We start from the raw sequence: 60,948 nt of genomic DNA, 5'->3' as shown, positions 1-60,948 counted from the left end.
AAAGCTACTCCTTCAACGGATAGCCAAGATGGTTTTATCCGTTGAGGCTACAAACACTAGATTTCTACTTAAATATTTTATTTAACTTATCATCAAACTAATACACATATTCCTAACAATCTCCCCCTATTTATGTCTACTAGAACTGTAGGCATAAATTTGGGTTTAGCTTGATGATAACAAAACACTTGACAAACATATTAACTGTAATAAAGCAGAAATTCAAAAGTGCTGCAAAAATGTGTATGCTGAGATGGAATTGAAGAATTACATTGTTTCCAAGGGTGCTCATTTAGCCTGAGCAGATTAATTTCTTTTCCTTTGATCCCTTGTTTTCTTTCCTAGCCTCCTGTCATTCTCCTCTATTTGAAGTTGAAGTTGTCTGTAGAACTCAGCTTCATCTTCTTCATTGATGTCCAACTTAGATTGCATATCCTTGAGAGTTTCATTACTGGCAATCTTGAGCTGATCTTCAAGTCTGAAAAATCTTCTGACTCCTTTATTGTCTCTGAACTCCATCAACCAATGAGGTGATTTGTGAACTGTAATTCCTCTTTCTTGAATGAGTAATGTTCTAGGCAAGGCATTGGGCTCCCACCAAGTCTTCCTTATGTTGGCAATCTTGTTGAGAATCTCAGTCTTGGCAGTCTTGGTAAAGCCAGAATCCCTTTTTATGGCTGAGTAGACTCTAACCAAGGTAGAGTAGCCTTCATTCGGAATCCTGTAGAGAGGCCAAGTTCTTTCCCCACTTCCTTTGTATTTGAACACTAGTCTTTCTGGTAGCTGTCTGTAGGCATCTATTCCCCTTACTTCCTCCAGCTCATCCAGATAGAGTTCAATGTCTGAAAATTCCTTTATGTCACAAATGTGAACATAATCATCCTAGGCTTGTGGCTTAGGCTTAGGCTTCTGAGTGAATTTGATTGAGGTTGGAGGAGGTGTTGATTTGATTTTTCTTTTCTGCTTCTTTGATGGTGGAGAAGAGGTTAAGAAGGTGGGCAATTTGATGGTGTCCCAATCAATTGGTTCCTCCTTAGGAGTGATTGTTTCACCATGGATGTTTATGAAGGGGTCAGGCATAATGGGTTCAGGAATATAAGGTAGTGGTTTGAATTTTGATTGGGTTTCTTCAGTCTCATCTACCATCTTTCTTTTTGTATTGGCCTTCTTTCTGTTCCCTTTCTGCCATTCCTCTCTTTCCTTACTTCTTTCTCCCACATCATCACTAAACATGTCCCCCATACCTACATCTTCACTCTTGTCTTCAATTTCTTTCTTTTCTTCAGCTTGACTTGACTTTAGCTGTCTTTCAAGCTTTGCTTGTGCTCTTTTGTCAGCCTTTAGCTTTTTGGCTTCTTCCTTCAACCTTCTGGCTTCTTCCCTCTTGGTTATTGAGAATTTGGGATGTCCTTGCATCACACAAATGCTCTTTCCCTCTCTAAAGATAATAGCCATGTTCATCCTTTCAACCACATCCATGGTCTCTTTGTGCTTTATGATACTTCCACACAAAACCTTGTCTTCATCAGGCTTTGGAAGAGGAAAATCCACTTCTTTCATCTGAGCAAGGCTTAGAGGATTCTTTGTAGAGTCCTTATTGGATCTGTTGTTGGGCTTGAGAACCATAGGTTTCATATTCTTGGCAGAAGTCTCTCCAACCTTATTCCTCCTTACTGGCTTGAGCTCAATAATAATTGATTCCACCTTTGTGCTATGCTTCACAGATTGTGATTTAGAAGCTGTAGAACCAAAAATGTATTGCACCTTTTCATCAACTTTCCTCCTTTGCTCTTTGACTTACAATTCAGCTGCTGTTATCTGGATTAGATCAATTCCATCAAGCTTTCCTTTGATTTGAATAGGTGAAGAAGTGGTGATGGAAGGAATTAGCACTTTAGATATTTGAACTGTTGTAGATGGCTCTCCTTCCCCTTCCCTTTTATTCTCCCCCTTTTTGTTATCATCAAGGGTAGGGGTCAAGCCTTGTGCTTTTGCCAGCTGCATTAGTAGATTAGTCTGAGTTTGTTGATTCTGAAGAATGGTGACCATAGAGTCTTCAATGATCTGAACTCTGTTTTCCAACCTGGCCAGCCTCTTGTCAGCATCAGATTCTCTCCTCAATCTCACTAACAAATCTTGCATAGTACCATAAGGCATGACTGAATCCAACTTCTCAGCATTGTAGAATTTCAGATCAGCAATATCCTGCTTGAGTTCATCCACACTTAGATTCTGTCTGATATGCTGCAACTGCAAGAGATGCAGAGAGTCTAGATGAGCTTGAAGAATTGTCTTTGTACCAGCATCTGTAGTCTCCTGAAGGGCCTTCTGTATAGTCATTACTTGCTTGACCAAAGCTACACCAAACTGTCCTGGTATAGATTCCTTTACCCATGCCCAGTCAGGTAGATTTGGAACAGAACTTGGGCCTGTTGCTCCCCCTAAGTTCATGCTCTCATCCAAAAAATTAGAGTCATCATCATAAGAATTTACTCTAAATTCTTCAGATGGCTCACCAGCTTGAGAAGGCAGCCTATTAACAACAGCTTTGTCTCTTAGGAGAGATTCTGAAGTGTGTACAATGTTCAAAGTCTGCTCTGCCTCCACATTGCCCTAAGCAGCCAACAATTGATAGGCTGGAACAGGGTGAGTAAAAGTGTCAGCATCCAAGGAAATGTTATCAATTACAGCTTTGTAATGTTGCTGAAATTGTCTTTCCTTTTCTGCATCATCCACAATCATTGACTCACTAGCAATGGCTGGATCCACCCTTATAGCTTCTGTACCTGCCTTTCTCTCATTTTCTCTATTTTCTTGCATCAGGGGCTCCCCCTGGCTCACACACACCCTCACACCCTCACCCTCACCTTCTAAGGTGGCACTCCCCTCACTTACTTTTGTCATGCTGGAAGAAATAGCATGCATATGTTGACTCTCAACCTCTCCTTTTGCCTGGGAGCAACCCAGCCTCTCACTCAAGTTATCACTCCCTTCCCTCAAACCTAAAAGTGATTGAATAGTAACCATGTCTTCTACAGTTGGAATTGTTTCTGTTATATGTGTAGAGACCATCAACGGATAGGGAGTATCCGTTGAAGTGGAAACTGATGGTATCAACGGATAACTGCTGTTAAGCTTATCCGTCGAAGAACAACCACTTATCAACGGATGAGAGATATCCTTTGAAGAAGGAAAAGATGTAGATATTGAAAGTGATATAATTGTTGAATATGTGTGAATTGATTTTAAGTGAGGTGACACAGATTCTTCAACTATATCTGAAAGAATTGGCTGATGATCCAACAAATCATCTAAAAGATGATGATCATCAGGTTTTGAGTGGGGCTCCTCCCTGAGTTTTAAGGAGGGAGAATCGAGAATTGATGTGAATATCATATCCACTTCCAGAGAGGGTGATGGAGAGTTTGATGATTGATGTGTTTCTATTATGAGAGAATGGGGCTGTGACTCCTCATTTGCTGGAGTCACATCAAGCTGAATTTGAGAAGGCAAAGATACAGGTGGATGTATCTGTGTTGTGTATGCCCCCTGTGTGGAAACTAGGGTTTTAGCCTTCTTCTTCCTTGAAAAGGCTTTGATTGGTGAATGTGTGGCTTCAGTGTCCCTCCCTCTTTTGTTCTGTGTCCCTGGTTGGGGACTATTTTCAATAGCTGCATCCTTTTGGGAGGATGCAACTAGGGATGTGTTTGACTCCTTTTGAACCACCACAGTCTTTTAAGAGACTGTGGCTTCGCTGGCTGGGGTACCACTCACCTCTCCCACCTTATCCTGGGGGGTTTCTTGATCTTCACCCCTCCCCTCACCACTCACACCCTGTTCACTCCTTTCAGGGTTTATGGTAGTTGTTACAACTGTTATCTTTTGAGAAACAACAGAGGTGGTTTTCTTTGACTTGTGCTTTGAAATTTTAGTTTTGATGGCTTTGGTAGGAACCTGTTGGGACAAAGACACAGATTCCATTGCCACACTAGAAGGCAAAGAAACAGTGGGGTTGGAAACAGTATGAGTAATAGAAGTGTTTACCTCACTTACCTGTTGTGCATTCATTATTGGCAAATATACCAATGGCACCTGGCTGTTGAGGTTGATTCTCACAAGGTCTGCAAGGACCCTTTTCTCTTGAGCCCAGCATTTGAGTTTATTGCTCTCATTAGATATAACCAACCCTTCAGCAACATGGTTAGCCAATAACATAAAGAATCTAGTGTGGCGCCCTCCAAACCCGGGTCAGAAGTTTGGGGTCCACACACACCTTATTTATAACCTGCTTATAACAATACTAAAGATAATAATAATATGCAATGACCCTACTTACCAACTACCACGGATCGTAACAGGTTAAAGTATGTACACAAGCCAAACACACTAATATATTACATACCGATTAAATCCCAACCATTCAAACTCAAACTGAGTATTAAACATATTACAAACTTTTACAATTTACATTATTCCAAAAGAAGCCTACTAGCTCAGCTTCAACAGCCTTAATCCCTAGCTCTCGCACTGGACTGGGGATCCTTGCTACCAACTGGTTCCTTTTTAACTGGAAAGAGTATAAACAACATCGCACAAATGAGCTAACTAGCTCAGCAAGTCACAATGACAAAACTGAGAATAATGATCATCAAGTGAATATGATTATGATATCAAGTGAACAATGGATTATAATTTAGAATTGGATACTATATTTTTATTTTAAAACCAAGGTTAGGCTGCTGATCAGTCACACACTAACCCCGAGCAAAGCACACAGCATTGCTCTAACTATTGGATCCAAGGCACACATTGGCCTAACTTGACCATTATATGGTCTGACCACGAATCTGGTCCATAATTTTATAAAAACAATCCAATTCTAACATAATAACAAAATTAAACAATAATAAACAATAATAAGAATCATTAACAACAGTGAGTGTTTAACAATAAAAGGGTTTCAACCCTTGTGTGGATCAACAAGGTACTTTCAAGGCTTGAATGTTGGGTAATGAAAGAATTGGATAACAAAGGAATCAATGTTTCAGGGTTTTAAGAATTTGGTCTTTCAAAGCATAAGATACCATGGGTTGAGTATATAATAACTCAGTTCAGTGTCTGGTATTTAGTTTGTATGTATTTGTGGAGTAGTATCGTAGATTTGTGGTTCGTGTTTGGGTATACAATAATCAATGGCTTAGAAAGAATATGGTTCATGGCTCAAGAACAATAACTGCAATCAGGGTTTAGGTTTCTGTGCTTCAAAGCACTTGCAATGTCAACAAGACTATCAAGTACTACAATATCTCGAGAAAGTTCAGAACACTTGCCTGGTATTAGCTTACTATCCTGCACTCGCTTCCAATCACAATCGTCTTACTCCTCAACTACCTGTTTCCCTTTCCTACGTCTTGCCTCTTCTGCTCACATATGATAAGCATATATCAATCATCAACTCACAGGATTCTATTCAACACATACTTCTATCTACCCTTCGTTTCACCCAAATTCGATTAACGGATTGAAAGTTATGCAATAACCAAGTAAACACCGAATATATAAACCGATAGTCAATCAACAAATCACGTATAACACATAATACATCACGTAATCAATGACATATCATTTATAAAGAAGTCTCGGGTCATAAATATGCTTTCGGGTATTTAAAATGATTTTTAAAGTATTTTTCAGAATTAATACGGGTCGTTGGATCAATTTCGGGTTAATAAACAGGGTTCAGTTGGCCAATTCTGGCTCCGAAACAATTTAGTAATAATTATCGAGCCTTGGAAATAATTTAGAATAATATTTTAAAGCTCGAAACTATTTTTCGGAATTTTTAAATTATGTTTAAATAAATAAATCTAATTAAATAATTAATTAAAATCAATTAATAATTAATTAAATCAATTAATCAATTAATTTTTGAATTAATTGACCAATTAATCAATTAAAAATCAACTGAAATTAATTAACTAATTAATTCAGATTTATTTTTGAATTAAAAATAATTTTCGGAATTAAAATACTAATTTTTAAAATTTCAGAAATTAAAAATGAATTTTTATAATAAAAATAAATAGGAAAAATGATTTTTAAAAATTTTATAAACAGGAATCATATTTTTGAAAACTTTACAAACTACAGGGACTAAACTTCATCATCTACAAAACTACAGGGGCATGTTTGCAATTTTGCCAGCCCAGCCGTCGACTCGCCGGAGTGTGGCCGGAGAACACGATTCCGGCCACCTCAGGCCACCAAACTGTCCAGATTAAATCTACAGGTTACCAGCAACTTATTCGTGCAATCAAAACTCAATAATCATCTCTGTTCTGGCCGGAAATTGGCCAAGAACATCGCCGGTTTCCGGCAACATCGAAAACTTTCAAAACACAACTCCCTTCGATCCATTAATCCTCTGTTAACGAGCTATATACCAATCGATTGCAAATTTCATAAGGAACACAACCCACTATAAATCAACAGCTAATAACCCCTGGATCAAAAACCCCCAAATTTCAATTGAAAACATTCATACGGGCTATAAACCTTAATTTTCAAATTCCAAAATTAAACCTACTTTTGAGCATGTTATTGAACTCCAAATCAGACGTATAATATATCAAAATCATCAGGAAAACAAGCTCTACCACATGCAATCATCAAATCATACAAACAATCATCCGAACAAAAATTCATATTTTTCATAAAAATAATTTGAAAATAATTATATAAAATCAACCTTTGATTCTGCAGTAAAATAGGTCCTGGAATCTGATAGTACTCCTTGAGACCTTCAAATTGGTTACTCCAACTTTCCAAATGGATTTCACTAACACCTTGAATTTGTGGTTTGATTCTCAGAAAGGTTTATGAATATATGATTTTTCTCTGTAAAATTATATAATTATCTGTCTGCAAATGATTTTAATACGAAATAAAATACGGAAAAAGGCTATTTATATTTATGGGAAATTAGTATCCCGTTGGATCATTCCGGATATAAAACGGTACGTTTATTTGTAAAAACTGATCCAAACGGTATCGGTTTTTGGGATAATTATTCAAATCAGTACAATTTGTACCGCGGTCTTGGTCTCAGCGCCTGGTTACATGTATTACGAAGTGATAATTGTGATAGTTTAATAAAAAGCTCCCGTTTATCGAAAATACGGGTTTTATTGATTTACCGAAACGAATATTGTATCGAAAATGTTGCGCCGGGACTCGCGCAGGACAAACTGTACGCCGGATCGAAAAAGTCGAAACATGGAAAATGCTCGGAATATTACAATTAGGTTAGGAAGGAGTTCTCGGAAGAGTTTCGGGTTCCAAAAACGTAACAACGGTTGACGTCGGTTGGTTCCCGCTTTTATAAAATAGATTTTAAATACTCGGAATAAGATTTTATAAATTTCATATGATTCATATAAATTCATAAATCAACATAATAATAATTAGGAAGATATGACAATTATCTATATTTTATTTTGGACATATAAAAATTGAAATACTCAATTAATACTATTTTTGAATATTCAAATACAAATAACACTTAACAGTTAATTCAGAGAATAGATACTGAACACACATAATAATTATTTAATAGCAAAAATAATTACACGATATATCCCGGATATTACATCTAGCATAGTAGCTGTTATGGGGTCTATTAGCTTTGTTACCTAACCTGGAACCTAATTCTAGCATGACATAGTTGCTAAAATTAAAGTACTTATCAGAAACTAGCATATAGAGTATATTAACAAGAGATGAAGTTATGGCATCAAAATTGTTAATCTTCCCAGAGAAAACCTTGATAAAGGCATCACCAAGAAAACTCCATTCTTTCCTAAGGCCCTTCCTTCTAATACTACCTAAACTAGCAGAATTAAAAGCATAGCCTATGGAATCTAACATAGCAGATACATCTTTATCAGTATGTGGTGTCATGGCATTATTCTCAGGCAACTTAAAGCAAGACTGTATATCATCACAGTTAATGCAATAATCCTTACCTTTGAGAGAGAAGGCAATAGCCATATCTGTGGAGTTGAACTCTGCAGTTGTCCAAATCTCCTCAATTACCTCACAGTAAATGGTTGGGGCTTCCAGCATTGCATAGCTTAGTTTATAGTTTTTGATGAAGTCTATCATCTTGTGATAATCAGAATGGGCTTCATTCTTTTCAACCAAGGCTACGAAATTGTTCTTTTCATAAACAAATCCAGTCTGAGACATAATTTTGACTACTGGTGCCATTGTTGTGAGTAGAGGTTGCAGAGAAAAACTTGAGAGTTTTGGGAGAGAAAGAGAATAAAAATTGCAAGAAAGCGTAAAGTGAAAATAAGAATTCAATGGGCTTTTATACTTTCTTGAATTAAAACGTAAATAAAATGATTAAGTGATACTTTTAAATAAATTACAGTCGTTTAAGAGTAAAGAAAACTATAGAAATTCTGAAAACTGCCTTTAATACAAATACATACAACAGTGTATATCTGTATCAACGGTTAAGTAAAAGAATCAACGGCTATGACTCACTTAAAGTAACTGATGTGACACTTCAACGGATAAGGTAAATAGTTATACGTTGATGATCAACACTATTTTATCCGTTGAGTGATAAAATTACCAGAAATGTATTTGTCTTTCAACGGATAATGAACATCCGTTGATAGAACAATTTTGGCTTTCAACGGATAGGGAATATCCATTGATAGAATTATTTTTACTTAAAGCCAACTTTATTCTTGCAGCAAATTCATTTCAGGCTTCAAGGCAGATTATAAAGAGGACATAAATTTATGAATAATTAAGCATACCTAGCTCACTTACTAATCTTGTGAATGTTGATTCATCAAGTGGCTTGGTGAATATGTCTGCAATCTGCTTTTCACTTGGAATAAAATGAAGTTCCACTGTACCTTTCATCACATGTTCCCTAATGAAGTGGTACTTGATGTCAATGTGCTTGGTTCTTGAGTGCTGCACTGGATTTTCAGTAATGGCACTTGTGTTGTCACATAATATAGGAATTTTATCAACAGTTAGTCCATAGTCAAATAGTTGATTCCTCATCCATAGTATCTGTGCACAACAACTACCAGCAGCAATGTACTCAGCTTCAGCTGTTGATGTAGAAAAAGAATTTTGCTTCTTGCTGAACCATGACACAAGCTTGTTCCCTAGAAATTGACAGGTGCCTGTTGTGCTTTTCCTGTCTATTTTGCAGCCTGCATAATCTGCATCTGAGTAGCCGATTAGATCAAAACCAGACTCTCTAGGGTACCAAATTCCTAGATTTGGAGTCCCTTTGAGATATCTGAAGATTCTTTTAATAGCCACTAAGTGAGATTCTTTAGGGTCAGCTTGAAATCTAGCATAGAGACATGTAGAAAATATTATATCAGGTCTACTAGCAGTTAAATATAAAAGTGAGCCAACCATGCCTCTATAACTTGAAATGTCCACAGACTTTTCAACCTTGTTTAATTCAAGCTTGGTGGCAGTGGCCATGGGAGTTTTTGCAGATGAACAGTCCATTAAGTCAAACTTCTTTAAAAGATCATAAATATATTTAGTTTGACTAATGAAAATTCCACTACTAACTTGTTTAACTTGTAAACCAAGAAAATAAGTTAGCTCTCCCATCATGCTCATTTCATATTTACTTTGCATTAACTTAGCAAACTTTTTACAAAGCTTATCATCTGTAGATCCAAATATAATATCATCTACATAAATTTGAACACGTATTGTAGAGCCATTAACATTTCTAAAGAAAAGAGTTTTGTCAACAGTACCTCTTGTAAAGTGATTATCTAGAAGAAATTTTCACAAAGTCTCATACCAGGCTCTAGGTGCTTGCTTTAGTCCATAGAGTGCTTTCAACAGATAATACACATAGTCTGGAAAGTTTGGATCTTCAAATCCTGGAGGTTGGCTTACATAAACTTCTTCCTTCAATTACCCATTTAGAAATGCACTCTTGACATCCATTTGATAGACTTTGAAATTGGCATGGGCTGCATAGGCTAGAAAGATTCTGATGGCTTCAAGTCTGGCAACTGGAGCAAATGTCTCATCAAAATCTATTCCCTCTTGTTGAGAATAGCCTTTAGCAACCGATCTGGCTTTATTCCTTATGACAATGCCATTTTCATCCATCTTGTTTCTGAATACCCATTTTGTGTCAATAGAACTCTTGTTCTTTGGCTTGGGTACCAGCTTCCATACTTTGTTCCTCTCAAATTGGTTTAGCTCCTCTTGCATTGCTAAATTCCAATCTGGATCCAATAGAGCTTCTTCTACTCTCTTAGGTTCCTCCTGTGATAGAAAGCTACTATACAGACATTCATCTTGAGTAGCCCTTCTAGTTTGCACTTTAGATGTAGCATCACCAATGATCAGTTCAAAAGGGTGATTCTTGGTCCATTTCCTTTGAGGTGGTAGATTAGCTCTAGATGAGGTTGCCTCAGTATTGTCATGATGTGAGATAGAATGTTGATTGGTTGAAACTCCCCCTGAGTTGTTAATCCTTTGAAAGGAATTGGGAGCTCTATCAACTGATGAAGTGAATTGATTATCCGTTGACAGACTGTTATCAACGGATGCTTCATTGTGAACTTCAACGGATGATGCACTTTGTCTTTCAACGGATGCTGCATTGCTTCTTTCAACGGAAGCTGAATTATGACTTTCAACGGATGCAACATTCTGTGCATTATCCAAAGGCAAATTTTGAATTCTTCTTGAGATGCCTTCTTCATCATTCTCATCTTCACTATCATCACAATATATCTCAATATTGTCAAATTTGAGTCCTTCATGATGTCCCTCATCTGTTAGTCCATCAATCTTTTTATCATCAAACACAACATGCACAGATTCCATGACAATGTTGGTTCTTAGATCGTAGACCCTATATGATTTTCCAGCAGAATAACCAACAAATATTCCTTCATCAGCCTTTGCATCAAACTTCCTTTTGTGATCAGATTGATTCCTTAAGATGTAGCATTTGCAACCAAAGACATGCAGAAAGTTTAAAGTTGGTTTTCTTCTCTTGAATAATTGATAGGGAGTCATGCCTTTTGCCTGATTGATTAGAGAAATATTCTGAGTATAACATGCACAGTTAACAGCCTCAGCCCAAAAGTAAGTTGGGAGTTTTGACTCTTCAAGCATTGTCCTTGCAGCTTCAATTAGTGATTTGTTCTTCCTTTCCACCACACCATTTTGTTGTGGGGTCCTTGGAGCTAAGAACTCATGCATGATCCCATTTTCTTCACAAAACAACTTCATGGTTGAATTCTTGAACTCAGTTCCATTGTCACTCCTAATATTCCTTACTTTGAAATCAGGATGATTGTTGACTTGCTTGATATGATTGATAATGATTTCACTAGCTTCATCCTTTGATCCAAGAAAATAAACCCATGAAAACTTTGAGAAATCATCTACAATCACTAGGTAATATCTTTTCCTTGAAATTGACAATACATTGACTGGTCCAAAAAGATCCATGTGTAGCAGTTGTAATGGTTCATCAATTGCAGATTCAAGCTTCTTACTGAATGATACTTTCTTTTGCTTTCCTTTCTGACAAGCATCAAACAGTCCATCCCTTGTGAATTCTACTAGAGGCATTCCTCTAACTAAGTCCTTTTTAACTAGATCATTCATTGTCTTGAAATTCAAGTGGGACAGCTTCTTGTGCCATAGCCAACTTTCAACTGGACTTGCTTTGCTGAAAAGACAAGTAATAGATTCTGCATCTGTAGAGTTGAAGTCAGCTAAATACACATTCCCTTTTCTAACTCCAGTTAGAACCACTTTATTGTCCTTCTTACTTGTGACAATACAGGCTTCAGAATTGAAGAAAACCGTATTCCCTCTGTCACATAGTTGACTGATGCTCAATAAGTTGTGTTTGAGACCATCAACCAATGCAACTTCATCAATGATGACATTTTCTTTTGAAATCAAGCCATATCCCATAGTGAATCCTTTGCTGTTCAAGACACATGACAGGAGATTTCACCCTGCTCACAGAGCTTAAGGAGAGAGCTGGCCTTGTGAATTCTACTAGAGGCATTCCTCTAACTAAGTCCTTTTTGACTAGATCATTCATTGTCTTGAAATTCAAGTGGGACAGCTTCTTGTGCCATAGCCAACTTTCAACTGGACTTGCTTTGCTGAAAAGACAAGTAATAGATTCTGCATCTGTAGAGTTGAAGTCAGCTAAATACACATTCCCTTTTCTAACTCCAGTTAGAACCACTTTATTGTCCTTCTTACTTGTGACAATACAGGCTTCAGAATTGAAGAAAACCGTATTCCCTCTGTCACATAGTTGACTGATGCTCAATAAGTTGTGTTTGAGACCATCAACCAATGCAACTTCATCAATGATGACATTTTCTTTTGAAATCAAGCCATATCCCATAGTGAATCCTTTGCTGTCATCTCCAAAGGTTATGCTAGGGCCAGCTCTCTCCTTAAGCTCTGTGAGCAGGGTGAAATCTCCTGTCATATGTCTTGAACAGCCACTGTCCAAGTACCATAGATTCCTTCTTTTTCCCTGCACACAACAAAATCAATCAAGTTGATTTTGGTACCCAAGTTTCCTTGGGTCCAGCCTTGTTAGTCTTTTTCCTAGACTTCATTCCTCCTGCATCTTTTGACTTAGGTAACTTTGGGTCAACCTTGGTCTCAGATGTAGTTGGTTGAAGTGTAGGGTTAGTCACAGAATCATTTAGCACATTTGATTGAATTTGATAAGGCATAGATTGTGCAAACATGTTATTCCACATAGGCATATTGTATGGTATTTGAGGCATACTAAATACAGTAAAATAAGGATTATTAATATATGGCATGTTTGCAAAATGTGCATGGGGATTCTGATGAGATATAACAGGCATAGCATGCAGAGGTGACATAGACATGTTATGCATTGAGGGATTTGAAGGCATGGGAGCATTCTTAACATATTTGCAGTTATCAGATAGATGATTAACACTTTTACAATGCACACAGCTTTTTCTAGGAGCATACCTATCAGGTGTGTAATTGTTATGTTTATTAATCCCTACCTTCCCATTTCTTTTAGATTTTCTTTTAGTTTCCTTTTTATCCTCAACCAACTTAAGCCTATTTTTCAGCTGATCTAAAGTCATGTGTCCTATATTCACCTTACTGGCATCTTTGGATGTGCTACCTCCTTCTTTGATAAAGTTCTTGAAAGTTGAACCATCCTTCTTATTGAGATTTTTATTTTTGAAATTACTTGCCTGTTCTAATTGATGAGCCTTCAACGAATGCTCTTTTTCTTCCTTCAACGGATAACTTTCATCATCCATTGATTCCACATCCGTTGATAATCCATCAATTAATTCTAGCTCCTTTTTATTTTTCTTCCAGGCATCCTCACAGAATGATTCAATTCCCTGAACCTTGGCAATCTGAACACTAACATCCCTAGATGTTTTCCAGGCCTTGATTACCTCTTGCTCACTCTCTAACTGTTTAGAAAGAATTTCTACTTTCTTAACAGCTTCTTCTAGTTCACTGTCAACAGTCAAGCATTTAAGTTTAATCTTTTCAAGCTCAATTACCTGATCCTCTAACACAACATTCCTATCACTTAAAAACACATTATTCTCTTTGATCCTAGTGTTTTCTTTGGCTAGTGATTTAAGGGAAACACGCAAATGATATAATTCATTGGACATATCATTTATGGCTTCATTGTATTCATTTTTAGAAAGCTGAGAGAGATCAGTAGTAATTACCTGGTTGCTTGATGAACTAGTTTTATTTTCATCAGAATTAGCCATCAGGGCTAGGTTGACATATTTCATATCATCTTCATTGACTCCATTAGTTGCCCAATCATCTTGAGTGAGAAAAGCTCTTTCCTTTTGTTTGAGCAAATCAAAATACTTCTTTTTGTAATCAACTTGCTCAAATTTCTTCTTATCAGAGGTTGGCTTCCTACACTCGCTTGCAAAGTGTCCACCAATGCCACAATTATAACATTTGAACTTGGATTTGTCCACCATGTTTTTGTTTGGCTTAGTGAATTTTGTATTTTTCCTAAACTTCATCTTTGCAAACCTCCTGGACAGAAAAGCCAGATGTTCATCAACATCATCAAAGTCATCCTGACTGGAATTGTCTTCATCCTCAGCTACTTGCTCTTTACCCTTGCTTGATTCTGATTTTCTTGTGCCAATTTTGAGACTTGGCATTGTCTTCTCCTCATTCCTGGCTTCAATCTTCTCACTATCAGCTACAAGTGCAACTGTTCCTCCTTTTCTCTTTCCCTTTTTCAGCAGCTCATCCTGCTCCATTTCAAGTTCATAAGTCTTCAAAATTCCATATAATCTTTCAAGTGTGAAGTTCTTATAATCTTGAGAATTTCTTAGAGAGACAGTCATAGGCTTCCATTCCTTTGGTAGAGACCTCAGAAATTTTAAGTTGGAATCCTTGACTTGGTACACTCTACCATACAGCTTCAATCCATTTAATAGTTTCTGAAATCTGTTGAAGGTATCATTTAATGATTCTCCTTCTTCAAAGTGAAAATATTCATACTGTTGAATAAGAAGCTGCATCTTGTTCTCTCTAACCTGCTCAGTACCTTCACAGATGATTTGTACAGTATCCCAAACTTCCTTTGCAATTTGACTATTAATGACATTGTCAAACATATCTTGATCTAAGCCATTAAACAAAATGTTCAGGGCTTTCTTGTCCTTGCGGATTTCTTCTATGTCTTCAATAGTCCATTCTGCTTTTGGCTTGGGAATGGACTGTCCAACAGCAACTGTTGCAGTAGCAGCTATGGCCACTTTGTGAGGGATGTGAGGACCATTTTCAATACAGTTAATGTAGCTTTCATTTTGAGAAAGAAGATGTAAATGCATCTTCACTTTCCAGTGATGATAGTTATCTTTTTCCAGGACTGGAATCTTTATACCAATATCCTTCCTAGCAGGAGGGTTCTTCTGTGCACTCATGATGTTAGTAGAATAGATCTTTAAACTCTTTGTATGTTAAGAGCTTGCTCTAATACCAATTGTTATTCCCAGTGGACTAACAATGAGATTTACAGAAGGGGGGTTGAATGTAAATCTCAAAACTTTTCAAGTTTTGAGCAGTTTCTAAGGCTAAGTGTTTTAGTGAGCAAATGTGTGTGAATTTCTTGAGGCTAATACAAACAGATATATATTCAAACGCAAATGTAAAGAACACAAAGAACTTAAAAACTTTTCTGGTAGATTTGTTGTTCCACCAGAGATGTGTTATTTCAGAAAATCTGTGATTCAAAGAATTAAATCACAGCTGCTTCCTAGTACAAACTAAATGATTTTCTCTCTGGATTTTTTCTAAACAGCTCTGAAAAATTCACATCTAATTACTAGCTGCTACTTGGTTTATATATTACCAAGTTTACAAGTGAAGACAAAACTGTAAAATACAATTAAAAGGCTCTTCACATGTTTCTTCTTCATTTCTCTATCCAATGCAATTTAGGTTTAGCTGTTAATCTTTGAATACTCCCTTGTTTGCACCAGAATGGAAATGCTGCATTTTCTTGATTCCTCCTAGAGGCTGCCACATTCCAGTTTGTCTCTGTCAACCCATGTGCCTCTGTCAGCTTATGAATTGTTACTATCAACTGCTATTGAACTAAGCATCCGTTGAAGCTTTCATCGGTTGATGCCTTATCCGTTGAGGCTTTATCCGTTGAAGCTTTATCCGTTGATGCATTAGCAGTTGAAGTCTTTATCCGTTGAAGCACTTATCCGTTGATGGATATTATTCGTTGAAGCTTTAGAGACATCCGTTCAAGCTTTGTTTCTTATCCGTTGAAGGTCTTCAATATCAGTTGATACTTCTTCACTTATACAAAATTACAAGGCATGAAATATTTACAATTAGCCCTCCTATTTGCATATCCACTAGTAGTCAACATGACTGATAATTTCCCACAACATCTAAGAATTACAACTTGAATCCAAAGAATGAAATGTGCTACAATACTAAACTTATTTCTAAGTAAAGCTACTCCTTCAACGGATAGCCAAGATGGTCTTATCCGTTGAGGCTAATAACACTAGATTTCTACTTAAGTGTTTTCTTTAACTTATCATCAAACTAATACACATATTCCTAACAGCAGCACTCAACTGAAATTTATTTTCGCTAAACAAATCCAATTTATGTTTCCATATACTTAGTATTTGTTTTAGAGGTGCATGTCCCTACCAATCATGTGTTAGACATCATTTAAATAACAATTACCTTCTTAACCGTTAGATTAAGGATTTGACGATCTGGATTTTAAAAAAAAGTTAACATCTTTCCGCGGTTTTTCATTGCGGATCCATAACTTTTGGCACTTTTTCACGCGGATCCAAGAAATTACATTTTTTAATTCTTAAAGTCTTCCGCGCAAAAAAACTGCAGATAAACTTTTATTTACACTGGGGTGCTTAGCTCCTCTCAATTACTATTAATAGGTTGTAGCTGTGACGCCCTCAAAGTCGTGATTAGTAATGAGCACCCACAACACCAATAAACTAATATAATAACAGCAGAAATATAATAAACCCCGAAACTAATAGGATCTAAACAAGATAAAGTATAGACAAAATTACAACTACCAACCATAATATATTTATTATAACCCAAATTATTAATAATTTCAAATTATTCGATTCCGACTTGGAATCGACAGATAACCCAAAAGTATCTGGAACAACTATTACAATTTCCACCATCTGACGCCGTTTCCTCACATAGTATCTACCTGATCTAGCATCTGGAAACCAAACCGTCGGGAACCCTCTTGCCAGTAATGCGCCTAAGTCTGGTCATCTTCTTGCTTAACTGTCATTGTTAGATCAAAACAAATAAATAAGCAGAAAGGCACAACAAGTAACTATTTAACAATTCTAAGTATCAACATAACAGATGCATTCTATTTCGAATAAACTAGGTGGCAGTATTCTATTAATGGCTAAGAAAGGATGCTAGAGGAGGTTTTCAGGGCTTTTAAGATTCAAAGATGAAAAGCCAACATTCATCAAGATCAATAAAAGGGTTCTCATAGAGTCTCTCATATTTAAAGGAAACATTCATTTCAAACTTCGAGTACCAATATCAAAGTAAAGTGGTAGGGTTCTCGAACAGATTTCATAACTCTAAAGAAGATTCAATTCCAACTGTTCTATTTCAAACTAAAAGAAAGCATACTTCTTGTAGCAAACTTATACATTTTTCTGTTTTATAAACTAACAGAGAACCCTTGATTATAATATTCATCTTTTAAATATAATACGGGTGATCAGCCCGTACTGACCTCCATATGGTCATTAAGGTACCTATGACATTATTTCAGCCTTTATATTGGACTAGCCCCGCTAGCCTCTTACGTGACTAGACTAGTACCACTAGCCTCTTACGTCTCTATCCAATCCATCAGAAATTCATTTGGAAAACATTTATGTTGTTTAGAAGATTTGACTAAATTCATTTTAACATTACCAGATATGTGAAATCTTTTGGACTCATTCAAGTCAAAAATCATTATTAGGTTTAATTCAAGAATTCAAAAAGGGAATAAACAAATTGGAAATACGAGGAATTGCAAGTTAAGAAAACGATCAACATTAATCAGGGTATAACAAGGATGTTATCAAATAGCTTCAAAGGACTGCACAGGAACATGGCACAAACTTACTATCATAGGGGTTTAAGCTAACAAGGTATTGTATAGAAAGGATTCATGATGACAATTGGGTCAAGGATCACAAAGGTAACAATAATAAAAGGAAAATAGTGTATAAGAACTTGAAACAAAGGGTTACTAATAGGGTTCAGCACAAGGTTCAATATCAATATAACAAAGATTCTTTACTCTATTAGTGCATAACATCAATATCCTCTCTTTAATCAATTCAAGATATACGGCAGAGTTACTTGCCTCGGAAAAATTTACTGTTTCACGTAACTTTAGCTACTGCCACCTAAGATCCTTTTTCCGTTCCTAGCCTGAATGCCTTCGCTTTCCAAATTTATTATACAAAATGAACCATAATTAGGTACCATAACAACTTCCTGACGTTTCTCATAAGGTATAATTTCTACCCCATTCGCATCACTTTAATATAACCAAACTTTATAGGACACATAACAAATAATCATTCGAATGTCCTTAACATCAATGATAAATCATTTACACATAACACGTATTCAAAGATTCATAGATCCCGAAACATTTATACATAATTAAATCTTTACGTTTATACTCGCAATAATATTTATATATATTTCTTTCGAAAACCAGCATGACGTATTCGCAAATACGCTAACCCCTAATTCAAATCAGTCAACAAATCACAATAATCAAGGATCCAACTAATTCTTATTACTCAACCCTAATTTAAATTCATTTTCATTGTTATAAACCGATAATTGATTAATCAATTACTCATTAATACTTGAAACCGTAACTCAACATAACATGCAACTCGACTTCTTCAAATATCAATATAACGAATCAGTAAATCGAATCATAAATATAACACAAGAATCAAATTTATAAACTCAATTCCTTATTCTCTTTTAAATCGAATTATAAGTTAAATTCTATAACCAAAACTCACATTTCATACATGCAGATCAACCTAGTATATAACTTAACTCATGCATCACAAAATCATATAATTCGAACCGAATTATTCATAAAATCGAATTCGAAGCCGAACAAAAACAATAATTCAATTCTCAAATTCTGAAATCCTTAACTTAAACACAATTGTTTAACCATTGTCACAAATCAAACTAACATTCACAGTCTCAAATCGTAAAACCAAATTATTCACTTAATTTTTGAATCAAAAATAAGTTTCGAAAACCAAAATTTTTAAATTTACTTAACTAGCATGCAACCATTCGGAAAAATAGATTTTAATCATTAGAACTCGGGCATAGCATCATCGTTCAACGCCGACTCACCGGAGTTTATCGCCAGCGGTGGCGGTTCTCGGTAGTTCCCTCAAATTTGAGGATTTCCTACACGAAAACCACCAATTCATGCTAACAATCAACATCAACTCATTTTCTTTCATCAAAATTGAACCCAACCATCAAACCGAACTCAAAACTTGAGACGTGGCTTGCGGATTCCGAACTTAACCAACACAACAACAACATGCAAGCCAAGAACAAGAGCCTAGAAGCAAAACGAGACTTAACCATGGTCTCCAATTAGAAAATGAGCAAGAATCGAGAAAGAACAAGGGGGGAGAGAGAAAGGTTACCGAGAGTAAAGAGAGAGGAGAGTTCGAGAGAAAAGGAAGAGAGAAACGGGAGAGAAGAGGGGATGAGGGAGTATATATATAATTTAAGGGCAAAATGGTAATTGGCAAATTCCCACCTCTTTCTTTTTCTTTTCTTTTCAGAACAAAACATAATTTAGTAAGTCAAAGAAATTTTGAAAAGTATAAAAATGCCAAGAATAATATTTTTATTTAAGGAATATGAAAATTAGCTTGTGCCTCGTATTTTTAGAATAATTTTTGAATAAGCAAATCATTTTATATTGATTTTGCAAGTAATTTACCAAAAATAGAAATAAACTTTTAAAATAATTTGCTTCATGGTATAGCAAGTCGTCAACTTATCTCTTTCCTTAAAATAATCCTTTATTCCCTCATCATCCACTCTGTTCACCAAGACATTCAAAACTTCCTTCTGTTTCGTGACCTTATCTCTAAATTTATGAAAAAAGTTCCTCCCCCAATTAGCCATAAAAGATGAAATAGGAATTAGCTTAGGTAATAAATGAATATTAGAAAGTTTCTCCCATTACTCTCTCACTTGGTTATGAAAGCTCGGTTAATTAACATTACACAAGTCAAGACGTATGGGATCATGATCTGAACATATTGCATGATGAACAGAAAGCTTACACACAGAAAATAGTTGCCACCAAGAATTGGAAGCAAATGCTCTATCAAGATGTTCTCAAACCCAATTCGCCTTTCCCTTACTTTTCTCCCAAGTGAACTTTCCCCCTGTGAGGTCAATTTCCAGCAACTCACCATCTTCTAAAGCTGATTTAAAACCATTCATAAAATATTACGGATGATTAACCAACCCACTCTTATCACTAGGATACAGCGAGTCATTAAAATCCCCAATTATGCACCAAGGCAGCAGAGAAACAGATGATAATTATCTAATGAAATCCCATGACTCACGTCTACGACCTCTTTCCAGGTAGCCATAAAAATATGTCAATCTCTAGTATGGAACCATATTCTTTAACCTAGTAACATCAATGTGATTTTGGGAATAGTTATCAACCTTACTAGACACTGTTCTCTTCCACATGACTGCCAAGCCACCACTTCTGCCCACACAATCAACAACAAAATAATCAACAAACCAAACTTAACACAAATCTCCTTTATCTTATCAACACGAGCAATAGTTTCAGACAGAAATAAAAGGTCGGGGTTGTAGGCCTTAACAAGGTCTCCTAAAACACGAAATGTACAAGGTTTTCCCAAACTCCGACAGTTCCAACATAGGTGATTCATAATGGCTGTCTAGCTTGCCCTGTAAGCGTAGCCAAATCAATAAAGGAAGACACCACACAATCCATTGCAGAAGGAGTAGCATCTATACGAATGAACTCAGAATTATTAAACACTTTGACATGAGACCTATCTCCTGTATACATAACCACATGGGCCTTAGACTCATCTTTCTCCTCCTGTTATTTAAAACTGCAAGCCCATCTAACTCACCCTCACCCGGCCCAATTAAAAACAATTGATTATTTTTTGGCGCCTTATCATTTGTCTTTTGAATTTGAATGTCCTACATAATAGAATTATTTTTGGAAATATATAAATCAACTCTTCTAATCCGCTCCTGAAAACTCTCCCCACTGGTAACAGATTCCTCAGATCTCGGGGTTCTGTTACTCTTTCCAATTTTTTCCTCCCATCCACCATCACAGTCTTCACGAAGCCATTTACTCCTCCCTTGACCAGCTAGTCTTCGCGGCCGCACACGAAGCCATAATCCCCACTCCTTCTTACTTTCATCACCTCGACTATCCAAGAATCGCATACGATAACTCTCAGTATGGGATACCATATCACAAACAAAACAAAAATTTCCTAATCTTTCATACTTACACTACATCATAAATTCTTTTCCATTTCTGTACGTAATCTTTTTCTTTCATTTCAATGACTTACGGACATCAATCTTTATCTTTATACGCATATACTCCCTCCACAGACTTGCATCATTCTTTTGATCATACATGATGAACTCCCCAAAAAAATTCCCAAGCTGTTTTCCCACAACTTCTGTCATAGAACCTGATGGTAGATCATAAATTTGTATCCAAATATTAAGTAAAAATAATGGAATACTAACAAGACTCTCTCTCGGAGGAATCACATTTAACACCAACATAATATTGTCGAATGACCAAGGACCACCATTAAGAACCCACTATAAATCTTCTTTATGATAGAATTGGAACAAGAACAAACTAGAATCAGTCTCCTTAATATTTATTCCCATTGTCGGCTTCCACAGATCAGCCAATTTACACTTCATAGCCATGATGTTGACTGTTTTCTCTAACAGGAACCTTCCCACCAAAAAGAGATCGTATTTGTTAAACTCCGCAACAACTCCCTCAAAAACCAATTCTTTATTTTCTTTCACATCAATATTTAGATATGTCATTTGCTCGTCTAGGCTGTGAATATTTGCGATAGATAGACACTCCCACACAAACCAGTTTGAAAACAGGATATGGAGAAAAAAATTCAAAAACTCTTACATAGATATGGAGAGAAATAACTTATAAGTTATATAATCGTTTTGTATTTTTATAATATCAATTCAAAATTTTATTACTTTACTTAATTAATTTTATTATATAATCAAAAGTAATTGCTAAAATTATTTATTGTAGAATTACAAAATATTAGCATTAATACTATGAAATGAAAATCAAAATTGAAATTACTATTATCATTTAAAAATTAAAAACTTACAATTTATGTATTAAAATTTAATTTTTAACATTATTTAAAAGATGTAAATTTAATTTACTTAATATTTTTGCTGAATTTCCGATTCTACTCCTACCCAATTCAACAAATTTTGGAAAGGGGTGCATAATGAATCTGAAAGTTGAAGTTTAGGGGTGCAAACTGAATTTATAAAGTTCTTATACAATTTTGTTTTTGAAACAAAGTAGTAGGGTGCAAAGTGTAATTAACCCTAAAAAATGTATTATTAGTTAACAAGGATACATGAGATGTGAGAGTTGAGTTGACAATATTGTATTTGACTAGATGATAACCCAAATTAATTTTTATCTAAATTTTAATATTAATTTATATCAAATCTAAATGCAGGCGTGAAGCGCGGCTTTATTTACTAGTTACATATAGAAGAGATGAGTGCATTCAAATAATGTTTAATATTAATTGAAATTAACCAGTGGCTACTTGAGAAGTATGGTTGTCAATCGGATAATTCGGATATGGATGTCTATATCTGTATCCGCATCTACAATTGTCGGATTCGAATACGGATAATATTCGCTTTATTTCGGATATAGATAATATCCGATTTTTCTCGGATACGAATTCAGATATTTTAGACGAATATCGGATTTTTTGAATTTTTTGATGGCCGTGTAGTATCTACCATGATTTTATAATATTTTTTATGATTAAACACACATTATAAACTAAAAAAATTAATTTTTAAATTATATACAATTATATGTTTATATGATTTAAATATCATATATATATATATATATATATATATGTACTTATTCGGATTCGAATATTTCGGATTCAAATATGAATAATATCTGTTTTATTTCAGATACATATAATATCATCTTTTTCTTGGATACGAATGCGGAATTCTATGACGGATATCGAATTTTTCAAAAAATTTTGACAGGAATAAAAAAGATTACAAACTTTTATTCTGCGTTAGAAAGGTAAAACTAGTACATAGTGCGAGATAATGACTTGCACAATATTTAAACAAAGCGTGCATACCATTCTGTAGCCGGAGTACGTACATATATAGCATTAAGTTCCATGGAAATTAATTGCACAGCGAGGTTGTTTATTGAGACCAAAGATGCCAAAGTTCCTCTGATCCTCTGGTTTCTTATCCTCGTCGAACATTGCAAATAAGTAGGTTTCAATAGGACCAGGCCTCTTTGGAGTACCAATAGAAGTGACATGTTTTACCAGATTCTCATAATAGGTGCAAGCATCTTCAGAAGCCAAAAGTGTTCTTCTACCGTGTCCCCGTGGCGGCCCTGGCGTATGCCTATAGCCGGTCTCGGTTATAACAGCTTTCACCTGATACCCTCTCCTTAAGGAGGAGGAGACAGTTCCATTCAACATGGCTGCAGGCATGGCTGCAGGACCGCTATTTTTTTCTAGAGCAGAATAGACGCCGTCCAACATTGCATCAAAGAGGTTATAGTACTTGAGACCGTTATCTGTGAATTCTGGGGATTGTTGTGTGAACAATACGTATGGCAACTTTATTCTATTATTGCTAATGTAAGCATAGTATGGGTAGACAGTGAACAGAATTGGTTGGTTGGTATCAGTTAAAAAGCCGATGATTGGATTCATAAACCACATCACATCTCTCCTGAAGTTACCTGCTGATGGTGGATACGATGTTTTCTCATCGATGACACTCGTGTCAAGAGTCGTAGACACTCTCACTTTCTGAAATAGGCCTGCATCTTTAACTGCATTGAAAATGTTGGTCATTGCAGGGACAACAAAGGTTGCATACCTTGATTGGGGATTCACAGGAGTGACTTCATTCCCTACTGATATGTACTTGACTTTCACGTCGGGGTAGTTTAGAACATTTGTTCGAACCCATCTCTGGGCGGAGGGGATGTCTGAAGCCAGTTGCTGAAGATCTGTGTTTGGCACACCTAGTACCAGTTCAATGCCTGATCCCTTCAGCGCTTGCAGAACTTCTGGGTCTGGCCAGTAAATTCTCATAGCCCCTATGCCTTGTGACCTGTACAGATCTACCACTTCTCTAGGTGATGGCAAATTGTTTCCGTCCCTTCCATAAGCCACTCCAACAGTTGCTGCACCTGTTGATGAAATTGTTAGCAAACTAAATGAGTGCTTGCGCACGTGTGCTAGAGGATAAAAGAAATACCTGTTAAAGTTGGTTTTGCAATTAGCAACATGGTAAGAAATGCTAGAGTAACCAGTGAGAAAAAAGGAGATGAAATCATTGTTGTTCTTCTCAGTCTCACATCCAAAATTGCATAAACAAGTAAGAGCTTAAATAAAGGAATGAGCTCTTTGAATCTTTCAAACAAACACTGCAATGCAAACAATACAGAGATAATCCAAGTAAACCCTCAGTCAACCATCACTCTATATTTTAATGGGTTAAATATAGACTAAACCCCCCAACTACACGAAAATTGAGTATTTTTATTTTCATCTTGGTTAGGGCGGTACAGAATTCTGGTAACCCGGACCGGATCGGTTTACCAGTCCAAGACCCGGACCGGATCGAATATACCTGGTCCGGTCCCGGTCCTTATAATTGAAAATATCCGGTCTTCGGTCTCATCATTCCAAGACCTAAATGGAACTGAATTCATATATATAATTATTTTATCTTTACTTTATTTCCTATAAGATCATATATAAATATTAAACATTCACCCATATCATATTTTATTGATCCAAATTAATGGATAATAAATTAATATAATAAAATATATCGAAACTACACTTTAAATTATTAAATTTCTCACTTCATGTGATAAAATATTGATATTCATATACTTAAAAATTAATATTTCTTTTAAAATAATAAGATATATAATTACTTTTAAATTTTTATTCACGTACCAAGTAACAAACTTTTTAATGTCTATAAATTTAAAAGAAAAAATAAAATAAAATTATATAAATAATTTTTTTATATAAATATTAATTAAACCGGTCCAAACCGGGTTTTTCTGGTCCGGTCTCAAGACCGGATAGAACCGATCCAGTTCTCGGTCCTTAATTTTGAAAAATTCCGGTCTTCGATCCGGTCCGTTCCGGTTCAGCCCGGTCATGGTTTTGACCTTTTTGCAGCCCTAATCTTAGGTACATTAAAAAATATATTTGTACTCAGTATTAGTTTCGGGTTTACCCTTGCATGTACTATACCACATGAAATAAATAAATATACACATAAATATTAAAATTAAAGTAAGATAAATTTATATTTATATTTAATAAATTAGTATTGATTTGTAGTATTATACATATTTTATAATGTTGTTTGTAAATATGATGTGAATATATATACTTAGTACATGTTTGTAATTATTTCACTGAAAATATTAGTATTTAAAAAAAAATTATTATTTTTTTTAATTTTTTGAAAAAATATCAATTTTTTTTTAAAAAAATATAAATTTTCCGTTAATCAAAACATTAATCAATCCTTAAATTTAGAATGATAATTTATAAACACCCTGAATTTATTTATTGACACCTAAATCTATTTTAGACTAAAATAACTATAATCTTCACATGTCAACCTTGTATCTTTTTTTATGGCCACGTTTAACCAAATAAACTTCATAAAATCATGCCATGTAGAACAATGGTTAGGGTGTTCTTTCTAAGCTAATCAGTTATATTTTTTTGTTCGTAAATAACCTGCTGCCATTACCCTTAGGTGCGTATTGGATAAACCTTACGGTTCACGCAATAGCCTGCAAACCACATGAACCAAGGTCGCATTTAAGAGACAGGTTCTCATGAGACATAATGATGAATTCTACTTCCGTGAGATTTGAAGGTGTTATTAGTAACCAAACTGAATCTCACGTGTTGTTTTACAAAAATCCAATATTATTTTGTGATTTAGTAACGTTCTTAATTTTTCATTTTTTTCAAATCATTAAATATTCTTGTGAATCAAAACTGTTTCAAAGTTTGTTAGTGATCTCCAAATAGTAAGTGTTATTAGAGATATATAAAATTATCAATATTATAATAAATAAAAGAACAGACTTAAAAGTATTTTAATATTAATAAAAGAGTTAAGGAGCAAAAAAGCTTTTGTGTTTCAGTGCGTGGAGCAAATATCCCCCTATAGTATTAAAAGGATCAAGTAAGCCCTTTATCATTAAATAATGAGTTCAAATAAGCCCTTGTTATCATATTTTGTTAACCGTGGTTATATATTTTAAAATCAAATTTAGATTCTTTCAAGGAACACGATACAATATATTATGTATTGTAGATTACATTATTTTACTATTATTCAAACATGCTACGCTACAATGTCCTAATACAGTCCTATATATAACTAGCATATACCCCGTGCGATGCACAGATTGTTTTTAACACTCGAATAATTTTTTAATAATATATTTTATATTAAAATTATTAATATATTAATATAAATTTTCAATAGTTGAAAAATAAATTGAGGAACATAATAATTTATAATAATATATGTTTTATGATAATTTGAGACTTGACTGAAAAATAAATAATATAATATATAATATGTCCATGGGACTCCAATCTTGAACCTGTATAATTTGTTAAAAATAAAGAATATAAAAATTTAAATATAACACGCTGTTGACGGGATTCGAACCCTGAACCTATGAAAACAGTTTATATATTAATATAATGAAATTTAAATCATGGATCCGCCCATGCCTACCAGTCAAATTTTTAATAACTTTTTGGGTTAAGGGGTAAAAAACACCTTGTATTAAAAGGGTGAGAGCAAATAAGCCCCTCTACTTTATTTTGGTTCAAATAACCCTCCTTATCAAAATGATGGTTCAAAAAAACCACTCGTATCATATTTGATTAACCATGGTTACTATTAATATGAAATATAGTAACATATCTAGTTACTTTTCAAATTAATTACATTAGAAATTTATAAATTATTTATACTTTCTTATAACTAATTTATACCCAACGCACGGTATGTTTTATTAATGTAATTTATAAAATTGATATATAATTTTTTAAAATTATTTTTAAGAAAATTGAAAAATAATATTTTTAAATCCAATTGATTATATTTATTTTATTAACACTAACGTGTAGACCGTGCGATACACGGTTTTTAAAATTTACTTGTTCTATTTTTTAAAATTTATTTTGATAATTTTTTTATGTATATGTATATTATTACTTTACTTCTTATATTTTTCCAATTTTTTATTATTTTTGATAAATATGTAAATATTAAGAAATATATGGATGCTGAATTAAATTAACTTTTTTTTGCGATGTATATTATATAACTATATACATCAGAATATATAATCATATTCTAGCTACGGTGGTATCATCATATTATATTTTAATGTTTAAATAGATTATTTTTCATGATTGATCAAACATATAATCATATCTATACTATATTATAATAGACGAAATATTAAAAGTTTGGTAGTCGGTCGGTCGGTCGGTACTTGCTGAAATTACTTAATTATCCTTACTTAACTATTTTTTATTAAACCACTAAATATTGAAATATTATTAAAAACTAAGTTTAATAAAAAAGTTAGAGTTAATGAGCAAAAAAGCCCTTGTGTTTTAGTGCGTGGAGCAAATTCCCCCCTATAGTATTAAAAAGATCAAGTAAGCCCTTTATCATTAAATAATGAGTTCAAATAAGCCCTTTGTTGTGCCTAAAATCAGCCATGGGCCGGATTTATGGCCCATAGGGAGAACTGGGCCTTGCGGATGGCAGAACATGGGGTATTAGACACGTATGGATTATTATTGTAGGGGTATAGGGAATATGGTGGTTGCCTATTTGAAGGAGTGTTAGCGAAGGAAGGCTAGAAGCACGCTTTGAGGATGCCAAATACCCTACGGTTTCTGAGGTGTGTCAAGACACCGGGGTCTTCAGGGCATGCTGCTTAGTTGGGGCTATTCTGACAGTAGCAAGAGGCCTGCAGAAGTAGTGTCCTAGTCGAAGACGAACTCTACAATGGGACAGCAAGAAGGAAACGACTCCTAATGACTTACAACTACTTGCAAACAGATTTATTTGATGCATGTATGGAATATACATATATATGGTTGATAAATACAATAATTATATGGATAAGTAAATGTTAGTGGTGTATTGGTAGTAGGACTCTCTTATCCTAGCTTAAACCTAGCTAGATAAGGATCAAGAACAGCCCTAAGCCTGGGCAAAAACGTGGTTGGCAAATCTGATGAAGAGTCCAACAGCAACTAGAACTACATGCGGACTTGATTCCTATAAATATAGGATATGTAGGTCATTTGCGGGGTTACACACATACACGTTTCTCTATTAATAATTGAGAACAAACATTCTGTGAGATCTCTCGAGTACATCTATGACTGAGTAGGAATTATTCAGTCATCACATATCGGGAACCTTGCAAATTCAGTCCAAACAAAGCCTTGCTCGCCACCGGATTCCGGCGAGTCGGGCGTATACAGCTGTCACGAATAGGCCGTCGATTAGGCCTAAATCCAGGCGTGCTTCCCGTTATTTCAGCGATTTCCTCCAAAAAGTGTTGTACCATTTTCCTCTCACAACATTTCTGGTGCTAGAAGGAGGGGCATTATCGTGCTTGAATTAATCTCTAGAGAGGAGAGATGTCGGGAAGTTCCGGTAATGAACGAACAGCAAGCGAGAGTCATAATGACCGTGAAGAAGGAGATGGAGGAGTTACGAATTCGGAGCTCCTCAGGAAGATTGAACAGATGAGTTGTAACAGCCCGCACTTCCGGACTATTAAATCTAAATACAAAACTAAATTTCAATACAATTATTAATCCAAAATTCTATTACAATGGTGACTATTACAAAATCGCAGCTAACTGAAGCCCAAAATTTAATATACTCCAATCTTAAGTCCTCGAAACTTCAATGCTATCCAACTCGAACTCTTAGACGAAACCTGAATTTGTAAGTAATGAGCTATACAGCCCAGCAAAAAAATAATCGATCTAACTAGTAGGCCAAGTAACACATACATATATAACAAAATACGACATTCTATACGATACGATATACGAAACAAACACTTTCGATACATATTCTTATTCTTATTCTTATTCGATACACACAATACACATAACACATAAACAACAATAATTTGAAATCCCTAATTCATGCCACGACCACTACAACCCGGCGATAACAGTCCTAAATTTTCTGAAAACTGTCACCACAATCCGGTGACTGCGGTCCTAAGTTCTTATTCGATATTTTCACAAACCATGGCACAAATCAAAGATCCAAAATTATCGTCTAAACACCACAGAGATACAATAATACGTATACTTGTAACATATAATACTTTCAAATATATAATCACTTAGCCCAAATTTTGATAATCAAATATACATGTATAACACACAAGTTTGAAAACACTAGCAAAACCGATCGAAAACTTACCTCAAAACCTGATCAGATCTGAATATAGCCTTTTTGACCCTCTAAACGACGTTATTTTGAAAAACACGAAACATAAAAGTTGTAGATAACGAAAAGATCTTTCCGAAAAGTCCAGGATCATTGAATTCCGACTTACGATGAATTTTCTATGAATTTTACAAGATTTCTGATTTTTGTCGAGTAGAGCCCTACGAATTTTTATATTAAAAATGAGGAAGACGAATATGGTATATTTATAACGATACCAAACCCTATATTTTAACCTACAAGTTATCCATATTAGTATCTGATTCAAATTTTAGGCCCATTAGTCTAATTCAATTTTAAATCCTAGTCCTTATCTAATTTTAATACTTTTATTCTATTATTCAATTATTAATCTAATTCTAAAAATTACGGGATATTACATGAGTCAAAAGATTGTTTCCTTGGAGAAGAAGTCTCTAAGAATGAAAACGTGGAGGCGAAAATATGATGGTAGTGGCCAAAAAGCTAAAAAGGCTCAAGTCTCGCCGGTTCGCCTTAACTTTGATGATGAAGAAGAGGACCTGGAAGATGATCAGAAGAAACCAACGTTTTCTGACGTTGAAATTGATCAGGAAAATCCCGATTGGGATACCGATGAGGAGGATTATCGCGAGTCCGAGGGGTCCCCCACGCGTAGCATCAGCGTGTTTGATAGGATGGGGGAAAAGTTGAATAACAAGGACCTGCGTTATAAGCTGATGGAGACACGAGATAGAGCTGAATGGCGAAAGCAAACAGAGAAGTCAGCCTCAAAGGGGTCTCAAAGAGAAAAAACAGTCTCTCGGACTTCTCAGAGGGAGAAATCAGGTTCTCGGTCTCATACCCAGGATCGAAGATCCCGTTCAGTGAAGACCCCGGTTGTGGAAGAGGAGGAGCGCAGTGCTAGCTCTCATCATAATTCTATGATACCCTCCAGTGGGGATTCCACTGATAACTCAGATGTTGAGGGTAGTCTCTTCTCGGATGGGGAAGACAAGCAATATAAGGTGAAAGACTTGAGGGAAGCCCTGAGAAGGTTAAAGGCCGAAAAGCATGCACGCTCTAGTTTGACTGTTACATCCCCCTTTACGAGAAGAGTGAGGGACTCTCCTCTTCCGCGTTCTTACAGGGGGGTAGGGGACTTAAAGTTCAGTGGAATCACAAATCCCGTGGAATATTTGAGCCGCTTTAGAACGGAAATGGAGGTGTACCAAATTAATAAATTGACTAAGTGCCGTCTACTGGCTGCTACACTAACGCCCACCAGTGGTTTAAGAGGCTTCCAGGTAACTCAATCAGGTCCTGGAGGCAAATGAGCGAAATGTTCCTGTCCCAATTCCGGGCATCGGTAGCATACGCCCCACCTGCCAATACGCTGGCAAATATCAAGCAAAAGGATAATGAGACTTTGAACGAGTACCTGAAGCATTTTAACGATGAAGTATCCAAAGTGAGGAAAGCCGCAGAAGAGACTTATAAGAATTTTTTGATAATCGGGGTTAAGCCATGAACGGATTTCTGGAAAGAACTTCAGCGACGAGAGCCAAGGACTCTAGCAGCCTTTTATGCCAAGGCAGAGCCCCACAAGGTGGTGGAGAAATCTCTGGCTAAACTCAAAAGGGACAATAACCCAGGAGGCTCGGGAAATTGGGGCAAAAATAAAAGGAATAGGTCCTATAGCCCCAAAGGAAGGGGGTATGCTCGTAGAACCTCATATGGGACGACCCCGTATAGTGGAAACCAGACGGAGAAGTCAGAAAAGGATGATAAGAAAGCCCTAATTACGGTGAATACTGCTGGCTCTCAAAGGAGCGCAGGTTATAAATATCCCGCCAAAAGAGAGGCTGCTAGGTATACGGAGTATACCCCCTTAACTGCCCCAATAGGGCATATCCTTGAAGTTGGGGGGAAAAGTGGCATTTTCCGTAAACCAGCCCGAAATGGGCCGCGTGGAAGGAAGGATATGGCTCGATATTGTGCTTTCCATGATGCTGATGGACATGAGACGGCGGAATGTCGTCACTTGAAGGACCACATAGAGGATCTGATCAGAAAAGGGTTTCTGATGGAATTTGTAGCTGAAGAAGCTAAAAGGTATAAAGATGATAAGGTGGGAAAGGAAGGGGAAAAAGGAAATCCCGAGAGACCCGTAAGGGCCAAAAGCATCCATACTATCATCGAAGGTCCTTACATTGGGGGCTCAAGCCGAAATGCCATGAAGAATTATGCTCACGAGGCAAGGGGGCAATCCTCACTAATGTCTGTAATCTGTCAGAGAGGCCTCCCAAGTACTTTAAAGGGGAATCAGCCGACGTAACCTTCAAAGAGGCAGACGCCCGACACGTGCATCACCCCCATAATGATGCCTTAGTCGTAAACGCTTTAATTGGAGGAGCTAATGTATACAGAATGTTGGTGGATAATGGGAGTTCCGTCAACATCCTAGCCTATAGCACTTACCAGAAAATGGGGCTAGTAGACAGTGAATTATTACCCTGCTATAATGATGTGTACGGATTTACTGGTCCCCCCGTCTTGGTGGTGGGGCGAATTAAATTGCCTGTTACCTTGGGGGAAGAGCCTCGGACAGCCACGCGAGCCACTGAGTTTTTAGTGGTAAATGAAGATATCTCCTATAATGGGATTATTGGCAGACCCATGCTAAGGGAAATGAGAATTATTACGTCTATTCATCACTTCTCTATAAAATTCCCTACCCCTAATGGAATTGGATGGGTAAAGGGCTGCCATGCAGACTCTAGGGAATGTTACAGCAGAGCTCTGTATTTGGCTATGCGAGCAAGTAGGCATCTGTTTGATGGGGGTTCAAGTGAAGAGTGCTACCGATACTTGGAGCCGGCTAATGAGAAAAACGGAAATACCCCTCAAGAGTGGAAAGTGAAGTCAAAAAGGGAATCTTGTAATGCAATTATGATTTTCCAACATCCCGGTGAGGAGCCATACACGGATGTTGCCTCTTTTCAGGGGGTAGGTACCCATAAAGAAGTACTCTTGTCGGAGGCCCCGAAAATTGGGAAAATCACAGAAGTTGTAGAACCCCTGGTGGAGGGGGTAGTTGAAGAGGTCAATGACACTGATTTTGAAAACCTTGATGTCAGTGATGTTTTACCCGAGAAAGAGGAAATTAAAGAGGCTCAACTTGGGGTGGAAATAGACCTTGATCCTCGAATGCCGGAATCGAGTGAAAAGGCAGGTACAGCTGGAGACACCGTCTCAGTTATGGTAGATGATTTTGATCCGACAAAGGAACTCAATATTGGAAAACAGCTAAGTGCCGAATTGCAAATAGCCCTGACATCGTTCTTGAAGAAGAACCTAGATGTCTTTGCATGGAGTCATTCTGACATGTTAGGGGTGGATCCTAAAGTCATGTGTCACCATCTGAATATTGACCCCGACAAGAGGGCTATAAGGCAGAAAAGAAGGGCTATGAGTGGAGAAAGGGCTTGGGCTCTGAAAGAAGAAGTCGACCGACTATTGAAAGCCGGCCTAATAAGGGAATCATTCTACCCCATGTGGCTGGCGAATCCTGTCTTGGTTAAGATGCCTAATGGAAAATGGCGTACATGTGTGGACTTCACTGATTTGAATAAGGCATGCCCAAAAGATAGCTTCCCATTGCCTCGTATTGATCAGCTAGTGGATTCAACGGCAGCTCACGCCCTTCTGAGCTTCATGGATGCGTACTCGGGGTATAACCAAATCCCTATGTATGAGCCCGACCAAGAACATACATCCTTCATTACTGACAGGGGGCTATATTATTATATTGCAATGCCCTTCGGTCTGGATAATGTTGGGGCTACATATCAAAGGCTAGTCAATATGATGTTTAAGAATCAAATTGGGAAAACCATGGAGGTATACGTGGACGATATGTTAGTAAATTCGAAGGTGGCAAGGGATCATATAATACACCTTTCAGAGATGTTTAACATATTAAGACAATTCAGGATGAAGCTGAACCCCCAGAAGTGCATATTCGGGGTAGAGTCGGGGAAATTCTTGAGATTCATAGTGAACCACAGGGGTATTGAGGAAAACCCCGCTAAAATCAAGGCGCTATTAGAAATGAGATCCCCTCAGAACGTTCGAGAGGTGCAGAGCCTTACGGGGAGGATAGCGGCCTTAAACCGATTTGTCTCTAAGTCATCGGACAAATGCAAGGAGTTCTTCTCAGCTATAAAAAATGGAAAGAACTTCGAGTGGACAACCGAATGTGAAGAGGCCTTCACCAAAATCAAGGAACAGCTAGGGAATCCCCCGTTGTTGTCTAAGCCCTTGGAGGGAGAAACCCTGCTGCTGTACTTAGCTGTCTCAGACTATTCAATCAGTGCAGTATTGGTCCGGGAAGATGAGCAGGTGCAATACCCTGTCTATTACAATGAGTAAGAGACTATTGGACGCTGAGACCCGGTACACGAATATGGAAAAATTGGCCTATGCCCTAATTTTAGCCTCAAGGAAGTTGAGGCCGTATTTTCAAGCACATCGGGTGGAAGTCAGAACTTCATTTCCCCTAAGGCAGGTTATGCACAAACCTGAAGCTTCGGGAAGGATGATGAAATGGGTTGTCGAGTTGGGGCAATTTGATGTGGAGTATAAGCCCAGGACTGCTATTAAGGGGCAAGCTTTGGCCAATTTCTTCCTGGAATTCCCCTCTTCGTGTGAAATAAGTGGGAAGGAATGCGCCACTAAATCAACACCTATGGAAATCCCCATGGAAAACTGCTCACCTTGGTGGACTTTATATGTTGATGGGGCGGTGAATGGGAATGCAGCAGGCTCGGGTATAGTGTTGGTTAGCCCTGAAGGGCATAAACTCCAAAGTTCTATTCACTTTGGCTTCAAGGCAACCAATAACGATGTTGAATACGAGGCACTAATAGCAGGATTAAAGCTGGCCCTCGAGATGAAGGTTGAGAATCTCAATGTGTTTAGTGATTCGATGCTAGTGGTTGGACATATCAAAGGAAGCTTTCAGGCTAGAGGCCCCCGTACCGACCTATATATGAGGCATGCACAAGAGCTAATGGGTAAATTCAACGAAGTCAACCTGGAACAAATTCCCCGCGCACAAAATGCGGATGCAAATGCCTTGGCCAAACTAGGATCTCAAAGGGAAGCTACACTGTTGGGAGTAATACCCCTGGAGATCCAAAAGCAGCCTAGTATCTTTCAGGCTGAGGTCATGGGGGTAGAAGTCCAAAGGGAAAAGTCGTGGGTCACTCCCATTTTGGACTATATCACAAAAGGAACACTCCCTGTGGACAAAGATGAGGCTAGGAGGGTTAAGTACAGGGCAGCAAGGTATATTATCTACAATGAAAATCTGTACAAAAGGGTTTTTAACAGGCCTCTTTTGAGGTGTGTAGCTGGAGACGAATATGACTACATTATGTGGGAGGTATATGGGGGTATATGCGGGAACCATGCCAGAGGAACTTCTGTTGCCCATAAGATATTGAGACAGGGATATTACTGGCCAACTCTACAAAAAGACGCCCATGAGTTCGCCCACGCATGTGATCGATGCCAAAGGTTTGCTAACCTAAATAGTCACCCTGCTGTACCTTTGAAGCAAATAACTAGCCCTTGGCCCTTTGCTGTCTGGGGGATAGACCTGATTGGGGAATTACCTAAAGGAAAAGGCGGGGTAAAGTACGTTGTAGTAGCCGTTGATTATTTTACCAAGTGGGCAGAGGCTGAGCCATTGGCTACCATTACGGCAGCCAAACTGAAGGAATTCGTTTTTTGGGCCATTGTGTGCAGATTCGGGGTCCCTTATAAGTTGATCTCGGATAATGGGAAGCAATTCAACAGTAAAGAAATGCAAAAGCTTTGTGATGACTTAAAGATCCATAAGGGTTTCTCTGCAGTCTGTCACCCTCAAAGCAATGGGCAAACTGAAGCGGTGAATAAGATAATCAAGCATACCCTCAAGGCTAAGTTGGAGGAGAAGAAGGGGTATTGGCCTGAAGAACTGCCCATGGTGTTATGGTCTTATAATACTACACCCAGGACAACCACTGGAGAATCCCCATTCACTTTGGCTTACGGATGTGAGGCTATGGTTCCTGTGGAGATAGGCTCTGGGTCATTCGGGCGTGATAATTATAACCCCATAGATAATGAGGTTAATCATCGGCTGTATTTGGATCTTGTGGAAGAAGTACGGGCCACCTCCCACCTGAAGCTAGCTGCCTACCAGCAAAGGACCCGTAAGTACTTTGACAAGAAGGTTAGAGCCTGGCCATTGCAGGTTGGGGACCTCGTCCTAAGGAAGGTAAGATATGGTAGTTTGAAGTTGCTGCTCTGGTTTTGGCCGAAAGCTTCTCTTGAATAATGAAATTCAACTTGTGTGTTTTTGTTTTATGAATTGTTTTGGCTTGGTTGATCCACTTTTGTTTTGATTTATTACCTTTTAACCATGGTGAATTTTGTGTGGTTTATAATCAACCAACCTTCCTTCCTTTTTTGGTCATGCTTATGTCACTTTCCTATGTCATCTTCCCACACTTGTCCTCTTCTTGTTGGTTTGATGACATCATCATCACTAACCTCTTTGATTAGCTCCTAATTACTTGGCTAATGACCGTTGATCTGTTATACGGTTCGCTTAACTTTCGTTCTCGTTTATTGTTTGAGGGATCATACCCGGGATCTTATTACTTGGGTTCCCCTAAACCTTTCTCAATATTTTATATTCCTTTTATGATCCTCTCTTATAATCCTTGAATTAAATCCTTTTAATCATGTTACCTTATACTCAATTCTTTCGGTATCTGGTGGATTTTCGGGAAAAATTAAAGTGTTCGAATTTGGATTCTGATGATCTTTACATACACTTATTTACTTTATGGAATACTAATACGATCTTAGAATTTTCATAACAGTATTCATATATAGCGTGGTCTGATAATTTTCCTTAATCAGCATCATCAGCAAAAGTTACTATTCATCCGTGTTTCAAAAATTCCAAAAATTGGGGTTATTACAAATCTCCAGAGAAGGGCGTCGAGGAAAAAGAGCCTTCCCCTGCTGCTGACGCGTTTGGAGCTACTCCAACCCATGAGGGTTAGTATGTTTTAATATTTTCCTTGGCTAGGCCATGAACTTTAATACCTCGAAGTGGGGTGGATTTTATTGTTTCCTTAATTTTCATTATCTCAGGCCTTTGTGCCAAAACTTGGTTTCATCTGGATGAGGGTGCGGGCACCTCTGAGTGCCTCGCAGGTTGTAATTTTTTAACGACTTGATCCACTCTACGTCGCTTCTATAATTAGATTATGTGCCATATTTCCTTAAGTGTTTCCATGCATACTCTAGGGTATTCCCTAGTAGGTTAATATCAACTTGTGATATATGCCTTGAGGTCAGTGTTAAAATAACCAACCTGTTAGAATTTTACACATACCCTAGCTATATTATCCTGTGCTAATAACCCATACTTATTCCCGTATATCCCCTAGGCATACTGCCTTAGGAATACATATTTCACTTATCATAGTGAGCCTAAGCCGCACCCTATGTCCGTAGACCATAAGTAGGATTTCGTTATCACCATATGATATCACTCCAAATTTTTATTAAGTTATGATTTCTTGTAGTATATTTTGAGGGTAATTTCCTTACCTTTCTGTAGGTAAATTCCTTACCTTTCTGTGGGTAAATTCCTTACCTTCCATGGGTAAATTCCTTACCTCTCCATGAGTAAATTCCTTACTCTTCCCGTGGATAATTCTCCACAAATAAGCTCAGCTTTCGGGGGTAATATTGTGCAATCATTTTACCACCTTGCGTACCCCCCGAGCCTTAAACATGTATATGACCTGTCTCACTAGATTTCATATAACATGCACTGTTACAATATTCCCATGTCCATCCTTAATGTATTCCACACTTATCCATTTCCCGGGTGACCAATAAATCTATATTTGTTTTATAGAATTCCAAGGTACCCATATATCCCCTGGACTTTCCCATTAGCCCTTGTGTTTCCTGATTAACAGGTCCTGAAGTTATTCCACTTCATGTTAGAGACAGGTTTTGAAGTATCCTTACTTCATTTTGAGTCTTACACATTCCCGGCTTTCCCAAGCCATATGCAGCCCTTAGCCATTATCCGAGATTCGTATAACCCTAGTGTCCCCAGGTTCTCCGAATCCGTTCCGATATAATCCATGTTAAATTCATTTTTATCCATTCATAATATTCCACTTTCAATAAAACATAAAATTTTTAATTTTCCTTGTAGCCATCCTATTCCCAGGCTATTCATGATAAGTGTATATGCCTACACACTTTTATTCCAAGTTATTAATTTTTGCTTAAAATTATCCCATTTCAAGGCCAGACAAGATAAACGTATGTGCCCATATATGCATGCTACTACCCCCCGAGTTCTTTAGCATCAATAATTTTTATGGTGAAGAACTAAAGCAGGAATTATCATATCAAGAAACATTCGTATTACTCAAAGCAATTATATTCTAAGTAATCATGTTATATTTGTTTTAAACATATGGGCTTGACTGCGATGATTGCGCAAAAACAAAAACAATAATCTATATGCCAGAAGTAGATAACGTAAAAACAAGTCATGATCTATTAAGGCAAACTGCCTGAACGTGTTTTCCCCGGAGGTGTACATGTACTACCTTCTGGCTGTCTACTGAAACAGGTTAATGAGCTAAATGAATAATCCCTAAAACATAATAGCCCTAACTAATGGGCTATCTTTATTTATCCTATAGCCTGAAAGAGGCCTATGAGAGAATTACCTTGACTGGTTTACTGATAATACTTCTTCAAGAGTTCAGCATTCCACGCCCGTGAAAGCAATTTTCCGTCCAAATCTTCCAGATGATACGTGCCTTCCCACAAGACAGTCTTTATTTTATACGGGACTTCCCAATTTGCCCCGAAGGCTCCATGTCCTGGAATCTTCATGTTGGGCAAATCGCATTAAGATATCAAACTTGGTTCATTTCTTTTGACCGAGGCTTTCATGAGTACTATGAGAATGCTCATATATTGTTAATTATTATACATATTATTTCGGTGGGCTTATTGCTCACCCTTGCTTTCTTCTTTCATCACACAACATCAGATAGACAATATGAATAGGACCAAGCTCCCAATTCGCGAGCGGATAGGAAACGTTCCGCAGTTTCCTGTAAGCGTTGATGTCGTTATAGCCGAGGTAGGATCTACCAATAGGCTAGGCTTTCAACTTTTGATGTACCAGACTTATGTATATTTATGAATTGTAATAATGGCAAAGAATACGTAAAATATTCAGAAACCTTTTTTATGGTGAAATGGTTTATAATTGTGGAATAAGATGACTTGTGTTATTTTTGGATATTCATCTCTGAGACTATAACTTGTGGTGTGTGTGTGTGTATATTGTGGGGTCACAGTACGCAGTAGTTGGTTGACTGTTAAGATTAAGTATTGATAAGGGAAATGGAACTCGTGACAACCCGAATCCCCGACCCCGGATTTGGGGGTGTTACAAGATTCAACAGCTGGGGGGTCAATGACCAAAGGTTTCACGTTAAGGGTCTGCTCCACGATCCGAGTGTCTGAGGCTTCTTCACTAGCATCATTGATCACACCCTCGACGGGGTCAACCTTTGGAACATACCCCTCTTTGGCCTTCTGAGCCTTCACCTCTTCCAGAACTTCTGCGGCCTCTGGTCTTAGCTCAGCCCAGGGGATATCGGGGAATTTCTCATACGCTATCTTCACACAGTCCTTAATACCAGCCTCACGACCAGTATTAAAGACCAGCTTTTCCCTAGCCACTTGAGCCTCACCGGATAGGCTCTCAACTTGAGTACTCAAACTGTCAACCTGTTTGGATAAGCTTTTGTTCTCTTTTTGACACACCTGTATGGATTTGGATAGAGACCCCTTTTTCTTCTTTAAACTAGCCTCAGACAACTTCAATTTGGTCAAATCTCCTCAAGGCCTTTAACCTCGGTCTCTTTCCCTGACAAGCTAGTCTTAAGCTGCTTAATCTCTTCCCTCAGCTTTTTGTCGCTGCTAGCCACCTCCGCGATCTGCTCCCCAAACTTCATATCCAAGAATAGAGCCTTTGCACTAGCCAGGGACCGGTCACGAGCAGCCTCCACCAACCTTAGCTTGTCCCACTCTGCTACAGCGGTCTCTGGGATTTGATTCCCCGCCATCTCATAGAACTTCTGCTTTTTTGGTGAACTGTGAGATGGGGGGTCTTCCAGAGAAGGCTTCAGCCTTTTTGCAGATCGGGAACCAGAGCTGGCAGGGAGACCGGCAGGAGGGCGAATAGCCTTCTTCCTGGGAAGCCCGGAGGAGTGATCTTTTGAAACCTGGCGAGGGGGGCCTGTGACACAGGGGTAGCTCTCAAAGCAGCTTCAACTTTCACATCCTCTCCAAAAAGGTCATCATAGCTTGTGGGGTTCTTCACAAAAGACATGTCTGCAATGCAACATAAACACGTTAGCCATAATAAATAGGGAAATAAATGGCATGTAAAAGAAAAATGTGTTAAGAATGCGTGTGAAGGGGGTACAGGAACATATATTTCTCAACAAGCATAAGAAATTAAGTAAGGAAGGGACTATATGAGAAAAGGGAAGAGCCCCTTGGAAGAAAGGTCTCTCCAGCAAGAATGATACCTGGGTTAGGAGTCGCGTACTCCTTGGGTAAACCAAACTTTAACTCACATAAATTTTCTGGGGTAAAAAGACCAGAATCATCCTTTAGGCCCTTATACTTCTCCAAAATACCCGGGGCTCTAGCTAATTCCTCTCCTTCCAAGGGAGATTGAACATGCATATAGGGGGAGTCGTTAAAGGTCGTACGATACGAGGGGCAATCATAACAATACAAAAATTGATTGGCCCAACCTGCCATCGTTTGTTTACAACTTGTCATGCACTTGCCATGATGAACATTCCACAAGGTATGGTAGAAAAACCCACTAGACCTACCTGATGGCTTTAACTGGTAGAAGTAGCCTAGTTCATATGTTGTCAAGGCCTCAGAATACTCTTGGTGATAAAGAATGTACATACTCGCAGCTGTGCGGTATGAGTTGGGTGTTAGCTGGTGAGGGGCTAGTCCGTAAAAGTTGAGAATCTCAACAAAAAATGGGTATAAAGGGAGAGAGAAACCCTGCTTGAAGAATTGGGCCGATATTACTGCTTTTGGAACAGACTGATATGATTTAAGGTTGGTAAAATTCTGGCACCTTTCGTGGTGTTGAGGTACCACCAGAGTGCACCCAGAGACTATCTTGTCTGACAGGCTATCAAGGGTCACCAGAGTCATGGAGGGTTTCAGGAAATCGTATGGTTTTGGGTCTATATGGGAATTGGCATCATCCCCGTGAGAGTAGCTAGCAGCTAAAGCAATCTCATTATCAGAGGGTTTGTCAGGAATCAAGGACTCAATCTCCTCAGTAAAAAGTTTTGTCCTACCTATAGGGGTATTCTGGTTACGAGAATCTACCTCCTCGTCAGAGGAAGCCAGGTCAACAGGGCTATTACCTTTGGAAGAAGAGGTTATCCTTAGGGATATCTGGGCTCTTAGGGGGTCAAGTACCTTCACTTTAGAGCGAGTTCGGCCACCTACGGTAGAGGCTGAAGATAGGAAGGCTTGGGATAAGTTGACAGGAACAAGGGCATCACTGGCTGTGTTTTCAGAAGAGGAGAATACACCGCCCATGGCTGAACCCTTAGAGTTGCTGGAAGCCCTAGAGGTAGACATCTGCAAAAGAAAAAATAGAGTAAGTTATCCACTCTAAGATTTCTTACACAACGTGAAGAAGGGGCTTCCGTGTGACTAATGAGGGAAGGATATAGGGGTATCAAGATTGGTAAGGACCCGAGAAGGCAGGCATGCATAATGGATATAGACTACAGGGTCCTAGGGGTCTAAAAGGTATTCAAATACACCTGAATTATGGGGTATTAAGGAAGCTGGCCTAACCCCAGGAGGGGTATACCCCTAATCACACCCTGAGCAAAGGACCTAGAAGTCTACGAGCCAAATATCAATATAGGGTATGAAGATTGGTCGAGGTTATCCATAATTACGAATATACGGGATATGAAATAGTTGATTACGAGATCACAAACACAATCAACAGTCGATTTGCTCATGCATGTAAAAAAAAGATATATATACATATACTAAGGGATAGGGGCGGAGGAAAGTGAAGAGTCACCGGAGAATAGGGCCGATTCCGACCAATATTCACTACATCAAAACGCGCGGTGAAGCAAATAACGACCTTACCGATTCAAACATGCATATCAAGTTGGGCAACAAATCGATACTAAGCATGTTAAGAGTTAAGATTTCAGTCAAGCTAGGCGAGTACATGGATATATACATACGCATATATATATATGCATAAGGGTGTATATGAGAATCAAAAATAGGGAGATGAAGGGTTTGTACCTTTCAAACGGAGGGGAAGGAGAGCTCGATTAGGGTATTGAAGCTTCGAACGGAGATCGACCTTCTTGTCTCTGCACTCTCTCTCTCTCCTGTGTTGCTTTTGTGTTTGTGAAAGAAAAAGGAGAAGGGGGACGAGTGGGTTATATATATATGAGAAGGTAGAAAGGTTAGCAAAAGTGGGGGAAATAACCACTTAAATAAATTGATTAATGGATTACGAAAATCTAGATGGGTTTTTGATTTTTAATTTAGCTATTTCCAAGGAAAAAGAGTGGGATTAGGAGTTGCTTAGTATATTTTTGAATTTAAAATCAGGAATTTAAATGTTACAAGGACTCTAAATTGAAAGGGATTATGGGTTAATAAGGATGCAAATTCCAGTTTTGTAGTAAAATCAAGGGGACATCGTGGAATTGTCGAGACTAAGTTATGTGATTGGCACAAAAACTAGGGCATAGAGAATAAAGGGGAATTGTCCCAAAACCTCTTAGCCCAAGGTGTATAGGGTTATACGCAGAATACCATAAAGCCTATAACATGATAGGAAATTGTAAAGAGGTTAGGTAGGGCTAATTTAAGTTTCTTATCAAGGATATGGTCATGGGCTCGTGAGGGAGATCCTATGAGGCTGCATACAGTGAATCCCACAAGATCTTATGAAAAATAGGGTTGAGCAATGAGAAATGTTAAGGTTCCCCAAGCATGCAATGACTATGGGGAACCGGGGGGTAGTTGTTGTGCCTAAAATCAGCCATGGGCCGGATTTATGGTCCATAGGGAGAACTGGGACTTGCGGATGGCAGAACAGGGGGTATTAGACACGTATGGATTATTATTATAGGGGTATAGGGAATATGGTGATTGCCTATTTGAAGGAGTGTTAGCGAAGGAAGGCTAGAAGCACGCTTTGAGGATGCCAAATACCCTAGGGTTTCTGAGGTGTGCCAAGACACCGGGGTCTTCAAGGCATGCTGCTTAGCTGGGGCTATTCTGACAGTAGCAAGAGGCCTGCAAAAGTAGTGTCCTAGTCGAAGACGAACTCTACAATGGGACAGCAAGAAGGAAACGACTCCTAGTGACTTACAACTACTTGCAAACGGATTTATTTGATGCATGTATGGAATATACATATATATGGTTGATAAATACAATAATTACATGGATAAGTAAAGGTTAGTGGTGTATTGGTAGTAGGACTCTCTTATCCTAGCCTAAACCTAGCTGGATAAGGATCAAGAACAGCCCTAAGCCTGGGCAAAAACGTGGTTGGCAAATCTGATGAAGAGTCCAACAGCAACTAGAACTACATGCAGACTTGATTCCTATAAATATATAATATGTAGGCCATTTGCGGGGTTACACAGATACACGTTTCTCTACTAATAATTGAGAAGAATCATTCCGTGAGATCTCTCGAGTACATCTATGACTGAGTAGGAATTATTCAGTCATCACATCTCGGGAACCTTGCAAATTCAGTCCAAACACAGCCTTGCTCGTCACCGGCTTCCGGCGAGTCGGGCGTATACAGCTGTCACGAATAGGCCGTCGACTAGACCTAAATCCAGGCGTGCTTCCCTTTATTTCAGCGATTTCCTCCAAAAAGTGTTGTACCATTTTCCTCTCACAACACCCTTGTTATCATATTTTGTTAACCGTGGTTATATATTTTAAAATCAAATTTAGATTCTTTCAAGGAATACGATACCATATATTATGTATTGTAGATTACATTATTTTACTATTATTCAAACACGCTACGCTACAATGTCTTAATACAGTCCTATATATAACTAGCATATACCCCGTGCGATGCACTGATTGTTTTTAACACTCGAATAATTTTTAATAATATATTTTATATTAAAATTAATAATATCTTAATATAAATTTTCAATAGTTGAAAAATAAATTGAGTAACATAATAAATTATAATAATATATGTTTTATAATAATTTGAGACTTCACTGAAAAATAAATAATATAATATATAATATGTTCACGGGACTCCAATCTTGAACCTGTATGATTTGTTAAAAATAAAAAATATAAAAATTTAAATATAACACGCTGTTGACGGGATTCGAACCCTGAACCTATGAAAACAGTTTATATATTAATATAATGAAATTTAAATCATGGATCCGCCCCTGCCTACCGGTCAAATTTTTAATAACTTTTTTATTAAACTTAGTTTTTAATAATATTTCAATCTTTAGTGGTTTAATAAAAAATAGTTAAGTAAAGATAATTAAGTAATTTCAGCAAGTACCGACCGACTGACGGACTACCAAATTTTTAATATTTCGTCTATTATAATATAGTATAGATATGATTATATGTTTAATCAATCATGAAAAATAATCTATTTAAACATTAAAATATAATATGATGATACCACCGTAGCTAGAATATGATTATATATTCTGATATATATAGTTATATAATATACATTGCAAAAAAAAAGTTAATTTAATTCAGCATCCGTATATTTCTTAATATTTACATATTTATCAAAAATAATAAAAAAAATTGGAAAAATATAAGAAGTAAAGTAATAATATACATATACATTAAAAAATTATCAAAATAAATTTTAAAAAATAAAACAAGTAAATTTTAAAAACCGTGTATCGCACGGTCTACACGCTAGTGTTAATAAAATAAGTATAATCAATTGGATTTACAAATATTATTTTTCAATTTTCTTAAAAAATAATTTTTAAAAATTATATATCAATTTTATAAATTACATTAATAAAGCATACCGTGCGTTGGGTATAAATTAGTTATAAGAAAGTATAAATAATTTATAAATTTCTAATGTAATTAATTTGAAAAGTAACTAGATATGTTACTATATTTCATATTGATAGTAACCATGGTTAATCAAATATGATACGAGTGGTTTTTTTTTAACCATCATTTTAATAAGGAGGGTTTATTTGAACCAAAATAAAGTAGAGGGGCTTATTTGCTCTCACCCTTTTAATACATGATGTTTTTTACCCTTAACCCATATTAAAATGCATAAAAGAAGGTGCATGAATAACTATAGGACGTGCATGAATTAACACCCTTAGATTCAATTCAGTTAAATTCGACTTACTTGCAAATACCACTGGCCACTTCATGTGTATTTTTGATATGCCGTTCAGTTGGGGTGTATTTTTGACATCCCCGGTTCAGTCGAGAGATGCACGTTTGATATTTAATTCATACTCTCTGGTAACCCGTGCCAAACACGAGAAAGATCAAAATATCAGTATTATATAATAATTATAAAAATTAATTCTAAATTATAATTAAAATATATAATAAATAAATTTGTACTATTATTGTAATTTTTCTTTTATGTATCTTTCATTAACTCAAATATTATTAGAATAACAAACTCAACGTTATTATTATGTATCTGTTGTTGTCCGAAAAGACATAAAAAATTACATTATATTATTTTAATAAAATATAAAAAAATCTACGAAAATAAAAATGTCATAATTATAATATAATTCCAACAATCTATATTTCGTTAATAAACAACATAGAACTATACATAAAATATAAATTTAGAAGTGAAACCAAAATACGGCGTAAGTATACTTAGAAAGTACCCTATCAAGAAATAATTTAGAGTTCTACAAAAATAGAATTGTAATCATAATACAGTTTAAACAAATGTATTATTTTCTAGGGGTGAAACCAAATTACACATATCGTTTTATTAAAATGGAATTCCACCAACAAATTAAAAAAATTATAAATTAGAATATTTCAATTTAAACACATGACGTATACTTGGCCGTGGTTTATATTTTTCAGAACATATTTAGTTGGGCCAATTTATGAACATATTTATTTTTAAAAAATAATTAAAAATAGGATTCATACCTATAAAAACAATTAAAAAAGTATGGTTCTAAAATTCAAAAAACGGATAAAAATAATACATACAGAATTATAAGTCATATACGAATCAAAAAGGTAATAATAATTTTCTTAGAGTTAATCATAAATGAAATTAAAAGGTGGTAAAACCAAAAAATAATTGAAATCAAAGTACCACTTGAAAAAAAGTTTCCCTAATTAATAAAGGTTATTAATTTTAATTGGTCACGGGTTCAATTTATTAAATTCACATATCAACTTGAAAAAGACAAGTTGAATTATTGAATGGACACAAGTTGTCAAGTACTCTCTTTTTTGCTTATTTGTCGCTTTGATTATTACACACATTTTAATGTGTTTTGACTGAATAGACAGGAATATAATTAAAAAAAATTATAAAATAAAATATAAAATATCTACTTTTATTTAAAAAAAATAAAGACAATAATTCTAACTAATTGATCCACATATATTAAAATATATGCAAAATCAAAATGACAAATAGAAAAAACACATGAAGTAATAGAAATAAGACCAATAGGCAGTACTATATAATGCCAAAAAGAATAGTCATACTTGGAGGCTGAACCCAGTTGAATTAGAGACAAAATAATTTAAACGATATACTTCCCTTTTTTAATAATTGTTTAATTTTTTTACACTCACTTCGAAATGTTTTGATAGTTTACTTAAAATAACAATTTTTAAAATTTTCTTTTTTTAATAAAAATATATAATTTAAATTTTAATTTAAAAAAAATATATAAAAATGTGTGTAGAAAAGTCATTGAAATGAAACGGACGAGTATAATTACAACGTTGACCGTGGAATGTCAGTGGCTTAGTTCATCCAGTCTAGCAAAACAAGCAATACGCCAAGAAGTAGAAGAATACCGAACATCTTGTCATTTTCGGTGTGAGTCTCATTTATAGGTGCCTGCTATTTTATGATGCAATTTATGGGAAATGACCTAACTATGGCCCCTGAATTAATGATTCAGTAGATACGAGAAGACTTCGGGCTTGGAGTCGTTAAGCATAATCCTCAACCCTTCTTGGTAGGGGGAGAAAAACCGAAACGAAATAAGAAAATCGAAAAACCAAATTGAATCGGGCTAATTTGGTTCGGTCCTGATTTTTCAGAAATTCAGTTTATTTGGTCCGGATCGAATAGACCGAAATGGAATTCGGTTCGGTCCGATCTTTAAAAAAATATATAGGTCCGGACCGAATAAACCGAATAGACCAGATTATAAATAATATAATTTTATATTATATACATTTTACATATATCTTAAAAAAATTATAATCATAATTTTTAATTATATTTATACACTCTTAGTACTCTATATATCACCATACTCTAATTATATTTTAGATTTTATAATTTTGGTTTAAAATTTCAATATAATTTTATTTTTTGAAAAAAAAAAACCGGTCCGTTCGATCCAAAACCGGACCGAACTATATTATTTCGGTTCGGTTCGGCCATATTACAATTTCGGTTCGGTCCGGTCCGGTTCAAGAAAAATAATAATTCGATTTTTCAGTTTATTCGGTTCGGTCCGGTTCTGGACCGAACCGATCGAATGCCCTACTCCTCGGCATTAATGGAGTAATGATTCACCCAAGGGATACCCCGGTCTGCTCCGAACGAGAACTATGATTAAATATGAAAAATTATAAATCCAAGTTCTTTTGAATTTTTTTTTTATAATGACGAACTTCTGCATACACAAAAATTATATCAATTAAAATGATCGAAATTTAATTTTTTTTAGTAATTATTAGAGCATCTCCAACGGGATGCACCTGTTGCCTATAAAATCTAGCTGGCAACCAAAAATTTGAAAATATACCTAACATGTAAAAAAAACACATCTCCATCTCCAACGCAGACACATTTTAGCAAAACTTTTAGATAACGAGAAATCAGCACGCTACATATGTTGAATGAGAATCCATCATCTATATCAAATACAGGTCATTTCCCCCCAAAATAAATGTATTCTGCCGCTATAATCCTAGTTATGTGTCTAGGTATATATGTATATATATTCATAATTTAATAGTTATAATATATATATATTATTTTTAAATATTATATTTTAATTTTATTTAATGTTAAGTGTAAAATTATTTTATTATAGAATTGTAAAAAAATTCATTGTTTGTTTAAAAAAATCATGTTAACTAAATTTATTAATTACTTTTATAACTCTTTTAATGTAGATTATGTATTTATAAAAATTACTTATAAACGATAATAAATAAAATTAGTAAATATTTTATAGTATATATATGTAATGTTTGTTAACTAGTTTTTCAAATGTTTAGATTGTAACAATTATATCGAAAAAAAATTATTAATTATATATTTTATTTTTACTTGTATTAAATAAAAAAATTAAAAAATAATGATAATTCATTTACAACCTCTTTTTTTTAAAAGATAGATATAAAATATGAATAAAACAATTAAAATTTAAAAATAACAATCAATAATGTTTTTGAAATATGGCTAACCATTATAGCTAATACCATTAAAGCAAAATTTCTTACAGATTCAACAAATTTTAGATAATATATATTTTACCCTATTTTAGCTAATGAAAATAGCTAATCCCCTTGGAGATGGAGATGCTCTTATAAACCTATGTATACATGGCGGAAAAACCGTAGTACGGTTACCTAGGAGATTACCTCGGAGTTTCTCGGAAGGATAAGTAGTGCGGTTACCACACATCCCACTTCACCTCAATGTCAGTGTCAGGAGGATAAGTGTCTCTGAAATTTATTGCTCTAGTGTCTATCTTATTTTTGAAAAGTGTTACAACCTCCAAAATATCATTCAAAATCGTTCTTAAAATTGATGTGAAATGATGGATCCCATTATTCATCTATACTAAGGGGTCGTTTGGTTCGCGGGATGGTATAGGGTTGGAATGAGGAATCGGGTTAAACTGGTATGGGTTTGGAATTTGATACTTGATATATCTTGTTTGGTTCAAAAATAGAATGGGAATGATACCCTTACATTGTGTTTGGTTAATAAAGTCGTGGGAATCAAGAAATAAAAATGATCTAGACAAACATAGCACATTGTTAAGAGAATTATAGCATTATCAGAATTTAAAGGGACGTTAAATTCAAGTTGTCGAATTCATTTGTCACCCAAAAAGAAATCTACTTTTCCCACACTAATGTGGTGATAAAAAGAAGTAGATTCGACAAGAGCAGAACACTAAATATCAGAAAGTAAAAGATATAAGATTATAAAGCTAAAGTTGATCACAAAATTAAGATAGGTTATAAGCTTATGGAAATGGATACTGACTACTGAGTGTATGACTCAATCTACATGCATTAATGTTTAAGAAGACAAATGAATCTGACAAAATAACAATGAAAGGATTGTAAGCAAACATACAAAAAAAACAGACTTCGCCAAAGCCAAAAGTAAAATGAAATCTGGAATAAAATCAATTGAATCCAACAAAGGTAAAGAAGCATACAGATATACACAGTAAAGACTAAAGGAGATTCACATAGACATCATAAAGCTGAAGGTGAGGTCAACATTGTCTCCTCCATTTTTTCAGAAACCAAACAGAAACATGGGTCAGCACAAGTTTCTATAAAGAAATTAATGAGAGAAATACAAGTTAATTGCAAAAAGAACACAAACAATCAAAGTACTGTTTATCCTCACTACCCACAACAATACACAGTCTTTTCCCAAATGTTCAAAATACAAATTAGAGGACCAGGTTTAACACTATCTATCTTCATAATTTCTGAATAATCATGCAGCATCTTACAAAATAAACAAAAAAATGTAAACAAAAAGAGCAAATAGAGTGAACTTACTTAGTATTTTGACAGCCAAACTTCCAAAAAACAGCATAACAAACAGAAGCAAAAAAACAACAACTGATTTGTCTGAAATGAGCATTACAATCCAATTCATAATTAAAAATGAAATACAACTAAAGTACTGGTTTCAAAAGAAAATCAAAATCCAAGATGCTAAGTATTAAATTCAAATGAAAATAAAAAATCCAACTTAACGATTACGACTAATTATGTCAAGCACCACTTCTTTCTTCCAGGCATCATTTGGACTTGAAAAGAAAACATCCATCTGGTTTGGATTTGACGAAAACAAACTTGCAGCTCTAATTGCTTCAGCTTGGGTAATACCAGGTAAACTAGCAATCTCAGTTAATAACCTTTTTTTTTGCTCGACAACCTCTGTTTCACGTTCCTGAGTGGCATACATTGTTTTCGCAATCGTTGCCAAATGACTGCTCATATCCTTCATAAAACCTGTAAATTCACTAGCCATTTGATTGGATGTTAAATCTATAGAAGGAGTAGGTTTCTTCTTCTCACAGCTTTTTGGAACCTTTTCTTTCTTAATTTTTTTGGCAGGGGCTTGTAATGGAGAATCGTCGTCACTATAATCAATGTCCAGATTCACAGTCTCCTCGAGATTATGTATAGAGTCCTCTGGCAATTCAGATGCAGTACCGTTGGCTCTATCAACACCAAAAATTAGATCTAACCTGTCAATATAAGGGAAAGGAGTCCTCCACAATCCTCCAGCTTTGGGATGATTCTAAAAAATACGTGCATTAGTAACAATGATATAAATATTTCAATGATTAATAAATTAAGTGGCATTTCATTTACCTTGCAAAAATCATCATAAGCTTGTCTCTCACAAACAATCATTTTTGTTTGATCATCCCACTGAAATCCAGAAGTTCTATTTACCATTTCACAAATAACAGCATACTTATCTTTGAACCATTTAACTTTCGATTCAATGTGGGGAATAGCTTTCAAAGCACAACCAGGAAATTTGATGTTCAACATAAGCTCCAAGTGATTCAGATAGCCATTTTTAAAGCCTCCTTCTCCTTTCCATTGTTGGTCAGTACTCATATCCAGCAAACAATTAATTAAAGCTTCTTCTTCCTCTTTTTTCCAAAAACGCTTGTTCCTCCCCCTTCCACTATTTGAACTCTGATTGCTTGCATCCATCCTAAATAAAACTGAGACATGATATATAACAAAATATACATATTAAGGGCCAATAAATTATCAAAAAAATACTTTTATTAAACTCCAAAAGATAAAATTTTCAAAAATAATGCAACCCTAAGTAGCTCTCCAAATGTATAAATGACTGAAGTATATAACAAAGATAATGCATCCCTAACTAGCTCTCCAAGTATTAAATAGAGTTTGTGCTAAGTCATTTCTGAAAGTAGTCCATGCATTAGATGACTGAACAAGGGTAATGTATTCAATTTCTTCATCACTACTATCTCCCTCACTATCGTTATGTCTATCACTATCAGTGTCATCTGAATCATCATCAACCTCAAGATTTGTGGGCATGTGTTTGCGAATCAAATTATGTAATAAAGCACACGCCGTTACTATACGAGCTTGGGTTCGGATTGGAAAAAAGGAAGGGCTTCTTAAAATTCCCCATCTTCCCTTCAATAAGCCAAAACTTCTTTCAATTACATTCCTTGCTTTGGAGTGTCTCATATTAAAATATTCCTCTGCACTTGCTGGTTGTCGATCTTCCCATACTTTCAAGTGGTAATGGTGCCCCCTAAAAGGTGTAAGAAACCCCTCACAATTTGTGTAACCCGCATCTGCTAAATAGTAACAACCTGAATAAAATAAAAAGAATAAATTTTTAGTATGAATCTTGATAGACTCACTAGATTTATTATTTTAGTTATTTTTATTACCTTGAGGCACCTTCAGACCGTTAGGCCTAGATATTGCATCTCGTAGAACACGACCATCATGTGCGGAACCTTCCCATCCAGGTAAGACAAATATAAATTCCATATTTGGTGTACATACACCTAAGACATTCATTGCAAGATTGCCTTTTCGTGTTCGATATCGTCCCTTCTCCTCATTTTTTACATGAGCGCTAACAAAGGTACCATCTAGAGCTCCTAAGCAATTCTACAAAATTAAAATGTAATCTTTTATACCCACATACAAATCATTAAAGTTAATTATTTAATTAAATAAGTAAATTATATATTCCAACATGTACCTTGAAGGATTTCCATCTATTTGACTTGCAATCCTCTGTTATTGGGGCAGGCTTTTTCAGCAAATATTGATGTAGCTTAAGAACCGCAAGAAGGCACAAATTAAATTGTCTGCTCACACTTTCTCCGCTTCTAAGAAAATATGTTCCAACTGTCCTATTTTTTTTGTGATGAGCCAATGTGTACAAAAATATAGCCACTATCTCCTCTAAACTCATATTCCGAGTACTTCTCAATCCCCCAATATCTCTAACCATCTCACAAAGTACAAAAAAAGTTTGTCTGTTCATACGTAATTGGCTTTTACAAGCAACATCACTATATGTGATCAACTCATTCAGATTTTCTAGTCTGTGACATTTTTTTATCTCTACTTCGATGTATTCTATGCATAGACACACCAATTATACGCAATACCAAATACATGATTATCATATTATTAATAATAACTAATAAAGTCGTAAGTAGTTCATTTTGTCTTCTCCTCCTCTTCTTTAACAATGATAGTCCAGATTCATCCATTTCTGTATAAAATTACTCACAAATTTATAAATCAAACTTACATAAAAAAATACATAAGTGATAAGATAGAATACACACATAATACTTATAAAAATATATGCACATAACAATTACATATATATACATACATCTGAGTTACGATTCATATATATGTATATACATTCTTGATTATTGATTATTGAATTATATATGCCTTCTTGATTATTGATAAAGGCAAAATTATCAGATTACTGGAGAAATTAGAAATTAACGTACCTGAAGCAGAAGATGGGAAGAAGAAATTAAGGCTGCGAGAAGAAGAAGGCCGCGGGAAGATGTGAGCAGAGCCCGGGAAACAAAAAGCGAGGGTAAAAAGTGACGTGTGTGATAAATGATTCCTGAAGGTTTGATATGGCCCATACCCACCTTTGTACATGGGTTTCTAAACCCTATACCTCATGGGTTTGAGGAATGGGTTTTAAAATTAAAAATACTCAACCAAACACAAGGTATGGGTTTTATCCATTCCAACCCCATACCTTATACCCAATACTGTTGAACCAAACACCTTAGTATTTTGACAGCCAAACTTCCAAAAAACAGCATAACAAACAGAAGCAAAAAAACAACAACTGATTTGTCTGAAATGAGCATTACAATCCAATTCATAATTAAAAATGAAATACAACTAAAGTACTGGTTTCAAAAGAAAATCAAAATCCAAGATGCTAAGTATTAAATTCAAATGAAAATAAAAAATCCAACTTAACGATTACGACTAATTATGTCAAGCACCACTTCTTTCTTCCAGGCATCATTTGGACTTGAAAAGAAAACATCCATCTGGTTTGGATTTGACGAAAACAAACTTGCAGCTCTAATTGCTTCAGCTTGGGTAATACCAGGTAAACTAGCAATCTCAGTTAATAACCTTTTTTTTTGCTCGACAACCTCTGTTTCACGTTCCTGAGTGGCATACATTGTTTTCGCAATCGTTGCCAAATGACTGCTCATATCCTTCATAAAACCTGTAAATTCACTAGCCATTTGATTGGATGTTAAATCTATAGAAGGAGTAGGTTTCTTCTTCTCACAGCTTTTTGGAACCTTTTCTTTCTTAATTTTTTTGGCAGGGGCTTGTAATGGAGAATCGTCGTCACTATAATCAATGTCCAGATTCACAGTCTCCTCGAGATTATGTATAGAGTCCTCTGGCAATTCAGATGCAGTACCGTTGGCTCTATCAACACCAAAAATTAGATCTAACCTGTCAATATAAGGGAAAGGAGTCCTCCACAATCCTCCAGCTTTGGGATGATTCTAAAAAATACGTGCATTAGTAACAATGATATAAATATTTCAATGATTAATAAATTAAGTGGCATTTCATTTACCTTGCAAAAATCATCATAAGCTTGTCTCTCACAAACAATCATTTTTGTTTGATCATCCCACTGAAATCCAGAAGTTCTATTTACCATTTCACAAATAACAGCATACTTATCTTTGAACCATTTAACTTTCGATTCAATGTGGGGAATAGCTTTCAAAGCACAACCAGGAAATTTGATGTTCAACATAAGCTCCAAGTGATTCAGATAGCCATTTTTAAAGCCTCCTTCTCCTTTCCATTGTTGGTCAGTACTCACATCCAGCAAACAATTAATTAAAGCTTCTTCTTCCTCTTTTTTCCAAAAATGCTTGTTCCTCCCCCTTCCACTATTTGAACTCTGATTGCTTGCATCCATCCTAAATAAAACTGAGACATGATATATAACAAAATATACATATTAAGGGCCAATAAATTATCAAAAAAATACTTTTATTAAACTCCAAAAGATAAAATTTTCAAAAATAATGCAACCCTAAGTAGCTCTCCAAATGTACAAATGACTGAAGTATATAACAAAGATAATGCATCCCTAACTAGCTCTCCAAGTATTAAATAGAGTTTGTGCTAAGTCATTTCTGAAAGTAGTCCATGCATTAGATGACTGAACAAGGGTAATGTATTCAATTTCTTCATCACTACTATCTCCCTCACTATCGTTATGTCTATCACTATCAGTGTCATCTGAATCATCATCAACCTCAAGATTTGTGGGCATGTGTTTGCGAATCAAATTATGTAATAAAGCACACGCTGTTACTATACGAGCTTGGGTTCGGATTGGAAAAAAGGAAGGGCTTCTTAAAATTCCCCATCTTCCCTTCAATAAGCCAAAACTTCTTTCAATTACATTCCTTGCTTTGGAGTGTCTCATATTAAAATATTCCTCTGCACTTGCTGGTTGTCGATCTTCCCATACTTTCAAGTGGTAATGGTGCCCCCTAAAAGGTGTAAGAAACCCCTCACAATTTGTGTAATCCGCATCTGCTAAATAGTAACAACCTGAATAAAATAAAAAGAATAAATTTTTAGTATGAATCTTGATAGACTCACTAGATTTATTATTTTAGTTATTTTTATTACCTTGAGGCACCTTCAGACCGTTAGGCCTAGATATTGCATCTCGTAGAACACGACCATCATGTGCGGAACCTTCCCATCCAGGTAAGACAAATATAAATTCCATATTTGGTGTACATACACCTAAGACATTCATTGCAAGATTGCCTTTTCGTGTTCGATATCGTCCCTTCTCCTCATTTTTTACATGAGCGCTAACAAAGGTACCATCTAGAGCTCCTAAGCAATTCTACAAAATTAAAATGTAATCTTTTATACCCACATACAAATCATTAAAGTTAATTATTTAATTAAATAAGTAAATTATATATTCCAACATGTACCTTGAAGGATTTCCATCTATTTGACTTGCAATCCTCTGTTATTGGGGCAGGCTTTTTCAGCAAATATTGATGTAGCTTAAGAACCGCAAGAAGGCACAAATTAAATTGTCTGCTCACACTTTCTCCGCTTCTAAGAAAATATGTTCCAACTGTCCTATTTTTTTTGTGATGAGCCAATGTGTACAAAAATATAGCCACTATCTCCTCTAAACTCATATTCCGAGTACTTCTCAATCCCCCAATATCTCTAACCATCTCACAAAGTACAAAAAAAGTTTGTCTGTTCATACGTAATTGGCTTTTACAAGCAACATCACTATATGTGATCAACTCATTCAGATTTTCTAGTCTGTGACGTTTTTTATCTCTACTTCGATGTATTCTATGCATAGACACACCAATTGTACGCAATACCAAATACATGATTATCATATTATTAATAATAACTAATAAAGTCGTAAGTAGTTCATTTTGTCTTCTCCTCCTCTTCTTTAACAATGATAGTCCAGATTCATCCATTTCTGTATAAAATTACTCACAAATTTATAAATCAAACTTACATAAAAAAATACATAAGTGATAAGATAGAATACACACATAATACTTATAAAAATATATGCACATAACAATTACATATATATACATACATCTGAGTTACGATTCATATATATGTATATACATTCTTGATTATTGATTATTGAATTATATATGCCTTCTTGATTATTGATAAAGGCAAAATTATCAGATTACTGGAGAAATTAGAAATTAACGTACCTGAAGCAGAAGATGGGAAGAAGAAATTGAGGCTGCGAGAAGAAGAAGGCCGCGGGAAGATGTGAGCAGAGCCCGGGAAATAAAAAGCGAGGGTAAAAAGTGACGTGTGTGATAAATGATTCCTGAAGGTTTGATATGGCCCATACCCACCTTTGTACATGGGTTTCTAAACCCTATACCTCATGGGTTTGAGGAATGGGTTTTAAAATTAAAAATACTCAACCAAACACAAGGTATGGGTTTTATCCATTCCAACCCCATACCTTATACCCAATACTGTTGAACCAAACACCCCCTAATAAACTATAATAACCGAACATGGCTATAATTTGTAATATGGTTAACTCTGTTTTTGGTTATCCTTTCAATCACGACCGTCAGATCTTTTAATCAAATGATCATAATCTTTAGATCAAAATACTAAAAAAATACACCAACCAAGCTTACAGGTTCGAATCCCGCTAACAACAAACATTTATATTATTATTTATAAAATTACAAATAAATTTCTAGGTTCGAATCCTTCCAACAACAACCCTTTATATTAATCTTTATAAAAAAATACACTAACCCAGTTCACAGGTTCGAATCCCGCCAACATTAAACATTTAATTATTATTTATAAATAAGGGTAATAGTTCAAATCTCATCAACCATATACTATTTTATACTATACTATTTGATTTAAGTTAAAGTTATACACAATCAAATTATAATTATATTTTTATTAATTTACGTATTTAATTATTTATATTAGAATTAATAAAATCATATAAAATATAAATAAAAATATATAACTATTAACGAGAACCGTGCATCGCACGGGTTTTAAGCTAGTAGTAATAATACTTGCTCCGTCCTCTCCGGTCCATGTAGGTAGTGCTCCCTCTATTTCAATATAACTGTCCACTTTAAAAAAAAAATACGCATATTAAAGAATTCTAACATCGTTAAAAAAGTTCCATTAGTTATTATATTTATTGCACTGACTACATTAACTACACCATTGTTTATGGCATGAAGTTAGCCTCGGAAATAGAAACTAGTGATACAATAATTGTGTGTGGTGTAGAATTTATCTTGAAAATATAAACTAAATTTTATAACTTGAATAGTTACATTGAAAGTGTAAGTGGACAATTATTTTGAAACAAATTTTTTCTTCAAAAGTAGACAGTTATTTTGAAACGGAGAGAGTACGTACTATCTCCGTTCCCTCCGTCCCTGCAGGTATTAAATTTACACATAATTAGAGACTTCAACAAAATATAATTTTATAATATTTTTTTAAAAATTTATTTTTCGAAAAAATTTAAACATAAAACTTGTATTTAAAAAAAAATTAAAAAATTATTACGAAATCATACTTTAATGGAACATCTATCATTATTCATTCATAGGATGACTGCTCCAAATTGTACCCGTTAGATTCTACTCTTCGAGTTACCCGTTAGAGTCTACTCTTCGAGTCTAATCTCGACGGCTACTCATGTCAGTGTCAACAAATGTGTAATCTTTTTTTTACAACAATGATTAGAGCAACAGCAATGCTTTTGGCCAAGTTTTCATTTTTTTGGTCCACCAACTTGCCACCTAAATAAAAGTTGTCAGCTATCGCAGTTGGTCAATCTCACTCCAACGCTATTACCCGAATTCCTAATTTAAAATTATATTCTCTCGTCCCTCCCAATTGTTATCGTTTCTGGGGAGTGTCCGACACATATTTTAAGACGAAGACAAAGTATAGTTCTTTAATTTTTTTAAAAAAATTTATTTTTCTGAATAAAAGTTTAAACATTCTATTTTTATTCAGAAAAAGAAAATTTTCAAAAAAAGTTATAGAACTATACTTTCTATTCGTCTTAAAATGTGTGCCGGACACTCACCCAGAAACGATAACAATTGGAAGGGACGGAGGGAGTAGTTTTCTATGTTTGGGCTCCACCGATGGACAATTTTAGGGACGGAGGGAGTAGTTTTCTCTGTTTGGGCTCCACCGATGGACAATTTTATAGGATAGCAAGTGTTAAAAAAGATTAAGTGTTGTGTTGAGATACGAGCCACTGCAGGTGGGCAATGGCCACCAAAGAGGACATATGATCAATTTTTCTATCTCCTCCAATGTTGATGGCCAAGTTATACACGCCCAGATCCATGTTTATCTGCCCTAGGTGGGAAGTGGGCAACAAATTTGTTGTCACTGTAGTGGGAAGTGGGCAACAAATTTGTTGTCACTGTAGTTGCCCTTACAACCCTGCCTGAAGTGTTGTAAAAATTGAAAATTGGAGAAGATGGGTCGAATTACTGATTTGAGATTAATTAAAAATTGAGAATTAATCGAAATAATTATTTGGAGGAAAAATCGGATGTATTATAATATTAAATTATATTTAATATATTATGATGATTATATTAGTTATTTATTAACAAATACTCCATCGGTCCCTTCCAATTATTTAAATTTCTGAGCAAGTGTCCGGCACGTATTTTAATGTGCATAAAAAGTATAGTTATGTAACTTATTTTTTAAAAAAATTCGTTTTCTGAATAAAAGTTGAATGTTTTAATTTTTATTCAGAAAAACAAAATTATAAAAAAAACTACATAACTATACTTTATATGCATCTTAAAATGCGTGGCAAACCCTCTCTAAAAAATATAAACATTTAAAAGGGACGGAGGGAGTATCTATTTATGATATCATAATTTCTATAATTATTCATATTTAAATTAATATAGTATTTTAATTTTAATAAATAATTATATAAACTCCAACAAAGAAAAAATTGTAAGAATGAATCGGATTTCAAAAATCAAATCGGTCTGCTACTTTGCAGGGGATTAATTGGTCGATTTAGGGATTTTTAGAACACTTTTTTTATTCATAAATCTTTTTTTCTTTTAAGTTAAACACAAATATATTTGAGTACCTAAGTACAAAAATAACAAATTTTGGTACTCATTAGATATTTGTTTAACTCATTTTAAAATTATATATTTTAAATATCAACTAATAACATGTATTGATTTCAACAATTGTCTTTGCTAGTGTCCGTCCATTTACTTTTAAATTAAAATACATTTTTTTAACGGCAACGAATATAAGAGTTGTATTTAAATTATCATAAAGTAATATTAAATTAAGTAAAATAATATCTATTTACTTATAATTTGAAATATAAATATTAATTAATAACTAAATAGTATTAAATAAACTATATTGAAAAGATAACTATCAAATTATATTAAGTAATATTAAATTATATAAAATAATAAAAATGTTTGGTTCCTATAATATATAATTATACAATTTATTTTCCAAACATATTAGTAATAAAGCTAACCTGTTAAATTTTTATAATAAGTAAAAAGAGTACAAGTGAAAAATTAAAATATCCATTGTTTGCGAAATAAATGCTCAAAATATTGATTGATAGAAGTATCCGTCCAAAATACCCACGAAATACACATCTTCAGGTTTTTCAATTTTAAAAAAGAACACGCATGACTGTGTTCTCTTTTATCTTTTTGGTATACGCATGGCAGTCATGTGCATGTATTTTAAAAGCAAAAGACTGTACACATGTAAGTCATGTGTAGAGTTTGTTAAAAAATTAAAAGTTAAATACGTATTTTTGTAATGCGTATTTTGTCGGTATTTTGGGTAGTCAGAGTCTGTCGTTTAAATGCGGTTTATCTTGGTTCACGTGGTTTGCAGGCTATTATTTGAGCTCGTATGGTTTATCCAGTGCGCATCCAAAGGATAGCGGTTGTGTAACAACCCAAATCCGGGGTCAAAATTTGGTGTCACTAAACATTATTTACATAAAATAAAAGAATATTCAATTAACTCCTTAAAATCCGGATCGTTTACAGGTTATGGTATGAAACAAGAATCTAATCTTCTACAACTTACAACAACTAAAATACAAATGAGAATACCTTGGTCCTAACGCTCTTATCATATTCCTCTAACTTCTTCAACCTCTCGCAGCGGAGATTTCTCTAACTTTTGTTGTCTATCAAAGCTATTTACTTTTATCCATATTTGTTTCTGGTAGAAATAAGAATTTCCAAAGAAAGACTGAGCCAGAAATGCCCAGCAAGTATATAATTTGAGTTTCAAGTATTAATATCAAAAGAAAAACTTCCGGACAAAATCTTAAAATAATTTTAAATAGTTATATTTAATTGAGTTAGTTGAGCGAATAAACGTTGACTGTCACCAGCCTTTAACTATAAACCCAAATGTGCCAAGTGATTCCCAGATTCATCTCCTGAATCAGGGTTTTGTCCGGTTTTGGAATCATAAAACCTTTCGAGAAAGAATGCCGTTAATGGCGATCAACAACAAATTAGACAGGACACTAGTTCACATCTATATCCTGCTGATCAGTCAGGATACAGTGCATATCTATACCTACCTATATAGATCCAGTCGGGTCCCAGGCACTACGGCCCATCTCAAGGCACCGGTCATGTCCCGGTCCTTAGGATTAAGTAAAACTTAATCCCCAAAATATCACTATCCAGCCCGTGGAGTATCTTGATGTCAAATCATTTTGATTTCAAAACATCCCAATTCAGGGTTCGTGAATAACCCGAAAGAATGGGTATTTACTCAAGAGAGCAATCGAATTATAGGAACAATAATGAAAGGACATGCATAATTAGAGTAATTGCAGCGAAATGTACAACATTTAACTATTCTGAACTTAGAATAGGAACGAATAAATATTTGCAGTATTTTAAAAGAAAAATCAGGAATACTTGCAGTATTTAAAAGAAAGTTCGGGAATACTTGCCTCAATAAGCTTTAACGACTTGTTATTCCTAATGAACTAACAAT

At 35.5% G+C, this 60,948-nt stretch overlaps 2 protein-coding genes across 2 annotated transcripts; one reads left to right on the top strand and one right to left on the bottom strand.

Moving 5' to 3' along the window:
- Nucleotides 1–23,046: 23,046 nt before the first annotated feature.
- On the bottom strand, nucleotides 23,047–24,537 carry LOC141678189 (glucan endo-1,3-beta-glucosidase-like). The gene is made up of 2 exons (XM_074484444.1): nucleotides 24,292–24,537; nucleotides 23,047–24,223 (listed from the first exon to the last, which is right to left on the bottom strand). Exons 1-2 carry the CDS (start codon nucleotides 24,368–24,370, stop codon nucleotides 23,178–23,180), a joined length of 1,125 nt encoding a protein of 374 aa, XP_074340545.1. The 5' UTR covers nucleotides 24,371–24,537; the 3' UTR covers nucleotides 23,047–23,177.
- Nucleotides 24,538–31,983: 7,446 nt separating this feature from the next.
- LOC141716663 (uncharacterized) lies at nucleotides 31,984–33,987 on the top strand. The gene has a single exon (XM_074518865.1). The coding sequence runs from the start codon at nucleotides 31,984–31,986 to the stop codon at nucleotides 33,985–33,987; it is 2,004 nt and encodes a 667-aa protein (XP_074374966.1).
- Nucleotides 33,988–60,948: the final 26,961 nt, after the last annotated feature.

The sequence above is a fragment of the Apium graveolens genome, chromosome 1, assembly GCF_009905375.1.
Source record: "Apium graveolens cultivar Ventura chromosome 1, ASM990537v1, whole genome shotgun sequence".
In the NCBI taxonomy this organism is placed as follows: domain Eukaryota; kingdom Viridiplantae; phylum Streptophyta; class Magnoliopsida; order Apiales; family Apiaceae; genus Apium; species Apium graveolens.
This window is presented reverse-complemented; position numbering and strand designations above follow the sequence as displayed.

What these genes read in the sequence shown, in the direction of transcription:
- LOC141716663 (XM_074518865.1), top strand. Translation starts at nt 31,984, where the DNA reads ATGTTGGTGGATAATGGGAGTTCCGTCAACATCCTAGCCTATAGCACT.
- LOC141678189 (XM_074484444.1), bottom strand. Translation starts at nt 24,370, where the DNA reads ATGATTTCATCTCCTTTTTTCTCACTGGTTACTCTAGCATTTCTTACC. An exon ending in TGCAAAACCAACTTTAACAG is followed by an intron (nt 24,224 to 24,291) that starts GTATTTCTTTTA and finishes TTTCATCAACAG; the next exon opens with GTGCAGCAACTGTTGGAGTG.